Source organism: Sciurus carolinensis, chromosome 10, assembly GCF_902686445.1.
Source record: "Sciurus carolinensis chromosome 10, mSciCar1.2, whole genome shotgun sequence".
Classification (NCBI taxonomy): domain Eukaryota; kingdom Metazoa; phylum Chordata; class Mammalia; order Rodentia; family Sciuridae; genus Sciurus; species Sciurus carolinensis.
The window spans coordinates 73,029,582-73,100,447 of record NC_062222.1 but is presented as its reverse complement, the minus strand read 5'-3'; the positions used below and the strand labels follow the sequence as shown (position 1 = coordinate 73,100,447).

Below are 70,866 nucleotides of genomic sequence, written 5' to 3'. Positions count from 1 at the left end.
GTACAGTCCATAATTGCTAATAGGGTACTAAGAACTGCCAGGTCAACATGAAAGACTAACTGGGGACCACAAGGGGTGGTAAGATGTTGATATGGAAGCATCAATCACTTTGGAATCAAGCAGCCCTGGTTGTAAATCCTGGCACCTCTACTTATTAGTGTTTAAAGTTTAAATTTCTTTTCCCATCTACAAATAAAAACGCAACTTCTCAGGATTCCGAAGGATAAATAAAATTAAAGGTGTCAAGCACATTCTCTGCCTCAAATGTTTAGTTCTATTGGACCATACCATTCTGCCCAGCCTTTATAACCTCAAGGCAAGTGGCATGGAATTGGGAGTCTGTAGTATATGCAAGCAAGTGAGAAAATGTAATGATATACACAGATTTTGTTGGAGATCAGTAGTATGACCCCAGTTTATGAAGAACCTTGAGACAGAGTGGGAATCCTCATGGTGCTAGTGTGAGACACCTCTGGAATGAAGAAGATACCCAAACTGCACTGGGTTTTTAGGAATACAGAGAATCACCAAAAAGGGAGAAAATTTTCCTGTTCATTTTAAAAGGCACTTTTCTTCTCCTTCTCTTTTGTGGTACTGCGAATTTAACCCAAGGTGCTTTACCACTGAGCTACACCCCACCCCTTTTTTATTTTTATTTTGAGACAGGGTCTTGCTAAATCGCTGAGGCTGGCCTTGAACTTGCAGTTCTTCTCCTTGGCCTCCTGAGTCACTAGGATTACAGGTGTGTGCCACCACAACTGGCCTAGGTTGGTATAATTCTGATACCAAAAAGTACGAAAATAATAATAATAATAATAATAAATAATAAACTTCTATGATTTCATTGAAGAAAAAGTTGAATATTAAGAGTTTGTCAAATTCAGCAATGTAGTAATAAAATTCCCACCATAACAAAGTATGGTTTATTGCAAGAATAGTAGTTTAACTTTAAGAAATCTCCTGACTTATTAGAAAAACAAATAGAATCTCAACATCGTATACATCCACAAGACTGGGATCCTAATTAGAATTAGATATATTCCATGTTTGTATGAATACATCAAAATAGATTCTACTATCATATATAACTAAAAAGAACAAATAAAAATGAAAAATGACATCCTCTAAAGATGCACTATATAACATTAAACAGATATTCTGAATTTTAAAATCATTAGTAAAATAAGAATAAAAAAATGCTTACTTGGCTCAAGATAAATAATCAAAAAACAAAATCATTATCATACGTGTTAACAGTAAAATGGCAGAGGCATTCTCCACCTCTGCCCCCATTTTTTTTTTGTCAGAAACCTGACAAAAATGCAGAGAGATAACAGTCATTATTTTACATTTTTCAGTGTGACCAAGCTAAATGCAGTTAATTTTTTTTAAAAAAGGTATCAATACTGGAAAGAAGAAACTAAACAGTTCTAATATAAAACAATCATAAATGGTTGGGGATGTAACTTGGTGGTAAAGTGGTTCAGTCCCCAGTACCAAAAAACAAAACAACACAAAAACAACAACAACAACAACAACAAAAAACAAATCATAAAGAGTTCAGGTTTATTGGTTGACCTCTGGAGCCAAACTGCCAGGGCCCACATCCTGGCCCTGAAAATTAATAACCGTGAGTACTTGAGCAAGTTTTCTTGTTTTCTGTCTCAGTGACCTCATCTGTAAATTGGGAATAGTACATGCATCGTAAGTTTGTTGTGACAATTAAGGAGGTAATATGTGTAAAACACAAGAGTACCTGGTATGTAGTAAGGACTCAGTGGTTGAAAGCTTTTAATAAAACTACAACACAGTCTAAAAGAAAATCCAGTATAATAAAATCTAGTCTAGGCCAGACACCATGACACACATTTGTAATCCCAGAGATTCCTGAGGCTGAGGCAAAAAGAATCATAAACTTGAAGTCAACCTGGGCGACTTAGCAAGACCCTGTCTCAAAATAAAAAATTAAAAGGACAGGATGTAACTCAGTGGTAGAGCACCTTGGGTTCAATCCCCAGTACCAAAATAAATCAATAAATATAATCTTTTTTTTTTTTTTCAAAGAAAGCATTTAAGTTCCTAAGAGCCTCTGCTATTCAAGCATCCATATTTCAGAACAGAATCTTTGTTTTTACATTTGCATGATGGCTCTTCCAAATGAAAAAGATAAAGTAGTTTTATCCAATGAACATTGAACATAGTAGCCACTACCCCTGATATATAGTCACTAGCCCTGTGTGGCTATCAACTCAATTGTGGCTAGTGTGTATTTAGGACTGACTTTTCCATTTTAATTGTCAGTAATTTAAATTTAAACAGCCACATGGGGCTAATGACTTTAATATTGGAGCACAGTCAGAGGACATCAAAAAAGTAGGAAAAAAACTAGAACCTTTTCAAATAAACATGGGAGGTCCTGAGGAAAATATCAATTAAAAATAAAGATATGAGTATGGAAGTAAGAGTTGGGTAGAATTTTTAAAAAACAAAACAATGTGTTTCTGGGTACAAAAATATACACTAGTTAATAAAGTTTTCTTAAAATGGGTTAGTTTCCAAAAGTTTACTCAGAAGTTCCTTAGTTCATGAGTTCATTTGTCAGAAGTTCACAATGTCTGGATTCAAGCAATCAACCTTAATTCTTTTTCTTTCTTTTTCATTATCTTATGGGTCCCCCGACAAGGGACCCATAATCCCTCCTCAACAATTTAAAAGTCCGAAATGTTTTAAAAATGAAAGATTCCTGAGAGATTTTCATAAATCTATATAGTAGGAAAGCCTGGCCCAATATGACATAAGGTATAAATAAGTTTTAGTTAAACTATTTAATGTTAGTATTTACATATATCAGTACGGAAATGAATGAATTTAATTATGGGATTTGATTCTGACCAAAGGGCTTAGAAAGAGTTTTCTGAGGTAATAAGAATGTTCTTTCTTTCATAGTCTTCCTGTTGCCCAGGCTGATCTTGAACTCTTGGACTCAAGTGAGCCTTCTGCCTCAGCCTCCCAGTAACTGGGACTATAGGCATGGGTCACTGACCCCAGTTGATGGGAATGTCCTTTATGTTTTGTTTTTTGTTTTTGGTACTGGGGATTAAACCCAGGGGTGCTTTACCACTGAGCTACATCCCCAGTCCTTTTTATTTTTATTTAGAGACAGAGTCTCATTAAGTTGCTTAGAGCCTTGCTAAGTTGCTGAGGCTGGCCTTGAACTGGAGAACTTGAGATACTCCTGCCGGTGAGCGCCACCACCCTGGGCTGGGAATATTCTTGACCTTGATTATGATAGTGGTTGTGCAAGGTCTAAACTCATCAGGTAAAATTAATAATGGATTAATTTTATTATATGTAAATTTTACCACATTAAATTTGGTTTTAAAAGAAAAAAACGAGAGTTTTAAAAATAGTTTGTGCATATTCTTTAAAATCTAAAATATCCTCAGTTCTGAAACACATTTGGACTCAAGGGTTTTGTATAAGGAAATGTAGACTGATATCACTTTGAGTATAAACTAAGTTTTTTCACTTGTGGTACATAATGTGATTAATAATGTTTAATGATCCCCAAAATAAAATAAAATAAACCACTAAAATCATCTTAGTGGCAGGAGGGTTCATTTACTTTTCCTTTGGCTATAAGATTTCTTTTTCTATATAATAGTTGTTTTTGCTTTTCTACTTAAAATGAGAGAAGTAAAGGATTCCTTGTAATCTGATGTACTAATACTGCCAGGGGGTATAACCAGTCCAGTGGGTAGGACTGGGGTTTCTCCCTTAAGGAAATTGATATTGTTAATGTTAGTCATCCTGAGAAGAGGCATTGTCTTGAGACAGGATATGGGAACTTGAAAGGAGGGCTCAGACTGACAGAGGGGTAGTGTTTCCTCTGAGGCCTTGCTCATTTGGGTCTGGACACACATTATTTCAAGGAGTGTGCCCATCTTTTCCCCCAATAGGAGAAAGAAGACATCTAATCCTAGAGAGACTATAAACTAAGCAGAGTTTTTATTGCAAAATATCTTAAAATTGTTCATGGCTTATAAAGGCAGGCATTTCTTTTTCTCATGAATTAACTGGGTTCACAGACCTAGGCTGGGTTCAGCTAGTCCAAGTTGGAACCCAGGCTGATGGTTGCGTTCCCATCTGTTCCATATATCTTAATTCTGGGGCCCACGCTGATAGGAGGGCACTAGTTACCTGGGGCAAGCTCTTTTACTAGTGAATCATTGTAATCAAAGGGATTAAGGGAAAGCTGCTCAGTTTATGACAGCAGTAAGGGTGGGTGCTAAGAACAAGATATAGTCCTGAAGGTTAGAACCCCAAGGAACTACTGCCTTCTACTAGTCCCACCTCCTACAATTTCTGCCACCTCTCAGTAATGCCATCAGCTATGAACCCATTAATGGATTAAGCATCAGTCAGGTCAGAGTCCTCATAATCCAATCCCTTCCAAAGAACTTCACCTCTGAACATTGCTGCATTGAGGACCAAACCTGAAACACATGAGTGTCTGGGGGATATTCCAGATCCAAACCATAACATGTGAACAAGCCCAGCATTAATGAGGTGGAAGAAATAATATTTGTTCTACTCTAGTGAGAATTTCTCCAAAGTTATGTGGCAAAGGATATAACAGACATATATTTCTAGTAAAGAAGGAAATGAGGAACCGGGAGCCATGATCCAAAATAATACAAGAGATAACTAACTATGCAGACCCCTTGAACGTAGGTCTACACAGTCATGGCATGGTAGGAAAAGACTGACACATTTTAACATCTTATGATCTCAAAGAAAATACCTCTTTGCCACAAAAAATGACTCTCAGTCTTATGTAAACTGTTAAACCCACATGGTACTTATCTCCTACTTAATCAAATTGTGATTAAAGGCTTGGTCCCCAGGGGACAATATTGGAGGTGGTAGAACCTTTGGGACATGCGGCCTCATGGGAGATCTTTAGGTCATTATTCTTTGTTACTCCAATGTAAAAATTCTAGAGTTGCACACCAGCCCCGGGTCTGTGAACTCACAAAACTGTCCACAAAGCTGTCTGCTACATAGTTATAATATACTATCTATAGTAACTGGTTGACTTTCAGTTGCAAGTCACAGAAAATCCAAGTAAAAGTAGCTTATATATCTCATAACTATCTTTGTATCTTAAAAACTAAATACTATAAAATACAATTCTTATTTTATATTATAGTTTTTCTAGGATAATTCTACAAAGATGTCATCCAAAAATCTGGCCATTTCCTCCTCTCCATGCCACCATCCTCAATGTTTTGTTCTTGGATTTGCTGTCTCATGGTTGTCACCTAATGGTACATAAGCATAAAACACACAATATACAGCCAGGTATGGTGGTGCATGCTTGTAATCCCAGGAACCTGGGAATCTGAGATAGGAGGATTGCAAGTTGAGGTCAGCCTTGGCAACTCAGACCGTCTCGAAATAAAAAATAAAAATGACTAGGGGGCTGGGGTTATGGCTCAGTTTTAGAGTTCTCACCTAGCACAAGTGAGGCCCTGGGTTTAATCCTCAGCACCACATAAAAATAAAATAAAGGTATTGTGTCCACCTACAACTGAAATATATATATAAAAAAAAAAAAGGACTGGGGATGTAGTTCAATGGTAAAGTGTCCCTGGGTCAATCCCCAGTACCAAAACCAAAACGACATACAAATATCAGTCACAGAAGAAGGGTATTCTTCCCAAGTATTTTTGTTTTGTTTTGTTTGTTTATGAAACCAGGAATTGAATTTGTGATCCTCCTACCTCAGTCTTCCAAATTACTGAGGTGCCACTGCACCCAGCCTAAGACTGTTTTTTTAATCTTTTTTTTTTTTGGTGGAGGATACTGGGGATTGAAACAAGGAGCACTCTACTACTCAGCCCCCCAGCCCTTTAAAATATGTCTTTTGAAAAACTCTGGCCAGCTTTAAGATTTTTCTCTTTATCTTTGTGTTTGGTTTTCAACAGTTTGAATATGTGTCTATGTGTATCATAGGTGTACTTCATCCTTTTGAGGGTTCTCAGAGATTCCTTGGATGTATAGTTTGATTGCTTTTGTAATTTTGGAAATTTCTTCATTCTTATCTCTTCAAATCTTTTTTTTTCCCTGTCTTATTATTTCTCTCTTCTCCTTCTTGGATTATTCTGTGGTTTGGGTATGGTTTAAGTGTTCCCCAAGGGTTCATTGTGACTAATGTTTGATCACATGGGGCAATATTGGAGGTGGTAGGAACTTTAGGGCACAGGATCTAGTGGGAGATCCTTAGGTCACTGCTGATATGAGGTAGTTTTGTGCAACACCTTAGTAGTTCTCATGCAACTCCTTAAATTCTCAAGAGAGGATCATTATAAAATGAGCAAGTCTAGCTGGGCATGGTGGTATATGCCTATAATCCCAATTCTCAGGGGGCTAAGACAGGCAAATTCCTTGAACCCAGGAGTTCAGGACCTCATCACTTTAAAAATAAATGAATAAAAGAAGTCTAACCCCTCCCATCTTCTTTCTGCTCCTTGACTTGAGATGTGAGCACTCTCTCTGACACATACTCTGGCTATTGCCATTTACCAGAACTGAGTGATGCAGGTGCCATGTCTTTAAACCTCCAAAACTGTAAGCTACAATAAACCTTTCATCTTTATAAAGTCAGCTGCTTCAGGTATTTCATTGTAGTAACAATGTTGACTAATACAGGTTCCAAATACATCTACGTTGGATTATTTTGTTCCACGACTCTTGGATGCTCTCACTCCTCTATTGCCCCTGATGCTTTATTTCCACCACTTCAAATTTGGTTCTTTGAGTTCTTTCTACTGACCTGTCTTTAGTTTCCTGATTATTTACTTGGCTGGCTGTGTTAAGTCTACTCATAAATTTGTTGAAGATATTCTTCATCTCTGTTGATGTGTCTTTATTTTGACATTTTGTTTTTAAATTTTCCCCTTGTTTTCACCTCTATTCTGTTCATTCATGTTATCTACATCTTCTGCTGAAGTTTTAACATATTGATCATAGTTTTCTTATACTCCCTGATAGTTCTGACACTTTTAGATTGCTCTTTTTTTATACTGGTGATCAAACCCAGGGGCACTTACCACTCTACATCCCCAGTCCTTTTTAAAAAAATATGTTTTAGTTGCAGATGGACACAATACCTTTATTTTTTTTCTGTTCTTTTTTTTTATTGTAAACAAATGGGATAAAGGCATACCATTTGTGTAATCATAAATTTACATAGGGTTTTTTTTCTGTTCTTTTTTTTTTTTTCCTTTATTTTATTTATTTAGTTTTATGTGGTGCTGGGACCCAAACCCAGTGCTTCACATGTGCTAGGCAAATGCTCTACCACTAAGCCAAAACCCCAGCCCCGCTAGTCCTTTTTATATTTCATTTTGAGTTGCTGAGGGGCTTGCTAAATTACTGGGATAGCCCTCAAACTTGCGATCCTCCTGCCTCGGCCTTCTGAGTTGCTGGAATTACAGGCATGAGCCACCATGCCCAGCTGGATTGCTTTGTCACTTGACAGTGGTGTGTGTGTGGAGAAGGTATAGTATGTTTCTCAAAATTACTGACCAACTGACTGACTGCTGGACCTCAAGTATGCATAGAAGAGACTGATGTAAATAATGTTTACACTTGAAGTGGGCGTGCATCTCTGCCAGGCTGTTGGTGTGAAAGGTTGAGTTTTAGTCGTTGAGCTTGGCTTGGGTTTTGTTGTTACTATGGTTACCTTCAGTAAATCATCATTTTCAATTTCCTTGAGAGTTATTTTGTACTTAGGGTGAGGGCTGGTTCATTTTTTCAATGCTTCCCTTCCACTTTCAGTTTAAGTTTTCTGTGCTCCTGGGACTCAGGTTCTCTCTCCAAACTGGTGCTCTTTTCCCAGCAATAAACTGCTTGTTACTTAGCTTACTAGACTGGTTGGGGCTGGTGGGGTTGTGGGACAGTCAGCTTTTCTGTGGTCCTGTTCCAACTTCAGCCTTAGGTAGGGTTGGGTCTGTGTCCCTGGGCCTTGGATAGGGCTCTTCCAGTGATACTGACCCTCCCCCAGCTTATGATCTTTAATGATCAGAGTCCAAGACAGTTTCCAGTCCCTCCCCCAAGGGTAGAAGGTTTTTACCTTTTCCTTTCTCTCCAGGTGCAATGGGTGTCCATCTGTTCCTTGTGGAACAACAGGGTTTCTGCTTCTCTCCATCAAGCTGAGTCTTGTTCCTTAGGGAATTAGGGTCTGGGATGTTTATTGTCTTTCCTGCAAGAGCAGCCAGTCCTCTCCTCTAGACCAGTAACCTCCTGCCCAGAACACTTTCTCTTGCCTTCCACCCTGCTCCCAGTCTTTGTCCTGGGTTCCTGGAGAAAAGTCTGTGAGTGGATGGGAATTTCCCAGATTGTGGCTCCCCTGGAGTTCTGTAAGCACACCAGCACACATTTAGTCTTTAGAAATGTATTTAATAATTTAGTTGATTTCTCCTTTGCTGTTTGTGTGGCTTCCATATGTCCTTTCCCATGCTCTGCCACAGATTAGCCATTGCTTGCATCTCATCTCTTTTTAGAGGTACCTACCTTTCCTTAGATTTCAGGCCAGTTGGTTTCCCAGATTAAAAGGGATCTCAAAGTTATGATTTTATAGATTATCTAGTTTTTTGTTGTTGTAGTGGGAACAATGCTTTTTCTAGCTTTCTGGTACTTAGACAAAAACAGGAACACCTCCAGGTGTTACTCAACTAGGAGGCTCTGAGGGTCTCTACTGTTGGACTCCAATGCATGGTGCTCTTTTACCCAGGACAGCACTTCTTAAATCACCCTTTCCTATTTGTCCTCTGGCTCTCGGAACCCAAGGTTTACTATCTGCTTCTAGTTATTCCAACAGTTGATGGCAGATCTAGAACATCTTTTCCAGCTTATCATGGTTAATCCCTATTCAACCCTTGGATTTGTGTGCATCTTGATTTTAGTAGCAAACCCAGAAAGGGAGATTTAGAAAGAAACATCAAACTCAGTGATGTGGGTATTTTCTAAGTCTCCTATCTTTATTCAACATACATTTTCTTTTTCCCTCCCCTCCCATTACCCGCCACCAACTTCCCTAGTACTAAGTATTGAGCCCAAGAGCGCTCTACCACTGAGCTACATCTCCAGCTCTTTTAAAATATTTTTTTAAAGTTTTGAAACAGGGTCATGCCTAGTCTAGTCTTGAACTTGTTATCCTCCCGCCTCGGCCTCCTGACTCACTGGGATTACAAGTCTGTGCTACCAATCTAACTTATCTTTGAGTGCTTATTAAGTACAAGGCACAGACTTCTAGGCACCAGGTGTTTTAAAAAAAGGAATCACCCAGATGTGGTGGCACCTACCTGTAATCCCAGTAGCTCAGGAGACAATAGGATTTCGAATTCAAGGCCGGCCTCAGCAACTTAGTGAGACCCTGTCTCAAAATGAAATATAGAAAAGGTCTGGGGATGTGGCTCAGTAGTTGAGCATCCCTGGGTTCAATCCTGGGTACCAAAAAAAAAAAAAAATCAGACTATCACATGTAAACCCTCCTTTCCCACTGCAATTCAACGATATGACCCTGTTGGAAATATGAATAAAATGGGAGTCATCAGAGAGGTACAAGTGGTCACTGGATGGTATAAGAAAGTCTCAGGTTATAGTGAATTTAAAGAGAGAGAAAGAGAAGAGGGTCAGAACACAATGGATTAGACAGTACCACGGTGCCTGTGATCCCAGCCACTCGGAGGCTAAGGCAGGAAGACCACAAATTAGAGGCCAGGACTGAGACCCTGTCTTAAAACAAAAAATAAAAAGGGCTGGGAATGTAGCTCAGTGGTAAAGGTCCCCTGGGTTCAATCCCTAGCACCAAAAAACCAAGAACAAACAAACAAAAAAACAGAACACAATGGATTAAGGAATGGGTGTAACCTATGAAGATCCATGAACCTCCAAAAAGAAGGAATGGTACCTGCTCTGGCAGTGTTCCTTAGAGAACCTGCTGGTCATCTTGACACCAGAGCAGCTTTGAGGAAACACAACAGTTGTGCTGAAACTTCTCTTGCTCTGTGGATTGAAGACCAATTCTTTCTTTCCTTTCTTACTTCCATCCTTCTTGCTCTTTTACTCTTTTATCTTTTCTTTCTGTTTTTTTTTTTTTTTTTTTTTTTTAAAGTCCTGGGGATAAAACCTAAGGCCTTGTACATACTAGGTAAGTGCTCTAAACACTGATCTACAACCCCAAACCCATTAACATTTTTTTCCTTTTTTAAAAAAAATTTGTTTTTATATATACATGAGAGTAGAGTATATTTTGACGTATTATACATACATGGAGTACAAGCCATTCCAGTTAGGATCCCATTCTTGTGGTTATACATGATGTGGAGTTACACTGATTGTGTATTCATGTATGAGCAAAGGAAAGTTATGTCCAATTCATTCTACTGTCTTTCCTGTTCCCATCCCCCCTCCCTTCCTTCATTCCCCTTTGTCTATTCCAAAAAACTTCTATTCTTCCCCTCCCTACCCTCTCTTGTTGTGAGTTAGCATTCAAATATCAGAGAGAACATTTGGCCTTTGGTTTTTTGGGTTTGGCTTATTTCACTTAGCATGATATTCTCCAGCTCCATCCATTTACCAGCAAATGCCATTATTTCATTCTTCTTTAGGGCTGAGTAATATTCCATTATGTATATATCCACATTTTCTTTATCCGCTCATCTGTTGAAAGGCACCTCGGTTGGTTTCACAGCTTAGCTATTGTGAATTGAGCTGCTATAAACATTGATGTGGCTGCGCCTACTAGAAGAAAAAGTAAGCCCAACTCTCCATCTTGTAGACTCTGAAACCAACTTCCTCAGTCAGGCTCCTAAAGTGCAAGAAATAAAATCAAGACTCAACAAATGGAATGGTATCAAACTAGAAAGCTTCTTCACACCAACCTTTAACATTTGAAGCCGAGAACAAGAGAGGCTGTTTCCAATACCTCAACAAGGAGTCACAGCTTCCACAAGACAGGAGGTACTATGATTTCTACTACCCATGACACTGTCATTTAAGGTATTCCTACATTTGGATCTGAGCTCTAACAAATAGGCAAAGGAAATGGAAGTGTACGTTAGGGGACCCAGCAGCCATGACAAAACACTGAGAACTAGTGGCTTCTAATAAAATATAGCTTCTAGAGAAGACAGAAGAAAACATAAACCATAAAAAATATATAAATGCATAAATATAAGTACTCAAGACTAAATTCAATAGAAGTTCAGTGGCTAGACAAAGGGGAATGAAGGGAAGGGAGCAGGAATGGGAAGAGGAAAGACAGTACAATGACTCAGACATTACTTTCCTATGTTAATATGAGTACACGACCAGTGTAACTCCACATCATGTACAACCACAAGAATGGGAAGTTACATTCCATGTATGTGTGATATGCCAAAATACACTCTACTGTCGTGTATATCTAAAAAGAACAAATAAAAAATTTAAAAAGACTAAATTAAATACATATATACCAGAGTATGGGACAAAAAGCATAATTTTTCCCCTTTTAAATTGAGGCTTTATATTCAGTGAAATGCACAGGTCTTAAGTGCATAGCTTGTTGAATTTTGATAAATCCATATCCCAATGTAACCCATATTTCCATGAACATATAGAACATTTCTATCACCTCCTGCCACTTCCCAGTAAATTATTCTCATTGTTTTCCATTGTCCCCTTCCCAGGCAATTTCTCATATTATATCACCATAAATTACTTTTGCCTGATTTAGAACTTCACGTAGATAGATTCTATTGTATGTTTTGCTTTGATTTTGATTTTGTTTTTTTTTTGTAAGAAAAAGAAACCAAAGGAATAAAACAAGTACAACTATTTATAACTAAAGGAAATGTAAAAAATTGAAACTCCACATTGAAGAGAGCACACTGTGACCTGAGAACATTAGCCCAGCATGACCAACACTGACACAGTCCACCAAACTTCTGGATTTGAGAGGAAAAAAACTGGGGCATCTAGGCAGAAATTATAAGTGACTTATAAGGGAAAGAAAATTTAATTCTAAAAAGATTATTTTTTTCAGCCCCGGATGTGGTGGTGCACACGGGTAATCCCAGCAGCTCAGGAGGCTGAGGAGGAGGATTACAAGTTCAAGTCCAGCCTTAGCAATTTAGTGAGGCTGTAAACAACCTAGGGAGACCCTGTCTCAAAATAAAAATAAAAAGAGCTGGGGATGTGCCTAAGTGGTTAAGTGCCCGTGGGTTAAATCCCTGGTACCAAAAAAAATTTTTTTTTCTCAGTAGTGCTTATTCACAAGAAAATGGAGTACCACATTTAAGATTCTCAAGAAGGGGCTACAGAGACAGCTCATCTAGAATTCACAAGGTCCTGGATTCCATCCCCAGTTCAAAACAAAACAACAATAACAAAAAAGGATTCTCAAGAAAAGTAAGTCAGTTTACTATATCTAACAAAACCAATTTTCAAACATAAAAGTATGGCACAAACTAATTATTAATGTACCAGAACATGAAGGAATAAGGTTTCCATGAGTCCTTCCTGAGAAATTTATTAAAGAACTTGTTTCAGACAACCATGACTATAGAAATATTATTAAGAGTTGATCTTGAATGGGGCTGGGGAGATAGCTCAGTTGATAGAGTACTTGCCTTGCAAGTACAAGGCCCTGGGTTCAATCCCCAGCACTGCAAAAAAAAAAAAAAAAGTTGATGTTGAGCAATAAATATGTATTACCTAAGAATAAGAATGAGAATTAATGTGGAATAAGTATAGAGTAAGGATTTAAGTGTGAAGTAAACAGCAAATTACATGATCTTTTTTCTTTTATAGTGAGGTATATCTAAGTTGGGCACAGTGAACATGGAATAAAAGATGTGCCAGGAGAAGACCCCAGGATGACTTCCTTTGCATATTTGCAGGAAAGTTGTGAGAGGGTGGTGTTATGGTTTGCATATGAGGTGTCTCCCAATAGCTCATATGTGAGACAATGAGAGAAGGTTCAGAGGGGGAAATGATTGGGTTGCAAGAACCTTTACCCAGTTGGTGAATTAATCACTGGATGGGATTAAGTGAGTGGTAACTGAAGGCAGGTGGGGTGTGGCTGGAGGAGTACATATTTGTATGTATTGGGGGTGTGGCTTTGGATATATATTTGTATCTGGAGAGTGGAGTCTCTCTCTGCTTCCTGATCACCATGTGAGCTGCTTCCCTCTACCACACTCTTCTTCCTTGATGTTCAGCCTCACCTGGAGCCCTGAAGAATGGAGTCAGATATCTGTGGACTGAGACCTCTGAAACCATAAGCCCCCAAATAAACTTTTCCTCCCCTAAAATTATTTTAATCATATCTTTTAGTCACAGTAGTGAAAAAGCTAACTAAAACAGGTGGAGATCATTGACTGTAACAGTAGGAGATTCCCAGACAGGAACATGGCCTTATTAGACCAGAGTTTGGTAAGAGGAATTCATATACCAATGATGTGGTCATCTGCTAGATGAATCCCAAATTTTATTGTGAAAGAATTACTATGGGGATTTTATTAATGTGACAGTTTTGATTCAGTATGTCTGGGCTGGGAGCCAAGGCTTTGCATAGTAAAAGAATAAGAACTAAGATTTGTGTACTTCCCTCAAGTTAAATCAGATGTTCTTATTAAGCAACCGAAAAGTGGGAGAAAGAATAGGCCTTCTGGGCAGCCCAGTTTTGCTTTTCTTCACTGTTATAAGTAAAACCTAGAAATATACAGCATTCTCTTCAATGTTGGGCAGGGGAATGAATAGTCTAGCAAGAAAAGTACTTTTCATGTCAAAACATTCAATAAAATTGCTGCTTACAATAACTAGGAAGGCAAAAAACCTCACTGTCTGGATAGTAGCTCTAGGGGAAGTATCTGAGAAGAGCCAGCTGTGTGTGTTGCTGTTTTTGTTGCTTTCAGCAAGGTATTATAAGCCAAGTTTTAAGTCAAGTTATAAAGGGAATATAATGTCCAGAAATTCTGGACCTTCACTATGTTGAAAAAACCCAACTGTTTATGTACCCCTAAGTAGCAGTAGAAAAGACCTGGCTTAGAGATTCTCATAGACTTTTTGGCAAACACACTAAAACAACAACAGCAAACTTAGCAGAAAACAAATATAAGACTAAGCAAAATCAAATTAATAGAGTTATTTTCTTATTTAAGATTTCGTTTCAGATGATTTCAAAGCAACCACCATTAAAAAGTTGGCATTAAAGCTGAGTGGGGTGGCACACACCTGTAATCCCAGGGACTCAGGAGGCTGAGGCAAGAGGATTCCAAGTTGAAGTCCAACCTTAGCAAATTAGCAATACCCTGTCTCAAAATTTAAAAAAAAAAAAAAGGCTGGGGATGTAGCTCAGTGGTAGAGTACCCTTGGGTGCAAACCCCAGGACCAAAAATTGGGGGCAGACATTAAGAACACATTGGCTTTTTAGTTTTTGGCTCAAAAGAGGTTACTTTCTTCAGGTTGTCCCAAATATGGGTTCATCTAACACCAGAAGCCTCCACATGCCATCCAACTTTGACCCCAAGAGGTGTCATGTGTACCTGAGGTGATAAGGTTGGTGCTATGTCTGCCCTGGACTCTGCCGAGATCAGCCCCCTGTCCCCAAAAAAAAGATTGATGATGACAACTTTCCAGTCACCAAGGCAACAGGTGATCGAAGGGATTGAGGATTACAGTGACCATTCAGAACTGCAAGGTTCAAATTGAAGAGGTACCTTCTGCCTTTGCCCTATTAATGCCCTCAAGGAACTTCCAACTAACAGAAAGAAACAGAAAAACTTTAAATACAGTGGAAACACAGTTGATGAGACTGTCAACATTGCCTGACAGATGCAGCACCAAATTTTTTTTTGCGCTACTGGGGATCAAAGTCAGGGGTGCTTTACCACTGAGTTATAGACAGCCCTTTTTATTTTCTATTTTGAGACAGGGTCTTGTGGAGAGCCTTGTTAAATTGCCAAGGCTCTATTCAAATTCGAGCTCTTCCTGCCTCAGCCTCTCGAGGATGATGTTGGCTGTTTATCAGTCAATTACCCATAAACTTATCTACTCAATAAATACAGAAAAGCCAATACTCTTTTTAAATGAGAGGGGGTGTGACAGGTCTGGCCATACCAGCTCTGGCCTCTAACAACCACATGGCATAGCCCAACTCTCCTTTATTTATAGACACACAGGTAAAGAGGGCCAGGACCAGGAGGAGCTTCTTCTGTGATGGACAGGATAGGGTGGAGTTAGGGGAGCCATTCTCTTAGAGGAACTAGACAGGGAACTGCCTGATTCTGCTAGATAAGGATGGCTTCCCACAGCTGACTAAAACACAAAGGAAGCAGGGAAGAGTAAGAAACAGAGACACTCCTTCCCTCTTGTCATGTTATGCCCTCTGTAACATTCTAATCCAGTGGGAAGTCCCTCTCCAGATGTCAGTAACTTGATAATGGTGCTCCAGCTTATAGAACTGTGAAAAATAAATTTCTCTAAAAAAAGAGAGAGGGCTGGGGATGTAGCTCAGTGGTAGAGCACTTGCGTATCATGCACAAGCCCTGGGGTTCAAAACCCAGCACTGCAAAAACAAACAAACAAAAAAACTATGAAAGAAAGAAAAAGAATGCATTGAACTCAGAAGCCAGGAAACAGGGCAGGTTTAACAACTACTTCTAGAAAGAACAGTGGGTATCATTATTGGCACCGGCAGCTAATTGGAAGTAAACAGTCAAAGCTTACTGAATATTCAATGGAATTACACTAAAAATAAACACACAGAAAAGCCTGGTCTACTAAAGCCCTCAATTGTTCAAGCCATACTTATCCCCAAAGAGGGAATATACTTAACATCTATCTAACTTGTACAGTAACTCCTTATCTGTGGTTTCACTTTCAGTGGTTTAAATTACTTGTGGTCAACTGTGGTCTGAAAAGGCCAAATAAAAATTAGAGACATAAAAATAAAATAAAAATTCACAAGTTTCAAATTAAGCACCACTCTGAATATGAAATCTCTCGCCATTCTGCTCAGCTTTGCCCAGGCAATGAATTATCTCTTTGCCCAATGTATCCACAATATATGTGCTACCCTTTCATTAGCCCCTTAGTGGCTGTCTTGGTTATCAGATTTACTGTTGCAACATCACAGTGCTTGTGTTCATGTAATCTTTATTTTACTTAGTCACGGCCCCAAGTACAAAGGGTAGTGATACGGGCAATTTTGATATGCCAAAGAGACGTTGTAAAGAATTTCCTTTCAGTGAAAAGGTGAAAGTTCTCAACTCAATAAGAAAAATAATCAAGCTGAAGTTGCTATGCTCTACAGTACAATAAGATATTTAAATAAGGACTGAGACCATATTTGCATAACTTTACAGTGTACTGTTATAATTGTTCTTTATTATTATTGTTAATCTCTTACTTTGCCTAATTTAATTTATAATTTTTGCTTTATTTAATTTATAAATTAAAATTTTCACAGGTGTGTGTGTGGAGAAAAAATCCCAGAACTAGGTGCTGGTGTGGTTTCAAGCACCAACTGGGGGGTCTTGGAACTATCCCTTGTTGATAAGGGGGATCTACTGTTTTCAAAGCACAAAGATTGGGCCTAAGAATACAATGGACAATGGAAATCCTCTTAGAGAGCACAACCAAGGTCGAGGCAAATAACTTATTCTAACAACAGGGCAGTGAGTTATTCATAATTCCTGTCCAAGATTCTACTATTGCTGTGGACCAATAATTGCTTTTTCCCATTCTTCCTTTTTCTGAGTTTTAACTATGGTTGTCCTGTTTCTACTCTACTATAGGTTTTGTATTACATGTGTGGGTATGGGGCTGATATTTGTTTTATAGTCTATATGTATGTCTCTGGGAAATAAAAAGCCACATCCCAACTGATGGAGTGGACTGTTCACTACCAGACATCCTGGATTTAGAGCTGATGTAGAACTGTCAAATAAAAATTACAGGAGACCATTGCTTTGAGCTAAACGTCTGCACCAAACCAGGCTAAAAATAAAAATATTTACAAACATTTAAGTTCCATGTTACCAAGCTGAAACTAAGCTGTTTATTTGCTCTTCTGAGAAATCAGGATTAGAGAGATCTCCCAAATAGGCCAGTTTCAATTGACATGATGATGAAGTTCCCTCTGCCTTTAATCCTTTCATACACACAGAAAAGATAATCTGAAGTAACCTAAGGTTAAATTTATCAGTTATTTTTCAATTGTTCTGTCTCCCTGTTCCAGCCTTACAAGGAAAGTAAGTTTGAAATAACTGATCCACTTTCATTTCTTGTCTGTGTACGTCAGCGCTTTTCAGTCTATAAAACCAAGTTCCACTGGGTGTGTTTGTGCATGCCTGTAAGCCTAGCTACTTGGGAGACTGAGGCAGGAGGATTGCAAATTTGAGGCTAGCATAAGCAATTTAGCAAAAACCAAAAACATCCTCAAAAAACAAAAACAAAGGGATGGGGATGTAGCTTAGTGGTAGAACACCCCTGGGTTCAAACGCCAACACTGCCAAAACAACAAACAAACAAATTTGTTTGATTGTCCCTCTCTTTGATTCATTGGAACATTATTTGTGGAATGAAGTGTTGACTGATTCTTAAATAAAATATAAAGCCAATTAAGCCAGGCATGGTGGTCCATGCCTGTAACCCCAGCTACTTGGAAGACTGAGCCAGGAGAATCACAAGTTCAAGGCTAGCCTGGGTAATTTAACATAAAAATTTAAAAAAAAAAACATAAAAAATTAAAAAAAACAAACAAACTGGGAATGTAGCTCAGTGCTAAAGTGCCCCTGGGTTTAATCCCTAGTACCTGGGGGGCGGGGGAAGAGCCAATTAATGTCTTTAAATTGTTATAATTTTTTCTTTATCTTATTCTTTTTGGTGATTTTTTTTTTGGCTGGGGGGACTGAGTGTCGAACCCAGGGCTTGGGGATGCAAGGCAGACGCTTTGCCACTGTGCTACATCCCAGCCCATAATTTTGACTCTAGACAAAACTGAATGGGAAATTGAACTCTACTCTTTATGAAGGAAGTGGGTATGTTCTGTGAGAAGGACACACAGATTTAAGTGGTTAGAAGGACAGGTTGTAGTAGAGACTGCTGATTGTCTCACTAACTCCATCTTTTCTTTTTTGTGGGCACAGGGCTGTCAACTGAGACTGACGTTCCAGTCTCAGTGTCACTATGCATTCTTGCCAATGGAATGAGGTCTCAATTGATGTTGGCAATCTCCATTCTACTCTTGCAAAAGAGAATTTCTTGTTAAGTCTTCTTTTCCCTTCCTCAAAGAGGGAACATGCCATTTTTCACATATCAAGATGGAAAAAAAAAAACTGAAGTTTAACATCCTTTGAGGTAAGGCTCTATGAAATTGCACTCCAATATATTTCTGATTGGAAAGCAAAATGATAGCATTCCTAAAAACTGCAATTTGGTAATATCTACCAAAAATTGTGTCTATTCTTTGACTCATTTCTGGATTTCTGGGACTATGCATACATACATACATATATATACATATATGTCATATATAATGTTTAATATATATTTCTGAATTTCAGGGAAAAAAACAATGTTTTATACATAATGTTTATATATATGTTTGTACAGTTATTCATTTCAACATTTACTACAAATAACTATTGTCCTTAAAGGATTAAACCAATTATGACATACTCTCACTATGTAATACTTTCCAGCTCTAAAAATAATGACAATTTAAGACTCGACTTATATGGTAAGATCCCAGAAAAAGTGAAAACATCAAGGGCAGAGCAGTAATATGGTGTTATTTTGTTTTTAAATGAACAATTTACATTTATTTGCTTGTAATTGCAGAAAAAAATTCTGTAAGAATACAAGAGTAATGAGTGTAATCCCGTATAAAAATAGGGAAACCATAAATTTGTCATTCAAATGGAAACGTTTCTAGAGAGAAAGGGGGTGTTACTAATAATTGTTTCGGGACAACATAGAAAATGTCACTTTCGGATGTACGATGAACCCTTTAAAAAGACATAGGGTGGAAGGGGGAATGGGGATTTATTTTTTATTTTTTATTTTTAAGAGCATCGAATTGTGATGAAATGAAAATAGAAACAGGTCATTCTTCACCATAGGTAGTTAAGGGCTGACTTAAAGAACGACGAACAGTAAACCACAGATGTGAGAAACGGAACTGAGTGAAAACGCGGTGGCTTAACGTACCCGGCCCCTGATGAAGTTGCACAAGCGACACCCTGCCTTGAAGTTCATTAGCCAATCCCAAGTCGGAGCGTGAGCGACAGTCTATGGGAGAGGCCTGGGCGGGTCTCAGACGTGAGTTACGCGTCATCAACCCTGGGGGCGGAGCTAGCGCACCCGGCTCCCACACCCGGCGCTCTGGCCCACAAAGACATTACTCTGTGGTATCTCGGGTTCCCTCTAGCTGCACTGTGGAGGACCGCACTCGTCTTCTTTTTGGCTGCGAGAGGCCCGGCCGCCGTGGCTGAGCTGGAAGAAAGATGGCGGCCGCCGTGCGACAGGATTTGGCCCAGCTCATGAATTCAAGCGGCTCTCATAAAGATCTGGCGGGCAAGTGAGTATTTCTCTGGAGCACATGAGTAGAGAGGTTGGAAGGGAAGTCACCGATTTGTTGTTCTGGAGGTGACCGAAGATCTCGGGTGTGAAGCTAGGAGTGTGGGCCTGAAGACCAAGGGGGCGGGCCTGAATTCCGCTGGAGAGGCAAACGTTGGGAGCAGCAGAAGGCTGGAGGGAGACCTTGTGCAGGGTCCCTCCAGTCCTTAGTTTTGAGATGACTGTCAACTTGTTCAGTCCTTGATAACATCCTTACGGATTCCTTTGGTTTTGGAAGCGTGGTCAGAGAGATGTTCCCTTGGCCTTCACAGCCTTCCCTAGTGTCCCTTCTCATACATGGCCAACCCGTCACACGAAATCTACCTCTCTTTGGACCCTCCCCACCCTTTGATGCAGGGAATTTTACATTTTGGAATCTTGGTGCAGAGTTTTCCGAGGAGATGGCTTCTCAGGGTTGACGGAGTCTGAGGAGGTATGGCTGCTGTCATGTCGTTCTGAACCACTCGGTCCATCATCTGTGGATCCTTGAGTTTTGAATACTTTCACTCCTTCACTAACTTCGAGGAAGGACACATAGGCAAAATGTACTCATGTGGGTTAGGACGTCTAGAGTACTAATGTTTGAAGGAACCATTTAAAATGCTTAGATTCATTCCAAGTTAAAATTTGTGACATGTGCCTGTCTTGCAAGCAGTGATTCAACAGTGTTAATCTAGGTAGGTGGGTTGATAGATATTTTCTTTGTAGATTTTGCAGTATTGCTATTTCATGATGAACTTGCTTTCTGTTTAAAGTTTGACTCTCAAATGATCCTAATATTCACATCCTGACAGCTGAGATCACTTTGATCTGTTGCTTTTACCTGGATATTGAAATCATGAATATGTTTTATATGAATTGTGCTCCCTTTTCCTTGGTGTTAAATGTAATCTAGTTTTACCAGTGGGAAATTTAGCTGTATATCTTGAGCTTAATTACTTTGTGCAGCATTTTCCCACCCCAAAATTGGGATAATAATAGGACTTATTCTTGTTTAAGATTGAGGACAAAATTGTGTCTCTGTGTGTGTGTAGTTGTCACACTTGATTGATTTAGTTCAGTACCTGGCACAAGAAAATACCATAAAGGTTGTTACTATTTTTAAGCAGTCATTAAATACATAGTGACTTATTCTATGGGTTGGGAATATATCGAATACATCTTCATGGCTCAATCCTTTTTGCACATAATTTTTATAGATTTGGATGAAAGTAAAACCAGTTTATATATTTCACCATACTTGGTTTGCTTTTTATTATGTTGGAGAACAAATAAGTGCGTCAGTGTATCTTTTTGTCTTTTCAAGCCTTTGCAAAATTCTGAAACTTCAGTTTATAATCTTCAGATCTGAATTGGAGATAAACAATAATATCTACCCTATGGGGGCTTTTGTTACCCATTGCTGTTAAATAAACCAAAAATAGGCAGAGGGTATATCTCAGAGGTAGAGCTCTTGCCTAGCATACTGAAGGCCTTGGGTTTGAACCTCAGCCCTGCAGACAGACAAACCTTAGACAAAAACTTAGTGGTGTAAAACAACTATTATTTCTTAGGATTCTGTGGGTTGACTGAGTTGTGCTGATCTTGTGTGGGTCACTCATGCATATAATATCAGCTGGAAGCTCAGCCGTAGACTCACATGCATATCTGACTGTTGGGTGAGTCTCTTCTGTCTCTGCATATAATATATTATTCCTTAGTTTATCTGGGGCTTTCTTCTTGCAAGTCTTCCAAGAGGGTGAGAATAAAAACTCCCATCATCAGTTCTCTAATACTGATCAGAGTAAGTCACAAGACCAGCCTAAGGGGAAGGGAAATGGAGTTTACCACTACCTCTTTAGTGGCAAAGTGACATTGCAAAGGAACATGGATAGAGGGAGGAATGATTCATTAGAAGCCATTACTGTAACAATCTAATTTACCTTGCAGGTTATTGTGAAGACTAAATGAAATAATTTGGTTGATAACTGATAGCTAGTGCAATGTTAGCCAGCAACTCTTTCACAGCTGTTTTCTGAGAAAAGTTTTATCCTTGCCTACACATATCTGGTTCTATCTTGGCAAGAATTTGTCAGGATATTTATCCTCTTAAGAAAACAGTTTATCTACCTACATACTTAATAAGGGAAATGTTCTTGAAATAAATCAGTGGTGGTAGGATTTATGTTAGAAGCTGGGTAATGAGATTCCATCCTAAAGAATGATGGAATACTTTGGTTTCCTAAATACTGATTCTGTGTGATCCCATCATTTAGCTGCATATCTATAACAATAGTTGTTCAATGGATGTTGGTTGAATCAATGAACAGCTAGAAAAGGACAGGGCTTGTATTTGAACCCAGGTTTATCTACTTTAAAAAGCTTTCTTTGGAGGGGTTCGGGGGGGATTATTGGGGATTAAGCCCAGGGACACTCTACCACAGAGTGGCATCTTCAGCCCTTTTTATTTTTTCTTTTGACATGGGGCCTCACTAAATTTTTGAAGCTGGTCTCAAATTTCAGATCCTCCTGCCTTAGCCTCCTGAGTCACTGGGATTATAGGCATGAGCCACCACACATGGCTTAAGCTCATTTTTTAACCCATCAGACTATACTGGTTTTCTTGTTAAAAACTCAATTAGAATTGCTTTCCTAAAACTCTAAATTAACACAGCTGTCTAAAGTTGGTACAAGTAATAGACCAGGGCTGGGGTTATAGCTCAGTTAGTAGAGTGCTTGCCTTACAAGCACAAGGCAAGCACTGAAAAAAAAAAATAGGCCATACAAAACGCACTTTTGCAAATATTATAGGCATATTTATGTATGTGCATTGCGTTTATTATCTATATAAACTTTAGAAGAGAAGGAGGGCCTTCAGAGGGAGTATTTGAGTAGATAGCTATTGTGATAGCCTATCTTACTGGTCTAAAACTGATTTGGTTCTTAGAACACAGGCAGATGTTTCTACTTTCTTTCTTTTTTATTTCTTCCCATACTGGAGATTGACTCCCAGGGTACTCACCACTGGTGACAACCCCAGGCTTTTTTTGTTTTTTATTTTGAAAGGAGGTCTTGCTGTGTTGATGAGGTTGATCTCGAATTTGCATCCTCCTGCTTCAGCCTCCCAAGTTGCTGGGATTACAGGTGTGTGCCACATCATCTGGTGCCAGATATTATCTCTTCCTGGCAAACTTCTCTGAACAACTGACTCACACACTGATATCCATCCACAAACACAACCTGGTTAGTTGTTCATCCTATACTCTGTGGCATACTATATTTATCTCTATATAACACTAATTTGTCTGCTTCCCTAACTAGAATGTGATTTATTTTTTGTTTGTGTTTTTTAGAATGTTATTTATTTGAGGGCAGGTATGAGGCTGTGGATTATAGATCTTTGTTGAGTTAATCCTATGGAAATATGTCCTTTTCTCTCCCTTCTCAGTTCTGGGGTATGCAAAGTACCCAGAGGAGGATAGTAGGATTTCAGAGTCTAAACATTTTATTTTATAAGAAGCCATTAATAATGGGAGACCTCTTAGCTGCTTTAGCCTATTAGAAAAGCTAATTTTCAGAAGATGAAATAGATTGTACTCTGTCCCAAAGAGGTAGACTTTGAATCAGAACTTTCTAATAATAAAGTGAAATAAAATTGTTAAAAATGGAGAATACAAAAATAAATAAATAAATATACATTTTTGTAAATGGGAATACACACACATATAAAATGGAGATTAAGATTGGATGACCTCAAAAGCACCTTCTAACTCTGGTTCTAGTCTTCTGATTCTCTGGTAATCCCCCATATACAATAGTTTTAGTGACTCCTATCTGTAGCATAAATGTTGTTAACACCTAGGGTTTACTTTCTACCAGGCACAACTGTACTTGCATTTTACAATCTTAATAAGAAGGGGATATTATTTATATTACATATGAAAAATCTAAAGTACAAAGATTGAATAGAAGGTCACAAAGTTAGTGGTGGAGCTGGAATACAGCCTACATCTTGCTTGTCTCAGAGCTCCTAACTGTAAACATAGCTGTAAACATACCTTTTGACTATGTTATTTTCATCAAACTGGACTACATTTTAGATAGTCATTTTTTTTTTGCCCAGAACGTATGCCTTTCCCACTGTCATTAAATTGAAATATTTAGAACTCTTAAAGATCAAGAGGATACTAGAAATTATTTCTCTGTCCAAAATTTTAGCACTCAACCTGTTTTTAATTTTTTTTTTTTTAATGTACTAGGGATTGAATCTAGGGGTGGTTAACCAATGAGCAACATCCCCAGCTTTTTTTGAATATTTATTTTGAGACAGGGTTTTGCTAAGTTGCTGCAGTTGACTTTGAACTTGGAATCCTCCTGCCTCAGTCTCCTGAGATGCTGGGATTACAGGCATGGACCTCTGTATCAGCTCTGTTTTAACTTTCTGGCAGCTTCATTTTGAGGTGTATATATGCATTTGCTTTTATTTACCTATGTCCCTTAGTATTTGCTGTGAAATAAACTACGCCACTTATTTAATTCACAATTCTGTATTTGGCGATTTGGTTTGGGCCAAGCTGGATGGTTCTGTTCCAAATGCTCATCTTCCAGGTGTTCCCACATACTGTGTAGGGCTGCTCTGCTTTTGTGTGTTGGCTGGCCAGATGACAGGCCACTTATCAACCAGTTGGTTAATCTGGGCCTTGTTTTTATGACAACAGCAGGATTTCAAAAGGACATTTAAGCTATGTAAAGTTGCACACACCTGTAATCCCAGTGACTCCAGAGGCTGAGGCAGGAGAATCACAAATTTGAAGCCAGACTCAGCACTTTAGCAAGACACTCAGCAACTTAATGAGAACCTGTCTCAAAATAAAAAATAGAAAGTGTCAGAGATGTAGTTGTAGGTGGTGAAGTGCCCCTGGGTTCAATTCCTAGTGCCAAAAAAAAAAAAAAGACATATCGAAGGTCTGTTGAGGTCTAGGTTCTCCAAACTGGCTTTTCACTTCTACCATATTCTATTGGTCAAACAAGTTCAGAGTCAGGGATAGGGGAAAAACTCTACTTCTTGATTTAAAGAGCTACAAAGTCACATTACAAAGTGGGCATGGATACAGGGAGTAAAAGAATTGTGGCCACTTTTTGTAAATACCAAGTTATCCTGGCTCAGTTTCACTAGGTTCCTGGAATGAATGGATTGTATTCTTTGAACAGTTCTGAGAAGTTTGTAGCTATGTCTCTTTCAGCTGTGCTGCTTCTGTGCCATCCTATATTCTCCTCTAGGCTCCAGTGGAAATCTCTGTTAGGCCCACTTACTAGAACCTCTTATGTTTCTTACTTTATTTTGTGTATTTTTCACAAGTTTCTTCAGACCCGTCTTACTAGTTTATTAGTTCTTCAGTTGCGTCTAATATGCTAAGTACTCTACTGAGTTTTAAGCTTGGTTATATTTTTCAATTCTATGATTTCTGGTGATTCTTTTGCTGGCTTTTCACTTGTACCATATTCTATTGGTCAAACAAGTTCAGAGTCAGGGACAGGGGAAAAATTCTACTTCTTGATTTAAAGAGCTACAAAGTCACATTACAAAGGGGGCATGGATACAGGGAGTAAAAGAATTGTGGCCACTAAATGGTTTCCAGTTTCTTTTTTTATTTTTAATTTTTTTAAATATATTTTTTAGTTGTAGATGAACACAACACCCTTATTTTATTTTTTTCATGTGGTGTTGAGGATCGAACCCTGTGCCTCACACATGCTATGCGAGTGCTCTACCACTGAGCCATAACCCTAACCTGGTTCCCAGTTTCTTGCTGAAACTTAAAAGCTTGTATTTATCCCCACAAAATGGTAAGCATAATTGTGTTATAGTCATTCCAATAACTTCAGTATCTGAAGTCACTGGTTGTTGCTATGGTCTGTTGCTTTTTTTGATTCTAGCTATATTATCATGTGCCTTATTAATCTTTGTTTATTAAGTGATTTATTTAAAAATAAATTTTTAGGAACATTTGGAGGTCTGGGATGCTGTCTTTCAGAGAGAATTTTCATTTCTTTCTTCCAGGTACCTGAGGACGCTAATAGTCTAGGACAAAGGCTTCAGAATATTTTGGTTTACTTAGGTGATTGACTTGGAATAGAATTTGTAACTTTACTCCAAAAGTGTTCATGTTTCCAGCTCTGTTAATTGACCAGATATTGCAGCTTGCCTCCCAGTGTTCCCAGCAAATTTGAAAGGAGTCCCATAGCAGAACCATCTGCTTGTCCCCACCAGAAATGCTACTCTATACCTCTCAGCTGTCTTTTCACCGTCAGCAAATGCCATCAATGCCATCAGGCAGAAGCTGTGGTTCACCTTTGTGCTCCTGCTTTCTCTTTCTTGTTGGAATTATATGCTATTAAACTTTTTTTTTTTTTTGCGGTACTGGGGATTGAACCCAGGGCCTTGTGCTTGTGAGGCACATGCTCTACCAACTGAGCAATATCCCCAGCCCTTTTTGTTGTTTTTTGAGGGAAGGTTAGTGCAATCATATACTCGTCAAGTGGAAGAACTATCATTATATCCAGTAATGCTAAATAATGACTGTGGTACATTTTAATGTGTTTGTTTTGTTTACCTCAAAATTTCTTTCAAGTGCCAAGAAACCAGGAATCAATGTGTATTAGACTTTGTTTCATATATATAATAGATGCTTAATAAACATTTGGTAGTAGGGATTGAACATTTAAACATTTGGTAGTAGGGAGTGCTCTACTCCTGGGTTACTATATCCCCAACCCTTTTTAATTTTTATCTTGAGACAACGTGTTACTAAGTCGCTAAGGTTGGCCTCAAATTTGTGACTCTCCTGCCTCAGTCTCCTGAGGATTGCTGGGATTATAGGTTTGTACCACTATGCCTAGTGATATATGAAAAATTTTAATTTGTATGTGCTGTATTTGTATGTGTGTATCTATCAGCAACCCTTGTTAATTTGTTAAATTTGGAGATGGTCATACTAAATTGTCCATTCTGGCCTGGACAATTACAATCTTCCAGCCTCAGTCTTCTAATAGCTGGGATTGTAGTCCTTTGTCATTATGTCCTCAATTGGTCTGGACAATAATATCCTATTGTTGGTGATCCAAATTCATTAGGTCCACAAGAGAGAAAGGTTCTGTATGACTTCAAATAATATATCTATGTCATACACAGTTGAAGGAAAATATAGCTTATCTTTTTCTTTTTGATATTGTGATCAAACCAAGGGCCTCAAGCTTCTACCACTGAGCTACATCCTTGTCCCATTTTTATATTTATTTTAAGATTTTTTTTTTTTTTTTTTTTTTTTTTTTTTTTGCAGTGCTGGGGATCGAACCCAGGGCCCTGTGCTTGTAAGGCAAGCACTTCACCAACTGAGCTATCTCCCTAGCCCAAGATTTTTTTAAAATATTTTTTTAGGTATCAATAGACCTTTATTTTATTCATTTATTTGTATGTGGGACTGAGAATTGAACCCAGTGCCTCACACATGCTAGGTGAGCGCTCTACCCCTGAACCATAACCCCAGCCCTATTTTAAGATTTTGAGATAGAGTCTTACTGAGTTACCCAGGCTAACTTCAAACTTGTGATCCTCCTGAATGACTGGGATAATAGGCATGTGGCATCATGCCCAGCTAGTTTATCTTTTAAGAAAATTGAAACTGACTTTCTAGTTTGAATTCAAAACTAAAACTTTCAAGAAAAAATGGTCCCTTAGAGTTAATAACATAGAATTATAGATTTAGTCTTTTTGTGTGTGTGTGTGTGTGTGTGTGTGTGTGCGCTGGGGATCGAACCCAGGGCTTTGAGCTTACAAGGCAAGCACTCTGCCGACTGAACTAATCTCCCCAGCCCCTAGATTTAGTCTTTTGATGGACTTAAAAACTTTCAAAGTCTGATATATTGTACTAAAATCTAGAATTGACATCTCAGAATTATAGATTTAGTATTTATTGTGTTGGGCTGGAAATTAAAAAAAAACCTGACATACTATAAAGAATGTCACAAATTAGATCACCATGAAAGAATCAGTATAAATAGAAATGAATAAACACACATCAAAGTTAGCATTAGAAATGAATAAATATATCTCAAAGTTTGTGTTAGAAAACATAGTAACCTGTGGATATTATTTTTATTTGATATTACTTTAGGTATCGTCAGATTCTGGAAAAAGCCATTCAGCTAACTGGTGCAGAACAACTAGAAGCTCTGAAAGCTTTTGTGGAAGCAAGTAAGTGGAATGGAAATTCAATTTTGCCTTGTATTTTTGAGCTAGTACTTTAAAACTTTTTCAAACCTTGTTTATATCAAAGTATCCATATTAAATATGCATTGATATTGATTCTAAAATTGAAACTGTTTACAACTTGTTTATTGTTCAGTGAATTATATTCTGAATTACAATCTCATTGAAGGTTTGTGTAGTTTTTGATATAGTACCTGATGAAAGACAGTATAACGTAATGTAAAGAGAATGGTTTGGTTTAAAATTCTGGTGTGCTATTTTATGATCTTGAATAAGTTATTTAGCTTTTTTGTGCCTCCTTTTCCTCAAAAATGAGTGTGTGATGCTTATCCTTGTATAATTGTTGGGAGATTAAAGAAGTTAATAAACATAATAAAGTGCTTAGAATAGTACCTAACAAGCAGTAAGTCTTGTGTGTTAGATGTTATTTATTAATGTTAGGAATGTCCTTTTGAATTAGAAACTAGAAATTTCCATTCTTTGAGATACTTTTCCCTACTCCCTAACTTCAAACATATCGAGTTATCTTGAAAATTACTCAAAACTGAGGCTGGAATTTATGACTTACCAATATTAATAGTACTTGATGGTACTTTATAGTTCACAGTATGTTTTCACTTACTTTGTCCATCACATACAGTCCTTTTTTTTTTTTGTTTGTTTGTTTTTTGGGTGCTGGGGATCGAACTCAGGGCCTTGTGCTTGCAAGGCAAGCACTCTACCGACTGAGCTATCTCCCCAGCCCTACAGTCCTTTTAATAACCCTGTGACTAGACAGTATAGGTATAGATATTCTGTGTATATTGTAAAATGAATCTCAGGATTAAGTGATATTTTTTTGTTCCTGAGGACAATAGAGCCCAGACAAGAAACTAGGTTTTCTGACTTTCAGTACTCATTTACTTATATTTCCCTGAGTCATACTAATTTGTGTAGCAATTTCTGTTATAAATGCCTAGTGGCAATTGTTTTAAGTCACATCCAGTATTACCTAATATTGAATTCCAGTTAATATCTTGTAAGCTAAATAATTATAAGTCCTGTAAGTTACTGCCTCAAAAAATCAGAGCCTGCAATGTGAGAAAAACTGTCAATGATTTCAGAAAACTGTTTGGAGTAACTTTATTGAGAACACTGCATGATAGTTGTAAAAGAATAATGCTTTTTATAAACTTTAATCTTTACATAAACTTTGACTAAATTGATTCCTCCAAGAAAAATAGGCTACTGTTAAAATCATTTATATCATCTGAACACTTGGGAATCATCATTTATTTTCACAGTAACTGCTGGTGTAAGATTTGGATTATTTAAGCAGTGGTTCACAAGCATGATGCATTTGAAAAATATAATAGGTCTGGGGATGTAACTTAATAGTAGAACCCTTGCCTAGCATGGGCCTGGCCCTGGGTTCAACCCTCAGTACCACAAAACAAAAATATAATAATAATATTAATAGTAATTAACATTTGTTAAATATAGTGTGCCAGGTATCAAAGTGCTTTTTGTATATTATTGAATTTAAGCTTCATGAAGTAGGTAGATGATATTGTCCTCATCTTGCAGATGAGAAAACAGAAGCACAGAGGAGTTTCTGAGGTTATATAATTGGGAGTGGTAGAAGCAGTGTGACTTCAATCTCATAAGTATTTATGATGTTGATACATCTAATGCTGACTAAAGTTCTTATTTGTTGTTTTTATTTGGAAAATACAAGTTTACTTGTTTACTGCAATACTTGCTTTATTTAAATTTCATGAAAATTATTATGTTTTCTTTAACGTTTTTAAGCTAAGTGTACTATAAGTACATCCATTAAAAATATGAGTGTTTCTGTGCCTTTGTGTTGTAGAAAAATAAGAAAAAGGAAGAGAATAAAATTCTCAATTACCAAACAAAACTTCTTTCAACCATATCTGTTTCTTTGAATAGTCATGATATTTTTACTGTTTGGGTGTAGTCATTTTATAATCAAGTAATTCAGCATAAGGAAAACTGATTGTATAATATAAGGGTATGGAGATCCCTGAATAATGCATTGAAGGCTGCCCTAACATATATTTGTTTTAGTATTAATTTTAAGGAAAGATTGATTACTTAATGAAAATTTATAAATTACTCTTTTTTTTATCTCTTATTTTTTAAAACAAGTGGTAAATGAGAATGTCAGTCTTGTAATCTCAAGACAGTTGCTGACTGATTTCTGCACACATCTCCCTAACCTGCCTGATAGCACAGCCAAAGAAATCTATCATTTCACCTTGGAAAAGATCCAGCCTAGAGTCATTTCATTTGAGGAGCAGGTAAAAATCTATAGCAGTGGTGTTTGAACTTGAGATAGAAGAAATTGCTTTTAAAATTTGGTGTTACTAAATTCTTAAAGGAGGTAATCATTTGTTTTCATTTTTGACAAAACAGTGTGCCAAACATTTCATAATGCAAAATCAAAAAAATATTAGGATGTTGTAACTCCAGCTGATATTTGCTCATGTATTAATATTTGATTTTATGAACCAAATATTGCTCTTTAGATAATTTTTAAAATCCATAAACTTATTAGACCCAAAGCAGGAAAATTCCAGCATCATGTATGTAGTAACATAAGAGCAAAGTTTAACATTTAAATTAAAATATTGCCTTAATTTAGTTGCAGAAGTGTGTTATTTTAGCTCACTATTTGATATTCTGTGAATGCAAAATTCATTGAAAATTTTGGGTGGTTTTTACCCTTACTTGTCATCTTAATATGTTGAATGACAGCATTGTCACAGTAACTTATCATCTGTTTGATTAGTTACTAATGTCAGCTAAAATAATTTAACATGTGTACCTACTGTTCCAGGTTGCTTCCATAAGACAGCATCTTGCATCTATATATGAGAAAGAAGAAGACTGGAGAAATGCAGCCCAAGTGTTGGTGGGAATTCCTTTGGAAACAGGACAAAAGTATAGTAAATAGTGGATATTGGAAGAATATATATACAATTGTTTGCTTATACTTTTTCTTACATTCTAGTGCAGAAAACAGACAATTTAATAAAAAATTTTTATAGTATGTTAGAATGTGATAAATGCTATGGAAAAATGAAAAATAAGGGGATTAAGTGGGGGCAGGTTGTATGTATCATTAAATAGGTGATTGAGATAGTGTGTTGATTCTGATGTCACTTTCTCAAAGACTTGAAGGAGATAAAAGAGTGTCTATGAGCAATCTGAGGGAAATGAATCACCATCTACTCTTGGAAGTGGTGGTTAGTATAAAGACCCTAAGGGTGGGAGATTGCTTGAAGTATTTTCTTAAGAAGAGCAAGGAGGGCTGGGGAGATAGCTCAGTCGATAGAGTGCTTGCCTTGGAAGCACAGGGCCCTGCCTGGGTTTGATTTCCAGCACCGCAAAAAAAAAAAAAAAAAAAAAAAAAAAAAGAAGAGCAAGGAAACCAGTGTGGGTAGAGTTTAGTAAACAAAGGGTAGAGAGATAGGGGATGAGATCAGAGAGTACTGGTGACTAGATTATGTGGGATCTTATAGGCCATTGTAAAGCACTGGCTCTAAGTGAAAGGTGGGGGAACCATTAGAAGATTTTAAACAGAAGAGTGTCATGTCCAACTTATATTTTAAAGAATCACTCTGGCTATTGAGTTGAGAAATAAATTGTAGGCAAGCAGTGATCAAAGTAAAAATATTAGTTAAGAGGATTATGTTCTACTACAGATGAGATGGAAATTCTAAGAAATGTTGGATTCTGGATGTGTTTTTAAGATAGAATGTGAATTTCCTGGTGACTTGGATGTGGAATGTGCAAAACAGAGTCAAAATCAGCCTTGATTTTTGACCTGAGTATTTGGAAAGATGGAGTTGCCATCTTCTGAGTGGGGAAGAATAGGTTTATGAAAAGATGAAGAGTTACATATTGGACATGTGATAGCTAAATGGAAATATCTAGTATGGAGTTGAATATATTAGTTTAGAATTTAGAAGAGAGGTATGGGCTAGAGGTATACATTTGGTAGTAACTGATGTATAGATGGATTTTATAGCCTTTAGATTGGATGAAATCCCTGAGAGGGAATGTAAAAAGAGAAAAGGACTGAGTACTGAGGCCTGGTGCTCTCCAACAGTAAGAGATCAGGGTCAGGGAAGAAGTAGTAAATGAGGATTGACCATTGGGATAAGAAGAATGGAGTGTGCTGTCTTAGAAGCCAAATCAGGAATCTGTGTCAAGAAGGAGCAAGTATTCAGATATGGTGTTGAGGAGTGAGGGTTAACCATTGGCATTAGTAATGTGGAAACCACTGGTGACCTTGACAAAAGTGAAAGCCTGAAATTGTCTAAGAGAGAATGGTAGAACTCGAGATGTACAGTTTGACCTAAGAGCCAGCCTTGGCAACTTAGCAAAACCCTGTCTCCAAATAAAAAAAAAAAAAAAATTAAAAAGGGCCAGGGGTGTTGCTCAGTGGTAGAGTGCCCCTGAGTTAAATCCCCACCCCCACTCTACCCTGCCCCCCTCACACAAAGAGAGAATGGAAAAGAAGAATTAGAGAGAGAGTAGGGCTACTCTGTGGTAGTTTTCAAAAAGGAAGCAAAGAAGTAGGGTAGAAGATAATAGTGCAGGTTAGGCTAAGAGGTAATTTTTTTCTTTTATGATCGAGTAGAAAGTAAAAAATTTGATATCGAGGAGTTGGGGGAAGGTTCTTGCAGAAATAGCCAAGAGGGAAAGGGAATCTTAATAGAGGAATGGGTTCACATGGGGGCATAGGTAGTTCATCAAGTCAGTGTTTCTCTAACTCAGCACTATTGGCATTTTAGATTGGATAATCCTTCATTGTGGAGGCTGTCCTGTATGCTGCAAAATGTTTTGAAGCATCTGGCCCTCTACTCCCTAGATGCCAATAGCACTACTATCTCTAGTGACAATCAAAGTGTCTGTAGACATTGCCACATGTTCCCTGGTGGCAAAATTGCCTTCCAGTGATGACAGTAACAGCTGGGGACACAGAGTAGATGGATGCAATTGTTATTGATGTAGTGGAGTTTGTGCAAGTACTCTTTGCTTCAGTTTTCTTAGTGAAGTCAAAATCAGAGTCATCAGCTGTAACTGTGGATGGGGATAGGAATTGTGAAATTAAGGGACAAGAATGTAGACTGGATAAATGAAAACGTTTTTCTTTTCTTTGGTACTAAAGATTTAACCCAGGGGCACTTAACCACTGAGCCATTGAGCCTTTTTATTTTTTATTTTGAGACAGTCTTGCTAAGTTGCTGAGGCAGGTGTCAAACTTGCCCCGTCTCAGCCTCCTAAGTTGCTGGAATTATAGGTATGCAACACCGCACCCAGCTTGGAAATTTTTTTCTTTAAAAACCATTCATTCTGATTTTGAAAGTAATAGATATAATAGATACACTTGGCAGAAAATTGGAAAATTCAAACAAGTGTGAGCTGTGTATAGCAATTCATATAAACTTGAGTTGTGAAGTGAAAGATTGTACAAAATAATAATAAATGGCTTAAACAAAAATTTGAATTTATATAAATTCCTCCTCTCACATTCTACCCCTCCTCCCTCCACATAAAAATCAAAAAAGTAATTAGTTTCAAAACTGAAACCAAATGAATTATAAACTCTATTCTTGTCACATAGTATATAAGCACTTTTACTGGTCCATAGAAAGGATAAATTTTCCATGAAGATTAATCTTGAATTTTGTGAATTTTGAAGTATGTGAGGTCTTCAGTTATACATTCTCTGCATAAAATGTGACCAGTAGGATAAAGAAGAAAATGAAAACTACCTATAATCTTACCAGCCACCATAATTGCTGTTATTTTTTTGATATGTGTGTGTATATGTATGATTTTATATATATATATATATAATATATATATACACACACATACACTTTAATGGTGTTTTATATACTGTCATTTAGCAGAAAGCATATGGTGACTATAATCACAGAGTATTATAACTGTATTTACATTATAAAAGTATTCTACCTTTTTATGTACTACAACTTGAGTACCATAAATACCATAATAGGTGATTTCCATTTCTTTTCAATTACAGATATTTATAAATAACTGTACAAATGAATATCCTTGTACATAAATATGTGGGTTTGATTATCTTCTTAGGATTTATTTTCTGGAGGTAAAATATAGTGGGTTAAGGGCATATATAATTTAAAGGATTAAAGGTTGGAGAGCTTATTGCCAAAATTGTTCTCTAGGAAAGTTATGCCAAGTATAGACCACTAGGTATATGATATGCCCCAGAATTGGCAGTTGTTCTTTAAAGATCTTTGGTTTATGAGATTAGCTAAGAATTATAAGCAGCTGAAATATAATGTGATCAATGATGATAAAACATTTTTAAGTTTTCTTTTAATATAAAGCATAAAAAGTTTGATTTCCTTATATTAACAGTATATATATATATATATATATATATGAAAGGAAAAATAATGTTTTTTATTATTCTTAAAAAATTTCTTTACAAAATACTGAGTCATTCTGTATTTTTCTGATATGTTCTAGACAGTACAATGTAGATTATAAACTGGAGACTTACCTGAAGATTGCTAGGCTCTATCTGGAGGATGATGATCCTGTCCAGGCTGAGGCTTACATAAATCGGGCATCATTGCTTCAGAATGAATCAACTAATGAACAGTTACAGATACATTATAAGGTAACAGATAAACTGATTTGGAATTAATTTTGTATTGGAGAATCATACCATACTGAGATGTTCAGATCATCTGATTAGTGCTTTTATATTTTAGAAATTCTTTTTGTGTATGTGTGTCATTCTTTATTGCTTTTGCTTTTTAATTTTGCCCCTAATTGAAACATTTTCCCTCTCTATAGGTATGCTATGCACGTGTTCTTGATTATAGAAGAAAATTCATTGAAGCTGCACAGAGATACAATGAGCTTTCTTACAAGACAATAGTCCATGAAAGTGAAAGACTAGAGGCCTTAAAACATGCTTTGCACTGTACCATCTTAGCATCAGCAGGTAAACACACAATTTTTTTTAATTTTAATTTTTAAATTTTTAAAATTCATTCTAATTAGTTATACATGACACTAGAATGCATTTTGATACATTGTACACAAATGGAACACAACTTCTCATTCCTCTGGCTGTACATGATGCATAGTCATACCGGTAGTTTAATCATACATGTATATAGGGTAATAATGTCCGTCACATTCCACCATCCTTCCCAGCCCCATACCCTCTCCTTTCCCCTCACTCTCCTCTGCCCAATCCAAAGTTCCTTCATTCTTCACTTCCGGCCCCCAACTTCCCCAGTATGGATCAGCATCTGCTTATCAGAGAAAACATTCAGCTTTTGGTTTTTTGGGATTGGCTTATTTCACTTAGCATATTCTCCAGCTCCATCCATTTACCAGCAAATGCCATAATTTCATTCTTCTTTAAGGCTGAGTAAAATTCCATTGTGTATATAAACCACATTTTCATTATCCATTGATCTGTTGAAGGGCATCTAGGTTGGTTCCATAGTTTAGCTATTGTGAATTAAGTTGCTATAAACATTGATGTGGCTGTGTCACTGTAGTCTGCTGATTTTAAGCCCTTTGGATATAAACTGAGGAGTGGAATAGCTGGTTCAAATGGTGGTTCCATTCCAAGTTTTCTGAGGAAGCTTCATACTGCTTTCCAGAGTGGTTGCACCAATTTGCAGTCCCACTAGCAATGTATGAGTGTACCTCTTCCCCCACATCCTCATTTATTGTTACTTGAATTCTTGATAATTGTGGTTTGGAAGGGAGTGAGATGTAATCTCACTGTAGTTTTAATTTGCATTTTTCTAATTGCTAGAGATGATGAACATTTTTTTCATATGTTCGTTGATTGATTGTATTTCTTCTGTTAGTGTCTGTTCAGTTCCTTAGCCCATTTATTGATTGGGTTATTTGTTTTTTTTTGATGCTGAGGTTTTTGAGTTCTTTGTATATCCCGGAGATTAGTGCTGTATCTGAGGTGCGTGTGGCAAAGATTTTCTCCCATTCTGTAGGCTCTGTCGTCACATTATTGATTGTTTCCTTTGCTGAGAAGAAGCTTTTTAGTTTTAATTCAGCCCATTTATTGATTGATTTTACTTCTTGTGCTTTAGGAATCTTGTTGAGGAAGTCAGGTCCTAAGCCAACATGGTGAAGATTTGGGACTACTTTTTCTTGTATTAGGTGCAGTGTGTCTGTTCTAGTCCCTGAATCTTTGATCCACTTTGAGTTGAGTTTTGTGCAGGGTGAGAGATAGTGGTTTAATTTCATTTTGTTACATGTGGATTTCCAGTTTTCCCAGCACCATTTGTCGAATAGGCTATATTTTCTCCAATGTATATTTTTGGCACCTTTATCTAGTATGAGGTAATTGTATTTATGTGGGTTTTTCTCTGTGTCTTCTATTCTGTACCATTGGTCTACATGACTGTTTTGGTGCCAGTACCATGCTGTTTTTGTTAGCTCTATAGTATAGTTTAAGGTTCAGTATTGTGATGCCTCCTGTTTCACTCTTCTTGCTAAGGATTGCTTTGCTATTCTGGGTCTCTTATTTTTCCAAATGAATTTCATGATTGATTTTTCTATTTCTATGAAGAATGTCATTGGGATTTTAATAGGAATTGTATTAAATCTGTATAATGCTTTTGGTATTATGGCCATTTTGACAATATTAATTCTGCCTATCCAGGAGCATGGAAGGTCTTTCGATCTTCTAAGGTCTTAACATTGTAAAAACTGTACCTGCTAAACCCAAGGCCAACATCATTCTAAATGGAGAAAACTTGAAAGCATTCTCTCTGAAAACTGGAACAAGACAAGGATGCCCTCTTTCACTGCTTTTGTTCAACATCATCCTTGAAACTAGCCGGAACAATTAGACAGACGAAAGAAATTAAGGGGATACAAATAGGAAAAGAAGAACTCAAACTATCACTATTTGCTGATGACATGATTCTATATTTAGAAGGTCCAAAAAATTCCACCAGAAAACTTCTAGAACTAATAAATGAATTCAGTAAAGTAGCAGGATATAAAATCAATATTCATAAATCAAATGCATTTCTATACATTAGTGATGAGTCCACCGAAAGACAAATTAGGAATACTACCCCATTCACAATACACAGTAGCCACAAAAACAAAACAAAAACAAAAGAAACAAAACAAAACAAACAAAAACCCAGGACTCAATCTAATAAAAGAGGTGAAAGACCTGTACAATGAAAACTGCATTACACTGAAGAAAGAAATTGAAAAAGATCTTTATAAATATGGCAAATTTAAATGTAAATGTTAAATTTAAATGTTTAAATAGTCAGAAACAGCAATAACATGGGTTGTTAACTTTAAAAATTTAATATGCATGTTTTGTATGTGGCTTTCAGTTTTACACTTTTTGTACCAGGAATTGAACCCAGGGGCACTTTACCACTGAGCCACATTCCCAGCCCCCTTTTTTGTATATTATTTAGAGACAGGATCTCACTGAGTTGCTTAGGGCCTTACTAAGTTGCTGAGGCTGGCTTTGAACTGGTGGTCCTCCTGCCTCAGATTCCCAAGCAACTGGAATTACAGGTGTGTACCACTGCACCCGGCTTCATCCCTTTCTTCAGTAAATACAATGAATAAACTTTTTACTCAATTATAGCAGGTAAATCACTCAAGTACAAAGGACTTTAGGACATTAAGAAGAACATTAAGAAGGAATGCTAGCCAGGGGCAGTGACACATGCCTGTTATCCCAGTGTCTTGGGAGGCTGAGGCAGGACGATCACAAGTCCGAGGCCAGCCTCAGCAACTTAGTGAGACCCTATCTTGAAATGAAAAGTAAAAAAAGGGCCAGGAATGTGACTCAGTGGTTAAGCATCCCTTGGTTTAATCCCTGGTACAAAAAGAGAGAAGAAGGGATGATAATTTTAGGGATGGGGATACAGCTCAGCAGTAGAGATTTTGCCTTGCATGTAGGAAACCCTGGTTTCTATCCCCAGTACTTGGGGAGGTAGGGGGAACCATGGCTTTTCTAAATCCTTCTGAAATCTTCAGTCTTGGACCATATTCATTTGACAGCCCGATGACAAATTCAGGCTACACATTTTGTTCTTTATGAAGCAGTAATCTTACTTACTTTTTGTTGCTAAAAATAGTAGTACATAAACATGGTATTGCTTGATTTTCTAAAGAATTATCACTTCTTCCTTGTATTTCTTGCAATACAGAAGTACTTTTTATACCCAATTAATAGCATGTTACACAGTTTTGCAACTTACTTTTTCATATGACTAAATAGCTTAGTGATGTTTGTGCCAGTACATATATACATATATTTCTATTTTCTGGCTTCATCATAAAGTATGTAGTCAATGACAGACAATGTTGTGATGATTATGCACAGGGTAAGTACATGTTTAGATTAAATTCCCAGGTCTAAAGGAACATACTTTTAACTTTTTGGTAGAAATTATATATTGCCCTTTAATATTATACTAAAAAGAAAATGTTCATGAGTGCATGATTCCTCACATAGGTATTACCAAGTGTTTTTGATCTTGCCAATCTGGTAGATGAAAAATGATATCTGATTTTAGTTTTAATTTACATTTCATTTGTTATGAATGTTCTTGAGCATTTTTTATGTGTTTAAAAAAATCATTGTTGAAAAACCTGTATTTTCTTTTTGAGTGAATTATGTATTTATGTTCATTGGTCATTTTTTGAATTGTTCATTCTTTCCTTGGTGAATTATGAAAGCTTTTCATATATAAAAGGTGACTAACAAAAATTTGTTTTCAAAATTTTTGGCTCTGTTTATGAAATTTTTTTCCAATTAAAAAAAGTTTCCCAGAAGCTTAATTTGTTTGTGTGTATGTATATATATGTCTGTCTGGTGTGTGCCAAGCATGCGTTCTTTTTTTAAATTCTTTTAAAAAATTTTTTTGGTTGTCAGTGGACCTTTTTATTTTATTTATTTAAATGTGGTGCTGAGAGCCAGTGCCTCACACATGCTAAGCAAGTGCTTTACCACTGAGCTACAACCCCAGCCCCACGCATGCATTCTTACTACTGAGCTATAACCTTAGTCCCTAATTTTTATATAAATTTATTAATCCTTCTTTTTTGGCTTCTAGGTTTTGTTGTATGGCTTAGAAATGTCTTTCCTACTCTGACATATATGTATATAATAACATAATATTTATAAATGTATATATAATGTATAGTCAAAATATATATGTTGTATGTACATATACACACATTTAACTATATATTATATATAGTATGTATGTACATACTACATATATATTTTAACTATATATTATATAAAATATATTTTATATATTAAAATTCAATTCCTTCATTTTTTTTTTTTGAATACTTCTGGTTCTCTAATACTTTGGTGTTAAGACCTCTTTACTTTCTGAAAAATTGAGAACCCTAGAGAACTTTTTAAAAAAATTTTGTTTATACCATAGCTACTTTGATTGAGGATTGACTATATTTTGATAGGCAAAAATTAGATCATAAATTATGATCGTTTTTCACTGAAGAAACATCGTAAAAGTATTTGATGCTCATATGTTTCCCTTAGGACAGCAGCGTTCTCGAATGTTGGCTACTCTTTTTAAAGATGAAAGGTGCCAGCAACTTGCTGCATATGGGATCCTAGAGAAAATGTACCTAGATAGGATCATCAGAGGAAATCAACTGCAAGAATTTGCTGCCATGCTGATGCCTCACCAAAAAGCAACTACAGCTGATGGTAATGATCATGTCTTACACATATATAGGTATAAACTAGTGGAAAGTATGTTAGATTAGAAGCATCTTGCTGTCTTTTTATAATATTTCTATATAACCATCTGATTAAAAAAGAGGAATACTATATTGACTGAAGATGAATATGATACAGACATGGGCTTGACCTATTTTTTAAAAATAGTTTTTAGATATTGATAGACCTTTATTTTATTCATTTATTTACATGTGGTGCTGAGAATCAAACACAGTGCCTCACACATGCTAGGCAAGCGCTCCACCACTGAACCACAACCCCAGCCCTGACATATTTTTAAATAGCCCCTGTTGTAAAGCATTTTGTGAAATAATGCAGGTTTTGGAAACTTGTGAAAGCAAAAGAAATTATAGACTATACTGATAATGCCTATTTTTAAGGAAAATTCAACCGTTGATAAATAACTCAATCTTAAACATCAGATTATAATTATCCAGTTCTATTTTAGGGCAAAATTTGGCACAGTACTTGCCCAAGGTTACACAAGATGTAGTGTTGCCAATAAGAATAGAACTTAGTGTCATATTTCCTAGTAATGGGATGTATCTGCTTAAGTCAAATCACCTGGCCAGGAAAACTGTTCCTTGTTGAAAACATAAATTGTTTTGTGTACATTTTTATACAGAGGTTTTTAAAGTAGCTTGTAATGGTAATACACATGATACTAAAAAATATAGGTGTAGACAATTAGAAACATGGAAAAGATCAAGAAAAGCATGCATATTGGTTAGGCTTGCTGCCTTGAATTCACTGTCATCTTGCATCAAAGAGAAATTAACTATAAAGAGTCAGCAGTAAAGCTGACTAGATTTAGCTACAAAGTGTAGTGACTAGCTGAAGAACACACACTTCACCCAATCTTACTGTTCTGTGTTAAACCAGATCAGTGAAGGGATTGTATTGACTTCCTATTAAATTTCTTTTGTTTAATTGCACTTTAAGAAGCAATTCAATTAATTCTCATTTTTCTATGTAAATAAGGTATTTTTTCCATAGAATTTACTTTATCCAGGTCTTCAGGAAAAATTTCCTTTAAGGTTTTAGAATTAGTTCTGGTTCTTCTGAGCACTAGTTTTTAACCTTATTTAAACACATTAGGAATTAATCATCTGATCTTCTTATTTTGCTTGGCTGCTAGAAAACTTTAAATTTGTAGACTGTCAGTGTATATATGTGTTTTGATTGTAGCCAGTCTTGCTTTTCTTTTTTCTTTTTTTGGTAATAGGAATTTAACCCAGAGATACTTTACCACAGCTATAATCCCAGCCCTTTTGAAAAAAAATACTTTTTTCTTTAGAGACAGGGTCTCTATAAGTTGCTCAGGGCCTCACTAAGTTGCCTGGAACTTGGAATCGTCTTGTCAGACTCCTGAGTTGCTAGGATTATAGGCCTGAGCCACAGTGCCCAGCTTCTTCTTCTCCCCCCCCTCCTCTTTTTGGTGTATTTTGAGCAGATATAAATTTTTTAAGTTGTCTAACACACCAGTTAAAAGCTGGACAAAATATTTAAAAGCTGCTGAATGTGATATAGTTGAGCTTCAAGTATAACTTTGACTTTAAGATATAGTTAATTAGATAATTCTTTTTAGAAAAGAAGAATATTCCCCTAGTATCTCTGAGGAACAAATGATTCTCACATGGGACTGTATACAGAGGAAATATGTGTCTTACTCCTTTTTCTTGTTAGACCTTATTCTTTTCTTTATTTATCTTTCTTGGGCATTTTGGTTTATTGGTATTCTGATGCTAAGCTTGCAATCTTTTTTTTTTTTTTTTTTTGGTACTGGGGGTTGAACCCAGGTGTATTATTTCACTGAGCTACATCCCCAGCCCTTTTTGTTTTTTATTTTGAAACAGGGCCTCCCTGAGTTGCTGAGGCTGGACTCAAACTTATAGTCCTCCTCCCTCAGCTTCCTGAGTTGCTGGAATTACAGGCTTGCACCACCATGCCCAGCTCTAAGCTTTTGATCTTAAAACAATTTTTATTTTGTTTTTGGTGGTTTTTAATATTACCAGAATTGTGCAATGTTATTCCTAACCTGTTTTCTGTCCTATAGATTTATCTAATTTGGACATTTTAAATAAATGGAATCGTATAATATATGGTCTTCTATGGGTTACTTTTTTCACTTAGCATAATTTGTTTTCAAGGTTCAGACATAACACACATTGGTACTTCATTCCTTTATATTACCAAAGAGTATTCTATTACAGAGATGTACCATTTTACTTATTTGCTTTTTATTTGATGAGCATTTAAGTTGTTTTTATTTTGGGGGCTATTGATGCTACTATGAACTTTTTGCATGAATGTTTTTGTATGTATATTTTTTCAATTCCATTGAGTATACACCTAGAAATGGAATTACTGGATCTTATGGTAACTTTGTTAGTCTATTTTTTTTTTTTTTTTTTTGGTACCTGGGACTGAATCCAGGGTTGCTTAACTACTCAACCACTTCCCCATCCCATTTTACTTTTTATTTTAGGACAGGGTTCAGTTAAGTTGCTTAGGGCCTTGTGGTTGCTGAGTCTGGCTTTGAACTTGTGATCCTCCTGCTTCAGCCTCCTGCATCCCTGGGATTACAGATGTGCACCACAAGCAGGCTTATTAGTCTTTTAAGGATCTGCCAAGGTGTTTTTTCAAAGCAGTAGCTGCATTTTATATTCCTTCCAACTGATGTAAGGTTTCCAATTTTACCACAGTCTTATCCATACTTGTTATTATATTTCTTTTTGATTTATCCATCTCACTTGGTGAAGTGGTCTATCATTGTGATTTTGATTTGCACTACTTCAGTAGCTAATAATGTTGAAGATCTTTTCATTATGCTCATTGGCCATTTGTGTATCTTCTTTGGAGAAATATCTTTTACATCCTTTACCAATTTTTCAATTGGGTTATGTGCCCTTTTATTATTAAATTGTAAGAAAACTTTAGATATTCTCGATACAAATGCCTTAGCAGATAAATGATTGGAAAATATTTTTTCTCATTCTGTATATTGTCTCTTTGCTTTTTTTTTTTCAGTGCTAGGAATTGAACCTAGGGCCTTACATATGTTAAGCCTTGCATATGTACCGTACAACTAAGCTATACCTCTAGCCTTCTTCACTTTTTTTTCCCACTTCACTTTTTTGATGGTATCTTTTGAAATATGAAAGTTTTTAATTTTGATGAAGTACAATTTATCTGTATTCTTTTTTTCTTTTGTTGTCCTTTTTTGGTATCATGTCTAAGAAACCATTGCATAATCCAAGGTCATGAAGATTTACTCTATTTTCTTAAAAGTTTCATGATTATAGCTCTTATATTTAGTCTTTGATTCATTTCGAATGAATTTTTTAATATGGTGTGAGGTAGGGGTCTAACTCAATTCTTTTGCATGTGTATATCCAGTGGTCCCAAAAACATTTGTTGAAAAAACTACTACTTCTTCCATTGAATTGTCTTGGTACTCTTGTTGACCTCCAGTTGACCATAAATGTGAGAGTGTATTTCTGGACTCTCAAGTTTTGTTCCATTGAATAATATATCTACTCTTATGGCAGTACTACAATGTCTTATTGCTGTATCTTTGTAGTAAATTTTTAAATTGGGAAATGTGGACCCTTCAACTTTGTTATTTTTAAAGATTACTTTGGCCCTTCTGGGTTCTTTCAATTTCCAGATGAATTTAAAAAAAAAATTTTTTTTTGTAGTTGTTGATGGACAGAATGCCTTTTTTTTTTTTTTTTTTTGGTGCTGGGGATCAAACCCAGTGCTTACAAGGCAAGCACTCTACCGACTGCGCTATCTCCCCAGCCCACAGAAAGCCTTTATTTTATGTTTATTTTTATGTGATGTGGTGCTTAAGGATCAAACCCAGAGCCTCACATGCTAGGCAAGTGCTCTGCCACTGAGCTACAGCCCCAGCCCTTTCCAGATGAATTTTAGAATATCCTGTCAATTTCTACAAAGAAGCAAGCTAAGATTTTGATAGGGGGATTGCATTGAACCTATAGATTAATTTGTCTGGTATTGCTGCCTTAACTATATATTAGCCTTTTTCCACTTATTGAGTTATCTTTAATTTCTTTCAACAATGTTTTATAAACTGTAAATTTTGTATTTTTGTTCCTAAGTACTCTGTACTTTTTGATGTTATTTTAGACATAATTTTTAAAAATTTAATTGTTCATTGATGATATATATAAATATAATTGATGTTGTAGATAGATTTTTATAACTTACACCTTTATGAGATTTCAGTTCTGCCTCTACAAACATACTGTTCCTATTTCTTTTTTTAAAATATTTTTTTAGTTGTAGATGGACACAATACCTTTATTTTATTTATTTATTTTTACGTGATGCTGAGGATTAAACCCAGTGCCTCATACATGCTAGGCAAGCGCTCTACCACTGAGTTACAACCCCATAGCCCCCTACTGTTCCTATTTCTGAGCTACTAAATTAGCACAGTAATAATTTTCCTGATTATAACAGCAAATTTTAAGAAATAAGATTAAAAAATAACTACAACATTTTTGTTTTATTTTCCATTCACAGATACACTTTTATTTTTGTTTGTTTTTATTTATTTGTAGTACTGGAGATTAAACCCAGGGGTACTCCACTACTAAGCCACATTCCCAGCCCTTTTTATTTTGTAATTTTGAATCCAAATGGTTAAATCCATTCACTTAGTAAGTACCTAGCAATCACTAATTTTGTAAATGCGGTTTTACTTTTATTTAATTGTATGTTAATCAGACTGTATCAAATAAGGAGTATTGGTTACTTTTAAAATATTGATAAGAGAAATAAAGGTAACGTTTTGAGCAGAGGAGAAAATTGGTAAAACGGCTAGTTATTATATCCCTTGAAATTTTCAGAAAAAAAGATGCATCTTTTTAAAGTATAAAACTAGTTTTCAGGGGCTGAGGCTGTACTCAGTGGTAGAGTGCTTGCCTAGCATGCGTGAGTCACTTGGTTCAATTCTCAGTACCACATAAATATAAACAAATAAAGGCATAAAACAACCAATAACATTATTTAAAAAAAACTAGTTTCAGATATTTAACTCTTATTTATATTTAAGGTTCCAGCATCTTGGACAGAGCTGTTATTGAACACAATTTGTTGTCTGCAAGCAAATTATATAATAATATTACCTTTGAAGAACTTGGAGCTCTTTTAGAGATCCCTGCAGCTAAGGTATTTTCTTGATTCTAATACATAAAAAAGGAAGTTAAGACCCTGAACTGTTGAAGTAATGAGAAAATAAAATACATAATTGACAAATATTGTCAATTGCTACAGCAAAAATAAAACTACAACACATAAAAAGCCTCAAGTAAATGAAGATAAGTTATTTAAATGTTAAAATACTTTTGTAATGGAATTGCCTTAGTACTTTTGGTTTTTAAATTGTGTTCTATGATAAAGTTACCTAGAATGGAAAGTTATAGACTTCCAGGTTATGACACCCATTTCATGAGGATATCTTTGTTTAGTGTTTAGTTATATCTGCTTCATAATGATTTCTGATTTATTTAAAATTGATTTTGATACATTCATGTCTTCTTTTTGCTGTGCTAGATTAACAGAAAGGTTAAATATTTCATCTTTTTGAGAGAATGATTTGGCAATACCCAAGGCTATTCTGTTGCAATTTCTGTGCTTGGTTTAATTTTAAAAATGTATCTTAAATATATAGGAGGAATTTATCCTAAGAAATTTAATTTCATAAGGATTCAGTTGACCATATATAAATTTAATTTCATATTTAGGATTGAATTGCTAGGGAATTTTAATTTATTGAGGACTTACAAAAATTTTTATTTTACTTTTAGATGTTGGTTGACTATATAAAATTTCTAACAATGTACCAATTGTAAAGGGTGTTTCAGTTATCATTTATAAAACATTCTTTTAATTTTAAATAGTATTAAAAGTAAACAACTTTACTTTCACCTTACTTGCAAACCTTAAAAGTCACATAGTTATAAGTCAAATTCCCCTTTTATCTGGTAGTGAAATTTCAATTTAGAATTTTCTAACAGTTTCTTTTTGGGAACCAAGACTTAAATTACCATTTAAAAGATGGTTTCTTCTTAGATTTTGAGGTACAATCCCTTGCTGACCCCTAAGGGAAATGAATGTATTTTAAACAATAAATGTTAGTTATAGTCTATTAGGAATGATTTATGATTGCTTTTGAAGAGAGTCAGAATTAGTAAATGACCCACAATGCAGACTGCTTATACATAGTAGACATTAAATATGTCTTCAGGAGCTAGATGGAAGATCTTTTGCTCCCCTTTAACTGTCTTTTAAATCCTTTTGAATTTGACATTTGTTCCTTCTTTCAATTTTTTTTCTTAAAATATATAACTTTCTTAAAGAGTTTTTGGGATAATAAATACTGTGGAAATTGAAATGAAATAAAAACTAGTTTCCCCAGAGGAAGAAAAATTTTTAGTTTCATTTTGAGCAGAGGAGAGAATTGATCAAAGGGTTACATTCTTGTTTAAAGTCTCACAAGAACATATCCAAATTGACTTAAAATAATGTTATGCCCAGAAAGAATTAGGAAAATAGGCACATTTACAAGATATATTTTTCTAAAGGATGGCAGATGAATTTATATGTAAAGCTTAGAGATATATGAACCAAAAGTTTTTAATTCTCTTATATGTGAATGACTTAGATGTGGTAAGTGAAGTTTGAGAACTTTTTTTTTTTTTTTTAAATAGGCAGAAAAGATAGCATCTCAAATGATAACAGAAGGACGTATGAATGGATTTATTGACCAGATTGATGGAATAGTTCATTTTGAAAGTAAGAAGTTTTGTGTATTTCTGTTGTGTGAAATGGCATTGTATGTTGCATATGTATGATTAAAATATGTTGAATAATTTATTTTGACAGAATTTTACTACTGGAATAAGCTTATTTCTAAGAGAAATAATTTTAAATAACTAAAAAGTTATATTCATGAATCTGCTTAATGCAGCATTTTCTAAACTAAGGAAAACATTGAAACTTGAATTTTATCAGTTCACTCAGATACTTATCAAACATTTACTGACCTCATAAGATGTATTGGGCATGTGGAAAAGCCAGTTGCATTTCCTATTCAGCAACTCATTAAACTAATGGAAACCAGCAGGTAAGTGGATCCTTTGACTTTGTTATTGTCTGATATCTTTTCAGCTTTTTATTCCCACATCCGTTACACCCTGGTCTTTGCTGTACCCAGAACTGTTTCACTTGTAAAATTTTAATTTGAAACACCTCACTCTGACCATAACCTTTTCCCTTTTTCTCCGTTGGTCTGTCTTTTACTTCCATTCCAGTTACTCCCATTCCATAGCTCTTCCTTGGCCACATGGGAGTACATTGGCTTTGTACTTCCTTCCAGTCGGTGAAACCCTTTTATTTGTCTTTACTTTTCATTAATATTTAAATGTACTCAGGTCACTCCCATTTAAAGAAAGATTCTTTTATCTTTGAGGCTTCATCCTGACTTTCAACAAAATGAATAGTGTTACTCACTTTCCTTTTTGAACACCTCACTACGATCACTACTGCTGCCTTGACTTCTTTCTTCTTCAGCCTGTTTTCCTGCTTTCCCAGGTATTTGCAGTCATTGTAGATTCTGTGGTACCTTTAAATATTGGAGTTACTTGTGGCTTAATCCTTGACCTTTTCTATGTAACACTACTGTGTTTCCATAGGTAATCTCATTTAGTCCCTTTGATTCAGCTACCATCTGTTTGTAGAGGATGGTTAGATTTACCTTCATGTCTATCTCTGATTCTCAGGCCCATGGCTTAGTTCACTATTAAGGTGTTTGTACTTGATTGCTTCATGGGCAATTTAGAATGAATTCATATCCAAAACTGAATTCATTATCTCTCTTTCCTGTATGCTTTCCTGTAGGCTCTTAGTCATTCAAAAACTGCAGTGTTCACGTTCTCCAACATTTGTTGTTCTTAACATCCTCCTCTTCTTCATTGCCCAGAAACCTGTCAGTTTTTCCACCTAGTGTCATGTGGAATCTTTGTGCTTTTCTTCATTTTGTACCATCTGCCAACCTATTCTGAACCCCACTATCCTAACCTCTTCTGATCTTCAGACATACCCTTTTTCCCCCTTCAAATCTACAGTTGCTGCTTTCTGATCTTTTTTTTTCTACTGGCCAGAGTTATTGTGATCTTTTAAACTTGCAAACATAAAAAAGAAAAATTTTAAAACCCCAAATGATTGAATCATGTTCTTATTTGCACTCTAACAAATGGCTTCCCTATTGCTTATTGAACAAAGTTCTACGAAGTTTCCAAAATGCCCTTCCTGGTTCTTTCTAGTTTTCTCTTGCCAATCCAACCACAAAAGTTTTTGTATTTTTTTCAGCATTGTAAATTCCTGCCCGTCAAACATCCGAAATATTCATCCTCTTTAGTAATCTCCTTTTTGTCCCTTGTCTCAATTTGAACAGTGTTAATCATTAACAATTTTCCTATCTTTCCAGATTAGGTGGGGCTTTATATGTTCTTTTGTCACCCTGAATTTCTCCCTAGCATTAATCTTAATTATTTTCAATTGTGTATCTTTGTCTAAGTGTCACTTGCAGCTTCCAAGCTGAGCTTCCTGATGGCAGATATTAAGACTGTCATATTTTCCACAGTATATTCAACATCTAGTGACCAGCACACTGTGAATGAGAAGTAAACACTGCAGATGATGGGTAGCATGGCAGAGGTACCACCAAGGAAGGGTCATTTAGATTAATTTATATCAAGTTAATATAAAATATTTTTCTAATTTTCTTAGATCTTAAAAAATTATAATGGTAAATAACAAGTAAAGCATTACAATGATAAATTTAAAAAGCACTCATCATATCTTTCCACTCCCTCTTCTGTTCCTCTAATCTAAGGTCTGTGATGTAACTAATATTGTCTGTCAACTTTGTGTGTCTTCCCAGATGCTTATGCAAGATATATGTAAAAACATAGATGTTTAAAAATTTTTTTAGTTGTCAATGGACCTTTATTTTATTTATTTATATGTGGTGCTGAGAATCGAATCCAGTGCTTCATGCATGTTAGGCAAGTGCTCTACCACTGAGTCACAACCCCAGCCCCCCATAGATGTCTAATAAAAGTGGGATTACAAGTGGGCTGAGGTCATGGCTCAGTGGTAGAGCACTTGCCTGGCAAGTGTGAGGCACTGGGTTCCATTCTCAGCACCACATATAAATAAATAAAATAAAGGTCCATCAACAACTAGGTATATATAATACCTAGTTTATATATATATAAAATGGGATTACAAGTTATATTTTAAAGTATGTAGTATTTCAAATTGCTTTTTAAATTTATTGTATTATGGACATATTTTCAAGTTATAAAATAGCAATGTAATTTGTTTTATAGCTATATAATATTTCATTGAGTTCAACTCTATCATTGTCAAGCGGTTGCCTTTTTTTTTCCCATTACTTCTGAGTCTGGCCTCGAACTTGCCTCATCCTCTTGCCTCATCCTCGTGAGCCACTGGCATTATAAGCCTGCATCACCTTGCTTGGCTTCCTTGCATATACCTTTATGTACTACTACACTTATTTCTATAGAATAGTCTTAAAAGTAATATTTTTGCATCAAAGGATATGTGTATTTTTACTTTCAAGGGATACTATCAGTTAGCTTTCCAGAAAAGTATGGCCATTTAGAATTCCACCAGTATGAGAAAATGAATCTTCAATAGCTGGATATCATGGCTTTCTAAATCTTTTGCCATTTGATGGAGGAAATGACATTATTTATGTGTGCATTTCCTTGGCATTAATGAAGTTTAATAACTTTCCACATATTTGGCATTTGCCTTTCTTTGAATTAATATTACTTTTTCTTGTCTGTTTCCTCCTTTCTACTACACCTCTCCTGACCTTCCAGCATCTATTTTTTTATAGTTTTTGGTATATTGTTTTAACTTTGTTTTATGTGTTACTGGTGTTTCCCCCATCATGTCATCATGTCATTACAAAATGCATATTATAAATGTATTTTCTTAAACTGTTGTGTAGCCAAATATGTCAATTTTATATTTTAAGTTTTTTGAGTTTCCTGTATTGAAAAAGTCTCTATGTTAGGATAAAGCTAGTGTTTTCCTAAAATTTCTTCTAATATTTGTGTTTATTCTTATATATGTAGAAATTTAATATATCTACAGTTTATTTTTGTGGTTCATTAGGGTACGATCTAATTTTTTTCTAGATGAATAACTAATTATGCAAGTATAATTTATTAAGTAAAGTATCTTTTCTGATAGAATTGTGATCTTTGATATATGTTGGGTTCCACATACATGTTTGCGTCTACGTCATTCACGATCTGCAACAATGTGATAATAAGTTTATTATAAATGTTACTGTTGGTAAAACAACCCCCCCATCACTGCTTTTCATTTTATGGAATTGAAATCCCATAACAAAAGTAACCTTTTTTTGGGGGGGGGTGCTGGGGATCGAACCCAGGGCCTTGTGCTTGCAAGGCAAGCACTCTACCGACTGAGCTATCTCCCCAGCCCCCAAAAGTAACCATTTTAAAGCAAACAATTCAATAGCACACACTCCATTCCTATGTAGTGTACCTCCATCTCTATCTAGTTTTGGAAAAAAATTTTGTTGCTCCAAAAGAAAATCCATGCCCATGAGCGTTATTCCTATTCTTTCTTCCTGGCGCTGCCCTATTGTCTTCTGTCTCTATATTTACCTATTTTGGAATTTCTTATAAATGGAATCATCTAAGATGTGACCTCTTCGTTTTTTTCATTCAGCATGTTAGGTTTGAGATTCATCCATGTTGTGGCATTTCACAATTCTGCCTCTCTTTTTCATTTTCAAAATTATCTTGGCTATTCTCAAACACCAATCTTCTATATTAACTTTAATGACTTTGCTCTGGTCATAAAATGAAATAGGAAAAAAATGGGATCATCTTAGGGATTTCATTAAATTTCTGTAATACAAGGGAGAATTGATAGTTTTATGACATTACATATTTCTACTTGGATTATGATTTGTATCTACCCAATTTATTTTGTTTCCTTTATTATGATTTTATATATCTTTTCCCATTAAATCTGTGACCTTTTTTTTTTTTTTTTTTTTTTTTTTTGGTACCAGGGATTGAACGATTGAACTCTGGGGCACTTGGCCACTGAGCCACATTCCCCAACACTAAATTGTATTTTATTTAGAGACAGAGTCTCACTGAGTTGCTTAGCACTTCACTTTTGCTGAGGCTGGCTTTGAACTCTCTTGATCCTCCTGCCTCAGCCTCCTGAGCCACTGGGATTACAGGTGTGCTCCACCTTGCCCAACTTCATTGTTTTTTCAATTCTAACTACATTTTGCTAGTACAGAGAAAAATCTGGTGAATTCAAGGTAGTGTTTTGGGTGGTTATTATTGGGTTTGTTTGTGTTTAAATGTTATTCTTGAGTCAAGCAGAGGCAGCCTTGAATATACAAGTAGATTTATTTTCCCCAGTAGATGGCAGTGTTGTATGATCAGAAACCTGTTAAGGGAAAAACTGCTTTCCTAAGAGGCGCGCGCGCGTGTTTATGATTGAGGTTAAGTTAGCTGACTTTCTTTTGTTTTCAAGAGTTAATAACTTTGTATATATTTTATGTTTTGTTACATCTTTTGTTAGTGGTTTAAGTTCTTAACTATTGCTTAGTTAGCTTACCTGCTTTAGCTAAGATTTTTGGAAAACACTTTAAAAATGAATATTACTTTATCTTTTTAACTTCTGTTTGCTATGAATACAAAGGAGTCATTTCAGTTTTTTGCATTATTTACTTTTTTTCTTTAGCACGAGAAGCCCTGCCAACATGGGACAAGCAGATCCAATCACTTTGTTTCCAAGTGAATAACCTTTTGGAGAAAATTAGTCAAACAGCCCCAGAATGGACAGCACAAGCCATGGAAGCCCAGATGGCTCAGTGAACCCTTACAGAACTTCTGTACACACTACATCTTTTTCATGTTGTGCAGATTGATTTCACTTTCCCTCCAAAGCATTTGCATCATGACCTTATACATTTCAACCCCTTTTATGCTGGATTCCACTTAAAGAAGACATTAGAGCAGGAAGTACAAGCATTTAAAAATATGTAGTTCCCATATATTCAGGGTCCATGTATTGAGCTAATTCAGATGTTTTGGAAGCTTTTTCTTTAAACAAAGGTAAAAATATATGGCTAAAAAGTTTGGGATTTGTGATAACTTTGTAGTCATGTAAACTTAAGTGCTTTGTGCCTCTCCAAATGTGGTTATTCTAATAAATGGAGAAATGAGCCAAATAAAAGTAGTTCTTTGTTTTTAATTAGTGAAAAGTATTTTTTCCTTCAATTCAGCAGATATTGATTTTTATTACAAAAAAAAAAAAAAGAAAAGCTATAATGCCTGTTCTCCAAACATTCAAAGTGTCCAGACATTCAAATTGGAGTTGTATCAACTATTAGAACACACAAGAGAGGAGGTCTTTATTTAGCAGGGAGAAGTCAGGGAAGGCTGGCTTCTTGGAGTGTGATTTCAGCTGGGCCTATAGAGAATATGGTGAAGGACTTTTTTAAAAAAAGTATAAAAGTTATAAATCATACTCAACAAACTAGATGTAAAAGGAAACTACCTCAAAAATTCCACAGCTAACATTAAGCTCCATGATAGAAGACTGAAAACTTTTCCTCCGAGTTCAGGAACAAGACAAGGATGTCCATTACCATTTCTATTCAACAAAGTCCTACAGCTTCTAGCCAGAGCAATAGGCAGAAAAAGTAATAAAATGAAGTATTAATATTATCTCTGATTGCAGGTGGTATAAGCTTCCATGTAGAGAACCCTAAAGATTCCACAAAAACCCTGTTAAATTAATAAGTGAATTCAGCAAAGTAACAGGATACAAAGTCAACACAAAAAATCAGTTGCATTTCTGTACACTAAAAATGAACAATATGACAAGGAAATTATAAGACTAATTCTTCTGACAATAGAATAAAAAGGAATAAAATACTAGGAATTAAATGGAAATACATTCGATGTGAATGGACTGGAAGATTTAATACTCTTAAGATGTCAATACTACCCAGAATGACCTATAGATTTAATGTGATCTTTTTCCAAACCTCAAGATTATTTTTGCAGAAGTGAGAAACCTATCCTGATATTCACATTGAATATTAAGGGACTATGAATAGTCAAACAACCTTGAAAAAGAACACAGCTGGAAGACTTATACTTCCTGATATTAGATCTTACTATGAAACTCTAGTAATCAAAACAGCATAGCACTGGTATAAGGGGAGATATATAAACCAATGGAATAAATAGAAAGCCCAGAAATAAATCCTTGCATATTTGGTCAAGTGATGTTTGAAAGGTTGTCAAGAACATGGGGAAAAGAACAGTCTTTTCAGTCAACATTGTTGAGAAAAGTGGATATCCACATGAAAAAAAATAATGAAATTGGACCTTTATCTAACACCATATACAAAAATTAATTTAGAATGGATAAAAGATATAAATGTAAGACTGAAAACAATAAACTTTTAGAAGAAAACATGGGCACTAAACTTCACATTGGACTTGGCAATGATTTCTTGGATACGATACCAAAAGCACAGGTAGCAAAAGAAGAAAAACACAAATTGAACTTTATAAAAACTGAAAAAAAACTATGCATAAAAATGTAACATAAACAGAATTTTTAAAAAGCTACCAATGGAATGGGAGAAATATTTCCAAATCATATATCTGGATATAGATTAATATTCAAAATATGTAGAGAACCCTTAAAATTCAGCAATCAAAAAACAAATAGCAATTCAAAAATAGGCAAAGGACTTGAATAGATGTTGAATGTCTAAAGATTTGCATGCAGTCAATAATCACAGGAAAAGATGCTCAATTATGCTGACCATTAAGAAAGAGCAAGTAAAAACTGCAGTGAGATACTGCTTCACATTTGTTAGCATAGGTACTTAAAACAACACTGAAAATAATAAGTGTTGCAAGAACGTGGAGAAAGAGGATCTCTTGTATACTGTAGGTGGAATTAAAAACTGGTGTAGCAACTATGGAAAATTTGGTAAGGATGTTAGATTGGAGTACCCTTGTTATGCTAATAAGGTGACTCATGGTGACTCATGCTTCCAGATGAGGGCTGGTCACTAGAAATATCATCCAGGTGACTCAAGAGTAAGGACTTTGGCTCAGACCAAATTCCTAGGAGAGGAAGAGGACTGGAGATTGACTTCAATTACATGGTCAAGGACTTAATTAGGTGTGCCTATGCAATGAAGTTCCAATAAAACTGTGGATATAAAAGTTCAGTTCATCTTCCTGGAGTTTTCAGAAAATAATTAAAAATAAAATTAACATATGATCTGTACCATTTCTGGATACATAGGTGAAGGGACTGATAGTAGAGTTTTGAAGAGACTTGTGTGTGCATGTTCATTTATTTTCTTACAGTTCTAGAGACTGGAAATCCAAGATCAAAGTGCTGGCAGCACTAGTTTCTCCTTAGTTTCTCTCTTTGGCTCTCAAAGTGCTGCCTTCTTGCTGTCATCCCTCACTGTCTTCTTGTGCCTCCCTGGTGTCGCCTCTTCTTTTAATAAGACTCCTAGTCCTACTGGCCTAGGGTCCCACTCTTAGATCTTTAACCTTAATTACTTCTTCAAGGGTTCAATCTCCAAAAGCACTGGGAGTTAGGATTTCTCCATATTAATTTTTTTGAGGGGACACAATTCAATCCTTAATATAATAGAATCATATGGAAAGGAAAGGAAATTCTGTTATATGCTACAAAATAGATGGTCCTTAAAAAACATTCTCACAAAGTCTACCAAAAATACAAAAAAACAAAAATTGAAAAAAAAAAAAACAAAAAACCACTCTTATTTTAGCTTAGAAATTTTCCCCTCTCCGGCCCCTGCTGACCACATGGTTCCTGCCACAGGCCCCTGAATCTTTGCACCTGGTTGTTCGCCCTCCCGAAATGTCTTCCTTCTCTCCCTCTGTCAGAGCCAGTCTCACCCATCCTTCTGAGTCCATCCAAAGTGTTCTGTCTGACTCTTGGGCTCCGACGGGAGAGTTCATTTCTCTTCTGTGCTTCTCTAGCTCTTTATACAACACACTATATTACAACCTGCATCTTTGTTTCAGCCTGCCCCTTCCCCTAAACTTAAGCTCTCCAAGATTCTGAGGCTCCTGCCCTCTCTTCACCCATACCTGTGACAGAGCCTATGCATAATAGATACCAGTAATGTTTGCTGAATGAATGCAGGTGTGCAAAAATGGGAACAGATTATCATGGCTCAGCTGGATTTGCCAAGGCCACCTTATCTAGTCTTGGCCAAGTCGGGTGTGCTTATCAATAGTGGCTCACAGGATGACTTTAGGGGTACTTGGGTGAACCTACATTTTAGGATAGTTATAAATTCACTTTAATGTGTTCTAGAAAAATTACAACTGCATCTCAAAACTCCAGTGTTATGGGTCTCATTGCTTTTCATGAGGCTAAGTAAAAATCAATGAGCTAACTTAACTAAAATGAAATAAATAACAACAACAGCTATCACACAGATGTGACCCAAAACCAAATGACTGAAGATGGAGAGACACTGGGATAATCTTTGACCTCATCCTTGAGCTAAAGTGTTCATGATGTTTAGAGGATGGAATTTTCCATAATTCCTTTTACTTTTTGGTCTTTGCTAGCAGGAAGGGGAGGATGAACTGGGGAGAGGAAGTAAAAGCATCCTTAACCACACACACAAAAAATGTATATGAGTGACTTTCCATTTCGGGTCCAATATGTAAAAAGCTCAGAAGTCAGCATGACATCCTTACAGCACAAAAAGAGCTAAACAGATTGAAAATCAGTGGCTTTTCTTAGGTTCATCACAGATTGAAATCACAGGGCAAACCACCTTCAAAACTAGAGAAATCGGCAGGTATAGAGAATCACAGTTGAGATCAACTTACTGGAAGAAGAAACTGCTGGAGCCAGCAAGTGGTTGGAACACTAAAACACTAACTCGACAATAGTAGAGACTGAGTGTGGACTAGCTTTAGTTAAGACTCTAGAGTTAACCCAAGGAACCCTAATAGGTTCTCATGACTGAAATTGGGATTCCCTTGTGTTTCAAATAGGGCAGGGAAGGGGAAAATAACTATTATGAAAAACAGAGGGAAAAAGTAACTAACTTTGAACCTAGTCATTTTCCAAATGAAAGACCTGCCTTTTAAGGGAAACCACTTTGCCAAATCCTTGCCTGACCTAGAGAAAGAAAATGTAGATATTTCTAGCTTCCTTTAACCTTTCTTTCATGTAAGGGAAGGAATAATTAAGAAACACTACTGAAGGTGACAACCAGGGACTAAACTAAAAAACAAATATATTATAGAAGGCTTCTCAAATACCTTACTACCACGTCAATAGGAATCCAGTATAATAACTGGATTATTAAAATTACAAAACACTCTATTTAAGAAGGAATTCTTAGGGAAACCCAAACTGATGAAAGAGGGGGAAGATGAGAATCCTCATAATGTTTTAGGTAGAGCAAACAGTCTAGGCCCTGCCCAGATTAACAAAAGCTTCAAGTAAAAGTCTAATTACCGGGGCTGGGGAGATAGCTCAGTCGGTAGAGTACTTATCTTGTAAGCACAAGGCCCTGGGTTTGATCCCCAGCACCCCCCCCCCAAAAAAAAAAAAGTCTAATTACCTGTTGCCTGATACATCATGTCTGGCTTTCAACCAAAAAACTAGAAGACATGCTGATAGGCCAGAAAACATCTGAAGAGGTATATGAAGCATCAGAACTAGACTAAGAAGTGGTAGGGGTGTTGGAATTATCAGATCAGGGATTTGAAACAATTATGATTAACATACCAAGAGCTCTAATGGAGAAAGTAGACAACATCCAAGAACACAGGGATAATATAAGTGGAAAGATGGAAACTAAGAAGCAAAGTGCTAGAAATAAACACTACCATAGAAATAAATGCTGTTGGCAGGATTATCATGAGATAGGAGGTGCCTAAGAATCCATGAGTTTAAAGATATGTCAACAGAAACTCCCCAAATTTGAAATACAAAGAGAAAAAAGAATGAGAAAAGTGAACAATATCTAAGAGCTGTGGAACAATTAGAAAAAGTGTCATGTGTAATGGAAATACCAGGAGGAAAAGAAAGAGGGAAAGGAAGAGAAGAAATATTTTAAATAATAATGGTAAGAATTTTCCAAAATTGATACACACCAAACCACAGTCCCAGGAAGCTCAAAACATTAAGAGCTCAGTGGTAGAGTGTTTGCCTACCATGCATAAAATCCTGGGTACAATACACAGCACTAAAACAACCAGCCACCCCCGAAAAACCTCAAAGCCAAAATGAAAAATATTAAGTAGGGTGAGTACCAACCAAAACCTACACCTTATATCATATTCAGACTGCAGAAAATCAAAGAGAAAATCTTGAAAAAAGCCAGAAGAATAAAACACCTTATCTATGGAAGAACATGAATCAGAATTACATTGGATTTCTCATCAGAAGTCATACAAAACAAGAGCAAAGTGGAAATATTTAAGGTGTTGAAAGAAAAAACCCTACCAGCATAGGATTTTATCCAGCAAAGATATCCTTCAAATATTGCAACAAAAACTTTTAAGAATTTTCTGCCCAGAGGCCTGTCTTAGGAAAATGTTAAGTTCTTCAGACAGAAGTAAAATGTAAAAATTAAAAACAGATTTACATAAAGGAAAATCAGCAGAAATAAATGAAAGCTAAAGCAGTATTTTAAAATTTTTAATCTAATAGATAATTGTTCAAAGAAGTAATAGCAACAATGATGGGTGATTATAACATATGGATAAGAGGAATAATAATGGTGTTGTAAGGGATCGGAGTAATGAATTGAGAATACTCTTTAGTTACCTGCACTACCATGAAACAATAGTGTTCTTGGAAAGCAGACTTAGATTGGTTGGAAATGTATATTGCAAACAACAGGGCAACCACTAATATTTTTTAAAATTATAATTGCTATGCTAAGAGAAAATGGAATCAAAATGCTTACTTAAAACTAGAATGTCAACAGCATCAAATTATGTGGGGTGAGCCAGAAGCTGGACACCATGGTGCCTCCTAGAATCCCAGGGACTCAGGAGGCTGAGGCAGGAGGATAGCAAGTTGCAGTTTAGCCAGCAATTGAGCAAGATCCTGTCAAAAACAAAACAAAACCCACCCCAAAGCAAACAACAGCGTTAGGGCTAAAATGCAGGGAGAAATACATGGAGTCACTACAATAGTTGGAGATCTCAACATTCTCTGTCAGCAATATCCAGATATAGGAGACAGAATTACTGTGGACATAGTTAAGCTCAACCTCTCAATCAACTAGACATAATTGACTTATATAGATCGCTTCATACAACACCAGAATCCACATTCTCAAGGTCACAAGGAACATTCACTAAGACCACAGCCTAGGTCATAAAACACACCTTAACAAATTTAAAAGAATAGAATTTACACAATGTATACTTTCAGGTCACAATAGAATGAAACTAGAAATTAATAACACAAAGATAGCTGGAAGATCCTCAAATACTTGGAGATTAAATAACATGCTTCTAAATAATACATGACAAAAAAGAAATCTCTATACAAAATTCAAAATATTTTGAATACAATGAAGATACAACTTGTCAAAATTTGTGGGATATAGTACTAGAGTGATATTTATAGCATTGAATGCATATAGTCGAAAAAGAACTAAAACAATAAGCTTCCACTTTAAGAAATTTGAAAAAAAAGCAAATCAAATATCAATTAAGCAAGGGAAAACAAAAATGAAAAGCAGACTAGATAATTGATAAGACTGAAAGTTGGAAATTAATAGAGAAAAATTAATGAAACCAAAAACTGGTGCTTTGAAAATAAAATTAGTAAGCTGAAACCTAATCTAAGATAAAGAAAAAAAAGAGAAGATAAATTAATAAAATCAGAAAGGAAAGAGGGACCATGAATATTCAAAGGGTAATAAATATAAACTGTTCTGTTCCTACGAACTTGATAATCTATGTGAAATGGACCAATTCCTGAAAGACACAATCTTCCATAATTCACACACAAAGAAACAGACAGTCTAAACAGGCCTATATCTGTAGGAGAAATTGAGTCAGTAATTAATAACTTTTCATAACAAAAAGCAGTAGCCCCAGATGGGTTCACTGATGAACATTACCAAATATTTAAGAAAGAAATAGCAGTTCTGTACAACTGCTTCCAAAAAAATAGAAGCAAAATTGCTTCCTAACCCATTCTCTGTTGACAGCCTTGCCAAAACCAGATTGAATTCACTATAAGAGAAATTATAGACCCATATTTCTCATCGATGCAACTTTTTTTTTTTTTTTTTTTTTTTTTTTGGTGCTGGGAATTGAACCCAGGTCCTTGTGCTTGAAGCAAGCACACTCTACCAACTGAGCGGTATCCCCACCCTGTTGCAAAAATTCTTAATAAAATAATAGCAAATCAAATCCAACCATGTGTTAAAAAAACTATCTAGTACTACCAAGTGGAACTTATTCCAGGTATGCATAGCTAGTTCAACATTCAAAAATCAATTATAATCCATCACATTGATAGGCTAAAGAAGAAAAATCACATGATTGTACCAGTAGCTACAGAAAAAGTAGATCTCTTGTAATGGAAAAGAATCAAAGTAATACCAATTCATTCTGACCTGACTCCATTGTATGCTTGCTTACAATGTTTTCCTTTCAGCCTCCTGAAGCTGCATCTATGTTGACGGTATAGTAGGACCTTCATGCCCTGATGTATAGCAAAATGTCTCTGAAATGTGTAATCAAAACAGCTCACTCGTGTAATCAAAATATCTGTCTAAACAGGGTCTTTCTGACCTACATGTGCCTCAATTGTTCTTGTGGTTTTTGCCTTTATAAACTTTGTACTTCAAAAATTCAGGTGCTGGGAGTTCTTTGAGGTGTTAGCCTGCTCCCAGCTGCCACTTGTCTGGCCTGCTCATTAAAGAACCCTTTCTTCCCTTTCAATTTGGCTCAATATGCGTTGTGGTGTGTAATTCTTGAATACTCCATAACACTATCATCCTTAAAGAAAAAAAGGACAGTAACACCAAGTCCCTGAAATGCCCCTTTCAGTTCACAAGGACCTAGCTAAGTCCGGAAACTATGAGAGCCTGCCAAACTATGAGAGCCAGCCAGGTCCTAGATATGCCTAGATAAGTGTTATCTAGAAGGACACTGACTCCCTCACTGTGCTGGGACCTAGGGCAAGTTAATGTTGTCTGTAGAAAGCAGCTTTAGGGTATGTATGTCATGACAGCTGCTCCTTGGGATGCCAGTCACAAGGAACAAAGCAAATGAAGCAAATTAATGATGTCACTGCTGTGACCTGGCACATGAAACCACCAAATAATCAGAGACAAAACAAAACAACAACAACCTCCTCAAACTAATAAGCAATTGTGGCAGGTCACAGGAAATCAAGTTCATAGATGAAAGCCAATTGCTTTCCTATATACCAGCAACAAATATTGGAATTTGGAATTTAAAAAACGTGTGTAGTGGAGGCAGGACATATTGGGAATTTTGACATCAAAGAAGTAGCAGGAGAGTGGGTTAAAGAGGTAAATTGAAGCTACGTTGTGAAAGACCAAGGAAAATTTTAGGTTCTGTTTTATAGAAAATTTACAAATTAACTCATCAGACACTAAATAGGATGGACTGGAGAGAGGGCAAGGGGAGCTGGAGCTACCAGGGGTGAGTTTACTAGTTCAGAGGTGATAAACATCATTTGCCAAAGAGATAACAAGGACTACATTCATGGCAGTGAAGACAAAGAGGAGAGGACAGATTCATCTCCTCAGTAAGTGATTTGATAGATACCTAGGTGCCGGTCATTTTCTAGACACTGAGGAAACAGTAACAAATGAGATCACCCATTGGGGGTTTCAAATGGAGTTTAAGGAACAGAACTTGGAGTCTGATTGGACGTGGGGACATGGGAGAAGGATATGATGAGATGATGGAGAGATCATTGCTATCCAGACTTTCACCTTGAACAATTAAGTGATATTGTTAGATCTGTTGGGTAAAGATGGACTTGTTCAGTAGGCAGTAGAAGATCTTGCTCTGGGCACAGATTCATGTATCTTCTCTGGAGCTAGTAAATCAAATGTGAAATAGTTGGGTTTTTAAAACGTTCAAAATGAAGCCCTTTGGTATATTTTATTTTCAAAATTTACATAAAACATTTTCCAATAGTCTAGATTTTTTTCTCATATAGCCTATCCTGCCGGAAGCCATCTATGAACTGTGTGTGAAATGGGTGACGTTGGAGCCATTAAACAGAGAATCCCTGTTTTGGGAACTCCCAGGCAGAAAACCCCCTGGTGGAGAATGCCCAACTCAAGCTGGCACCCTGTTCTAGCTCACAGCTCAAGTTCAAACACAGCCCCAGGGATCAGAATGACCTGCCAAGAACCAAATGCCAAATAACCTGTTTACTGCTAGTGTAAGGTATAAAGCCACCTTTCTCTCCCGTTAGAGGAATTTCCCGCCTCCCAACCACCTGTCAATCTGCATTCGGCCTGCCTCTTAGGTTATAGGAATTTCCAGCTTACGCTGCCGCCATCTTGCTGCCTCCCAAGTTAGGTTCTAACATGTTATTGGTCCATCAGTCAGTCTGCAAGAATTCTCCTCCGTGATTGGTTCCTCCCAGCCTGCAAAATTCCAATATCTGGGAGAAGCCATATGCCATCTTTTTCTTTCTTTTTCTTTTTCCACCCCAATCGGACCTTATCTGTCCCCATAAAATAAAGTCTTTTGCGTGAGTTCTCTGTCTGCAGAGCGTTTTTCTGGGAGCTACAGGCAAGCCACAACTAAGCCAGCAACCCCTTAACAGCTAGACCCCTGCCACACCAAGAAGCAAGCACAGAAATGAGACTCCTCCCACACTGAAACCTTATGCCTTCCAATCCCCTTTGATCTCTACCACCATAAATAAAACCAGAGATTCTTTATTAAGAGCCAGACCCTCTGGACGGCTCAACCAGTCACGCCCCTGCTTTAAAAATATTCTTGTCTTTTGGTCTTATTTTCTGATATATTTCATAGCTTTTATTTCATAGCCAGCCCATCTCTCCAATGGGTACCCATTCCCTCGCCCACGTGGGATGTGAGTGAGACTACCCTTAGACTGTCTATAGCTACAGATGGATGCTTCTGCCTCAAGATGTAAACATAAGGGAAAAACTAATGGCATCTCCATAATATCTTCTGCACACACTGCTGCTGGACAGAAATACAAAATTACAAAAGAAAGACAGGGTTCCATTTTAGAGTCTCGCAATCTCTTTTTCTACAGTTCATGAATCTGATGATATGGTGACAATGTACATAAGGAGATTTTTATTTTCATTGAAGGAGACATGGGAAAGATAGGATGGAACTGGCAAAGTTCAAGGATAGAAAAAAGAATGCGGAGGAGAGCCAATATGCCTCACCAAAAGATAGCAGGTATCTGTAACAATTTCAATGGCATCACAGATAAGCACGATGGGTTGGTTTCCAAATACTACACTTCTATTTGAAGTAAAAAATTATGTGGGCCTTTGTTCACTTGAATATTGGTATCTCTATGTGTAGCATAAATATATGCATTAAACACAAATTTGTGAACAAAGACAAGAAAGATCTCACAAATTTGTTGCATTTCAAAAGGGAAATCTGCTCAACATTCCTGAAACAAGAATGTGTAATACTCCCAGACCTAGTATGGTCCAAGATGATATCAGATTTGACACGAGAAGCTATATTATTCTCAAATGACAAGAACACCAGTGATGTCAAAACAAACCATGTCATGGGAAACCAACAACACATCGTCAAAAAGTACTTAACCCTGGGGCTGGGGTTGTGGCTCAGTGGTAAAGCACTTGCCTACCATGTGTAGAGGCACAGGATTCGATTCTCAGCACCACATATAAACAAAATAAAGGTACATCAACAACTAAAAATATATTTTTAAAAAGTACTTAACCCTTTGAAGTGTTTTGCTTATTCCACCAAAATTAATTGTTGAACAGATCATGAAAGTTGCTTTTTTGTATATTGTGTAGTGTATGAAAGGATATCATATTTGCCTGATGACCTATTTATAGAATGGCTTATATATGTGTGAAAGATACTATATTGTCCCAGTATCCTATACAGGACAATCTGTGTTTTGGTCTTCATGATAACAAAGGATATATAAACTCTAGATTATGATTTCCAACCGATTTTAATGCATCTGTGTCAATTACGTTGAAATATATGCAGAATTGACAACTTGGGACTTAATGGCTTAGGGTAAATTCAACTCATTTTGATAACTGAAGTTCCAAAATCCCTGCACAGCTATGAGTTCATGGTTGCCAGCGGCTCTCTTTGATCCTCAGTTGGGATGAAGTTCTTCTGTCACCCAAGTCTCCAGATTTTTGGAGATAGAGGTTTATTAGCAGTACTAGGGATTGAAGCCAGGGGTGCTCTACTATTGAGCCACAACCCTAACCCTTTTTATTTTTCACTTTGAGATAGGGACTCCCCTAATTGGCCAGGCTGGCCTAGAACTTGCAATTATTCTGCCTGAGCCTTCCGAGTTGCTGAGGTTTCATGCATGCACCCCTGAGTCCGGTGGAAATAGTTTTTGGTGTCCTTCCTGGCATACAGGAGGCAGGTGAAACTGTAGGAGTAGATGATGCTACCCAAGAACACCTGGCATGAAAGGGTGGACCCAGGATAGAGCGCTCTGAAGCACTCATGTCTACACTGGGAGGAAGGCAGGGACAGTGCACTCGAGTTCATCGAGTGCCTACTAAATTCCAGGCTTTGATGTTCATCTCACTGAAATTTCACAATTAATCTATAAAGTAGATAGTTTTGCCCCACTTCTCCTGCCCCTGAAATGGACTCAGAAGTTGAGGAGGACTAGGAGAAATTAAGAAATGAGATTTTTCCTTCAGGGCAAAATGTTGCAGATGAATCAAATAGAATAAGAAATGTGGAAAAAATTGTCTCACACATTTATCCATAAATATTTAACTCAAATTGTGTCATACTGCATTTGATAATGAAATTTTTATTGCTTTCTCTGAAACCTCATATTCAAAACAGAAGAAAAGCAACAACACAAAACCCTTGAGTATGCAGTTGGGAAGCCAGGCATAGGGTGTCCTTTGCATAAAATCTTGCTTTGTTGGCATTGCTTAGACTTGTAGATAACATGAAAAGGAGCAAAAGTGTTGACTCAAAGTGCTGTAATGGTCTCTGAAGTTCTTGATGAAAGAACTGAGTTACTGTGGTCTAAAATGTCCTACTAAGTAACCAAATTACAAGAAAAAAATTCTGAGACTGACCCCTGAACTTAACCAGTGACCAAGATATTTTTAGAGCAAAGAAGCATAAAGAATTTTGCTAAGGGCAGGGGTGCAGCTTGGTGATAGAGCACCCGGTTAGCATGCACAAGGTCCTGGGTTCCATCCCCAACACTACATGCACAGAACAAAACAAAGAGTCTTATTAACAAAATCTTTTATTTTTTTTATATTTCAAATGTAATGTAAAAATTTTATAAGCCAGAAAATTTGATAGTGTGAGAGCAAGGAGAAACTATGCTAAAGGAAAACATTTATGTAAAATACATCAAAAGTTTGATTTTTTTTGTGTGTGGCATCATCATAATTAAACGTATCCATCATATTTCACTTGCAAAAGATGGAGGACTCAAGTTGAAGAGCTGTCTGCTGATTTTAGTTGCTTCAGTAAGAGCTCTTCACCTAGAAAGGACACATGGATAATAGTTTTGAATTTTCTCAATCTACTTTTTAATTTTAATTAACTTTAAATAAAAATAAAATTCAGAATCATTTTATATTTATAGAAAAGTTGCAAAGATAGTTCAGAGAGTTTCTATATACCCTGTACCCAGTTTTCCTGTTGGTTAATATTATATGCTACTATGGTAGACTTGTTACAATTAATGAACACAAATAGATACATTATTATTAATCAAACCATACTTTAAGCCAGGCATGGTGGCACATGACTGTAATCCCAGCAGCTGCTGAAGCAGGAGGATCTAGAGTTCAAAGCCAGCCTCAGCAATGGCAAGATGCTAAACAACTCAGTGAGACCCTGTCTCTAAATAAAATAAAACAGAGCTGGGGATGTGGCCTAGTGGTTGAGTGTCCCTGAGCTCAATCCCCAGTACCCCAAAACAAAACAAAACAAAACATACTTTATCCTAAGTTTTTAACCTAAGGTTTTTTTTCTATTCTGGGATCCCATCCAGGATACTACATTACATTTAGTTTTTATATTTCCTTAGGCTTCTTTAAACTGAGTTTCTCAGACTTTCCTTGTTTTTGATGACCTTGACATGTTCTTGTTGTTTTTATTTTTGTTTTGGTACTGGAAATTGAACCCAGGGGTGCTTTACCCATTGGACCACATCTCTAGTCCTTTTTTTTTTTTCAAGACAGTGTCTTGCTAAATTTCTGAGGGTCTCACTAAGTTGCCAAGCCTGGTCTCATATTTGTGATCCTCCTGTCTCAGCCTTCTGAGTCTCTGGGATTGGAGGATACTAGTCAAGTATTTTGTAGAATGTGCCCTAGTTCAGTTTGCCTGATGTTTTCCTGGTGATTAGACTGGAATTGGAGTTTGGGGAGGAATTATCACACAGGTCAAGGACCATTCTTACAACATCATTTCTGGGATTCAATCCATCCATATGGCAACTCTGATCACTTGACTGAGATAGTTTTCTCAGGTTTCTCCATTGTATACTTGTTCTCCCTGCTTTTCATATTGTTCTTTGGAAGGAAGTCACTATGCAAACCAACACTTAAGGGGAGGGGAATCAGGTTCCATTCCCTCGAGGGAGGAGGTAGCTACACAAATATTTGGAAGTTTTTTTTTTTTTTTTTTCTTTTCTGGTACTGACGATTGAACCCAGGGCACTTGACCACTGACTACACCCCCAGTCTTTTTTATTTTTAGCTTTTAAATTTTGAGACAGGATCTTGAGAAGTTGCTAAGGTTGTCTTTGAACTTATGACCTTCCAGCCTCAGCCTCCCGAGTAGCTGGGATTACAGGTGTACCACCAGCTCAGTATATATCTGGAGTTCTATATGGGAAATTGGTCTCTTTCTACAGAGAAATCCTCCTGCCTCTTCTTTGCCTAAAAACTCCCAATTTTCCCTGCCTTCAACACACATACTTTTTTCAAATTTTATTCAATTGTTTATATCAGTATGGTCTCATAGACATTTATTTTACATTTTGCATTTACATTTCTTGATAATATGATAGTATTGATTACAATCCAATACTACATTATTTTGTTCCTCAAATTATTCCAGTTTGAGTTGTGGGAAGCCTTTTCAGTTGGTTCTTATGTCCCTTTGTCTCAATCTGTTTTTCATTTTCTTTCTTACTCTTCTTCTCTAATTTAGTGGTTAATGTATTTCAACAAAAATATTCATTTTTTGCTCTTTGTCTCTTGATTCTTTTTATATGTAGTTTTAGTGTCAATCAATAATGTAGGGTCCAAATTGATGATCAGGGGGTCAGAACCACCGAGATATTTTTACTTTAAACCAGTTCAAAGATTCAATGAGATAATTTCTGTGAGGTTGACAAAAACTAGTTCAGATGTCAGGACTCGTTGTTATGTGTGGGGATACATATTGTATCCAAATCATTTCATGTATTTAACAGTGTTGCAATGGCTCACATCTTTGCTTCTGACCTTACTCTGTCATATCAGCTATATACCAATATTAGGTTATCATTTTTTAAATTAGTTCTATTCACTTGAGTCTGCAGTAACTTCCCAAAGGTTACTGAGTCATTAACTTAATATTCAAGAGACTGTATGCCAAGGCCCCAACTAACTCTTAAAAATCTTGTATTTTTAAGGGGTTGGGAAAAGGGGAGGGAGAGAGGAAGTGCTAGAGAGTGATATTGGCTAAATTATATTGTTATATTGTATGTGTGTGTGAATATGTAACAACAAGTTCCATCATTATGTACAGCTATAATATACCAACAAAAATGTGGAAAGACTCTGGTGCTAATGATAAATAATACACATACATGTATACACACACATGTATTTTTTGTGTGAAGCTGATATCAGGCATAAATTAGAAAACTCCCAACTGAATTAAGATTATATGTTTGATTCATGTTTGTAGCTGTGATGTGTTAACCTGGTAAATTATTTTCACTCCTCTTACATTGTTTAGAGTATACATACATCATTTTATTAACGTAAAAAAATGTGAAAAGAAAAAAATATTCTTGTATTTCTCAATATTTTCCTACTTATACCATATGTTCTAGGCAAGTTGACCCTAAGCTCATAAAGATGTTTTTCATTTTTTTTGGGGGGGGGGAAATCTATGGATTACTAATGTTGACGATCAAAAGCAACATTCCATTTCTATTAATTTTATTTGCATCTTCTGTCAGTGATCCTGTCTGCCCCCTCTGGTCCACATCCACTTTTGTCCACCTTGCTATATGTCCAGGAAGCTGGTCTGTGGCCTAGAGCAATTCTTTGCTGCCCTCTGCCTTTTTGGTGGGTTCAGTCAATGGGAAGCCCAAGAGGACAGTGGAAAGCTTCCCTTGACCCCATCCTGGGAGGTTGCCTCAGACTGCTCTTATCCCTCCATTGAGAGGACACTCTTCCTCTCAGGGCAACCTCCTCACTGTTCTCTTCGTGGAGAACAGGTAACCGCTCCCTCCTGGCCTCCTGGGCCTGGGGGTGGTAACTGCTGAGCTGGTGTTTTGTTTACCTAAACAAAGTCCTCACTCCAGACAGGAAGTGAGAGATTGCGAAGAATGGAAAAAATAATGTTTCTTCTTATACTCAAGGTGTAATCCGTAGAGATAACTGACAAATTCTTGTTGATTTCTACTTAACTATATCCTCGATAGCTAATCCTGGGAAAAATTAGTGGAAAAAGATTGGACTGAATTTCAGACAGTGAAATTCTATATAACATTTCCAAATGTTCTAAATTCTATATCCACCCATTTTTAAGTCCCACTTCTCTATAAGGATGATTTTTCTATTTGCTTTTCCATATGTTTATTAATTTTTTGTATTTGTTTATTAATGTGCTTTGGGGTATTTGTACACTTAGCTATAAATTGATAGATTTTATAAGGTATATAAGTCATTTATTAGAAATGCACGTTTGTATTTGTGTTTATAGACATTTGTATCAAATGCTGTATGCTTTTCTTCCACTGAGTGGGGCATACTATTTGGGCAGATAGAGCTACATGTGTATGTGCATAAATCTGTAATCAAACATATTTATATGATTATGTACATGTTTTGAGTCATTCCATCAATAAATATGTTTAAGTATGTCTATATATGTAAATAGTTCTCAAACAAAGCTAGTTTTACTAAAGAGGCCATTGAGGTCTCTGTCCAGCATGAATGACCTGAGACATCTGGAAAGCTCCTACCAGGGCAGATGGCTATGTGCCTCGTCTGGCCTCATACCACCTTATGTTTCTATTCAGTCAGTTGGACCTGCTTAGCTTTACCTCACTAGATAGATGCTTTCCACCACAGTCAATCAAAATGTTTCAGAATCTATCATTTTTATTTGCTCTACTATTTTATAATTATAATTACTAGTTTCTTTATAAACCTTTTATTTGTCTTAGTAGGAAGTGTATTTTCTACTTCTTTTGTTTCACCATACTCTGGTATTTCACAGTTGGTAAGGGCTTCACTAACTGAAAAATATAATTCTGAGAAGTTTAAAAAACTCACCATTCCTTTACTAAAATATGGTTCAAAGAATAGATAAGAAGACATTAAAATCAATCTTTTATTAAGATAGCACTTTGGGAGACTTAATAGTTATTACTGAATTATTATTCCGACAATGAATAATTTGCAAAACCCTGAATCATACATCTAAACCCCACAGACTCTGGGTGGACTGTTGGCATCAACTCACCATCAGCTCCTTTAGAAAGCATTCATGGCTCTTCTTCTGTTGATGTCTCTCTTGATTTGGCAAAGGGAACACACAGGACAGCAGAGAGTGGCCATGTAGTCGTCACAAATAGATCCCTGTTTGAAAACACACAAAAAATATAAATGTAAGATGCACCTATTTGGAATTAAGACCTGTGGATTTTCAGGCATTTTGAGAAGCAGAAGGCACTGATCCTTCAGATTCAGTTCGGATGGATACGCTCAGGAAATTTTTTCTGTATAACTCTCGTCTTGCTTCATGACATATAAAATGTTCTTTTAAATTCTGAGAATACGAGAAAATATCCAACCAAATGGTAATGGTATTTTATCACAGCAGAGAAATCTAAATCAATCCTACTCATGGGTGACCAAATCATTTTTTGTTTGGTATTTACTGAGTGTGTGAATGATTGTGTGTGTGTGTGTGTGTGTGTGTGTGTGTGCGTGTGTACAGGTGTGGTTTTAATTTTATTTTAAAATTTTCTTCTTTGTGTTGAATAGAGCTTTACCAGGTCTTTTTGTTTCCTTTTACATGTTTCACAATTTATTTTATCTAATTAATGATTATCCTTAAATTTTTATCCACAGTTTGTATTTATATTTATCTACCCTCAATGTCAAATAAGATACAGTCTTTAGGACCAATACTTCTATTTCTTCTTCCTTTCATTTCCTAAAGCCCCAAACCCCATGTCTATGTCTATAGCTATATTCACCTTTAAACTATATTTATGACTTAGAGTCATAGAAAAAAATCTGAAAGAGGATGCACATCAATTATTAATAGAGTTTTTCAGTAGGTAACGGAATTGCATACAAAGAGGTTCACTTTTCAAGTTATATACTTCGGTGTTTGAGTTTGTCATAAAATTCTTTTTTTTTTTTTAAGTACCAGGGATTGAACCCAGGGCACTTAATCACTGAGCCACATCCCCAATAGTCCCAGCTTTTATTTTTTTTTAAATTTTGAGACAAGGCCTTGATAAGTTGCTGAGGCTAACTTTGAATTTGCGATCCTCCTGCCTTAGCCTCCCAAGTTGCTGGGATTATAGGCATGCATCACCCTACCTGTCTGTCATAAAAGTCTATTACATGTATTATTCTTTGTAATTTAAACACTGATAAATGTTTTTAAGTAAAAAGATAAAATAATCTTAATGAAATTAAATAAGTTCCTAAAAATCTGCATATTCATTTCTTCCCTGTGATACTTGGCTAGGCCACAGTAGCCAGATATTTGGCTCAACATTTCTTGAAGGTATATTTTAGATGAGATTAACATTTAAATCAGTAGACTCTAAGTAAAGCAGAATACCCTCCATTCTGTGGGCCTCATCCAATCAGTTGATGAAATTAATGTTGGGGTGGGGTGGGGGGAGACTGTTGTTCCCTTAGCAAGAAAGATTTCACAAGAACACCTCCTGTGAACCTACTCTGTGAATTTTGAACATGCCATCCTCCATAACTGCATGACGAAATTCCTCAAAATGGATATCTCTCTCTTTTTTGTCTTCTCTCTCTCCATATATACATACACAAACATACAGGGAGGCATATATGTGTAAATTTATGTAAACACATACATACGCACACTATCATTCTCTATGTTAAATATTAAATATAGAGAGCTATATGAGCGTGTATCCATGCTCACACACGTGTCCATGCTCATGCTCTCGGCTGAGGCTCTGTGGACCCCTGAATAATAAACTCTCCTGCTGCACGGAGTGAAGTAGGTGTAATGGAAGGTGCATACACAGACAGTTCATAGACAGATATTGACTGGCTCTTTTACTAGGGCATCTCTTTGGGCTTCATTTGTAAAATGTTGTGAACCCACTTTACAGGGATGGTGTGAGGATTTAGTGAGGTAACCTAGGCAATGCGCTTGGGACACAGTAGGTTCTAAATTATCCTCTTACGTTGTATGATATACATTGCAAAAAGAGAGTTAATTGTTCTCTA

At 36.3% G+C, this 70,866-nt stretch overlaps 2 protein-coding genes and 1 non-coding gene across 5 annotated transcripts in view; 1 reads left to right on the top strand and 2 right to left on the bottom strand.

Moving 5' to 3' along the window:
- Window positions 1-19,486: 19,486 nt before the first annotated feature.
- Window positions 19,487-52,111, top strand: Cops4 (COP9 signalosome subunit 4). Of its 2 annotated transcripts, XM_047567499.1 has the most exons (10): window positions 19,487-19,639; window positions 27,831-27,910; window positions 30,077-30,228; window positions 30,768-30,871; window positions 34,460-34,613; window positions 34,793-34,943; window positions 39,540-39,710; window positions 44,827-44,942; window positions 46,484-46,568; window positions 51,609-52,111. In XM_047567499.1, the coding sequence occupies exons 1-10, from the start codon at window positions 19,566-19,568 to the stop codon at window positions 51,740-51,742; spliced, it is 1,221 nt and encodes a 406-aa protein (XP_047423455.1). In that variant the 5' UTR covers window positions 19,487-19,565; the 3' UTR covers window positions 51,743-52,111. The 2 variants fall into 2 exon arrangements, with proteins under 2 accessions (XP_047423455.1, XP_047423456.1); XM_047567500.1 differs by lacking the exon at window positions 46,484-46,568.
- Trnav-cac (transfer RNA valine (anticodon CAC)) lies at window positions 26,070-26,143 on the bottom strand. Its single transcript has one exon. It is a non-coding gene; the product is annotated as a tRNA-Val (tRNA).
- A 12,292-nt stretch (window positions 52,112-64,403) lies between the features above and the next one.
- Window positions 64,404-70,866, bottom strand: part of Plac8 (placenta associated 8) — an 18,734-nt gene continuing 12,271 nt past the window's right edge. For both annotated transcript variants that reach the window (XM_047565662.1, XM_047565661.1), the window contains exons 4-5: window positions 68,879-68,994; window positions 64,404-64,665 (exon numbers count right to left, since the gene is read on the bottom strand). In XM_047565662.1, coding sequence (XP_047421618.1) covers window positions 68,890-68,994 — 105 coding nt within the window. In that variant the 3' untranslated portion in view covers window positions 64,404-64,665; window positions 68,879-68,889. The remainder of the gene's footprint in view (window positions 64,666-68,878; window positions 68,995-70,866) is intronic.

What these genes read in the sequence shown, in the direction of transcription:
- Cops4 (XM_047567499.1), top strand. Translation starts at nt 19,566, where the DNA reads ATGGCGGCCGCCGTGCGACAGGATTTGGCCCAGCTCATGAATTCAAGC. An exon ending in TCATTTCATTTGAGGAGCAG is followed by an intron (nt 30,229 to 30,767) that starts GTAAAAATCTAT and finishes CTACTGTTCCAG; the next exon opens with GTTGCTTCCATAAGACAGCA. An exon ending in TAGAGATCCCTGCAGCTAAG is followed by an intron (nt 44,943 to 46,483) that starts GTATTTTCTTGA and finishes TTTTTTAAATAG; the next exon opens with GCAGAAAAGATAGCATCTCA.